We start from the raw sequence: 72,089 nt of genomic DNA on the forward strand, positions 1-72,089 counted from the left end.
GGGAGAGAGAGGGGGGGGGGTGGGAGGATTTATAAAAAGGGAATAAGGGAGAAAGGCAGATAGGTGAGTGACCTAGATGAGGAGAGAGAGAGAAGTATGGAAGAAAGTGTATAGGAAGATCAAATGTGAAAGAGGGAGGGATGGGAAGAGAGAGAAAAAGCTATTGATAGAGGTACTAGGTAGAGTGAGTTATTTAGGTCTAGGGTGGGAGGGAAAGAGAGAAAGAAAGACCTAAGAGAGAGAGAGAGAGAGAGAGAGAGAGAGAGAGAGAGAGAGAGAGAGAGAGAGAGAGAGAGAGAGAGAGAGAGAGAGAGAGAGACCTAAGATAGAAAGGGGGAGTGAGTGAGAGAGAGATTTTTATGTAGGTATGGTGGCAAGGGAAGATGGAGCTTAAGTGAGGGAGAGGAATGGGGGAAAAAAGGAATAGGACAGAGGGAGAGAAAAGTGTGCAATGAGATACCTAAAGGGAGAGGTAGAGAGGTAAAGAGGTAGTGAGGGGGAGACTTGGAGAGGGGAGAGATAGAGAGGTGATTAAGAGAATAGAGGGAGAAAAAGGAGGAAGATATATTGAGAGGGATAGATGGAAAAAGGTAGTGAGGTGAAAGGAGATTATTGATACAAAGAGATTGAGGGAGAGAGGTAGATAGGTGAAAGACCTAGATGGGGTAAGAGAGGTGAGAGATCTAGAAGGAGGTAGGGATAAAGGGGAGCATAAATAGTGAATAAGAGATGAAGAGAGAGAGCTTGTGATACTAGTACTAGAGAGATAGAGAGTTATCTAGATCTAGAGTGAGAGGGATATACAGTGAGACTAGAGAGAGATAGAGACCTAGGAGACCTAAGACAGAGTGAGGGAGGGAGTGAGAGGTATATTTACCTAGGTATGGTGGGTAGGGTAGAGGGATCCCAAGTGAGAAAGAGGAAGAGAGGGAGAAAGGGAGGGAGGGAAAGAGAGGGATGGACATGTGTGTGTGTGTGTGTGAGTGTGAGTGAGAGAGAGAGAGAGAGAGAGAGAGAGAGAGAGAGAGAGAGAGAGAGAGAGAGAGATGTGTGTAATGAGATAAGGATGGAGTATTAAGAGGTAAAGAGGGAAATAGGGAGACTTGGAGAGGGGACTGATAGAGAGGTGAGAGAGAGAATAGAATGGAGAGGAGGGTAGGTTGAAAGGTCCATAGAAATATAGAGGTAGAGAAGTGAGAGACCTAGATGGAGAAGAGGTGAGAGAGAGATATGAAAATACAAATGTGAGAAACCTAGAAGGAGGGAGGGATGGAGAGAGGCTAGAGAGATAAGAGAGGGAGGGGAAAGAGGAGGATTAATGGTGAGGCAGAGAGGAAAAGAAGTGAGAGACATAGAGGAGGAGAGAGTGGTGAGAGACATAAAGAGAGAGTTATCTAGGTGTGGTGAGAGGGGTAGAGGGAGCACAGGTGAGAGGGAGGAAGGGAGGGATTCTAAGCAAGAGGGAGGGAGCCTAGGGGATATATATATATATATATATATATAGAGAGAGAGAGAGAGAGAGAGAGAGGGGGGGTTTAGAAAAAGAGAGAAATTTATAATATTGAATGTTATATCAATCATATACATTATATTTAATATATATTATATATTATACACTAACAAATTATTTATTAAAATATTTAAATAACTTTGACATGGCAAATTAAATATTAAAAAAAAGTTATAAGTAGTGTTGGTAATGGATATCTGTTACAGTTGGATATCTATTGAAATTAGATATCTTTTAGGATTGGATATTCATTGAAATCGGATATCAATTTTTTCTAACAAATACTAAAACCATGGGTTTCCTTTGAGAATGCTTTGGGATTTTTCTTGGGAGTGTCAAACCTCAAATGTCAATACCAAAAACATTGGTTGATGACTTATTGTTTATTTAAATTTGATAAAAAACAAAGCGTTTATTAAAGAAATTATCATCTTTCTACCAATATAATTTTTTTCTTATTTTGAATTTAACTAATAATCATTATTGATTTTCTACATACATTATGATTGAAGTCTTGATTACATAATCATTGAAAAAAAACTATAACATTTTAAACGCTTACACATTTTTTGAACCTAAAAAATGCTACACATTTTATTCTTCCCATACTCTAGGATAAAAAAATTGAATTTTATGGAGTTTTGACCAAGTTACGATGTGCAAACATATAAGTTTTTTTAATTTTTAAGACAGTGTAATAAAAAACTATAATTAATTGTTTACTTGCCAAATAATTACAAGTAAATTGTTGCATATTTTGGCATGTGTCCTCTACATATATTGAGAGTTTCATTTTTTTTTTTTAATGTTTGGTTTGTACTTATGTTCCATCGACATACACATTCTTTTTAGTTTTTCACTAAAATTTTAGTACTAGTGCATTAAAATTTCAATTTTTCACCATATGTATTTAGTATTTTACAAAAAACTAGTAGCTTAGAAACTAGATTCAAATTTCTACAAATTATGCTCTTACATTTTTTCCAAATCATGTTAATAACCTATTCAAATAAAAATAATAAATAATCATTTTTTTTATTAGTGAAAATTTAGTTAAATAATGTAGCACATGTCAATTAAAATTTCTCCCAGTTCGAAGAATAAATGTAATACATTTTTTAGGATAGATGTATTGGAAGCTCAACCATTAGCTATCTAGACAAATGTTACTTATTTTTTATGATTAATTATATGTTTGTCACTATTCTATTTCAATTTATTTACATCATGTATTGTTCACAATTGAATGTTTATTTATTTTACTTTTAATCATATCCATATTCACCCTAGCTTTCCTCATTATTTGTGCACCATGTTAATGTTTATTTAAATTGTTTAACATTACTTTTGAGTTGAAAATTATCTTTTTAATAATACTTCAAAATTAAAAACATAAATAATTAACTTTAAATATGAATGACTGAAAATGAATTATCCTTCCAATCATTTTCATGATTTTAATACAATACGAATCATTTGAATTGAAGTTTTTTCAAACTAAAACTTGAGACAGAGTCCTTGTGATAATATTCCTTCATGATTTTAATATAATATCAATAATTTAAATTGAATTTTTTTCAAACTAAATCTTGGAACACAATCTTGTTATAATATAAATAGAATATAAATAAGCTGACTTATGTAAAAGATATATTTTAATACATGTTTGATTCTAAATAATTATAAGTTAATCCTTAAAATACCCTAACAAAAACATCAATAAAATGTTTTATCCTAGAAATCAACAAGTCACAGCGAAAAAATGGCGATGAGAGGGAAAGGAGGAGTGGAGCAAGCTAGGGTTTCAATGCTTGCTAATTCAGACAATGTAGACAACGATGACGATGAGGTAGATGGTGAAGGGGGCTCTTCTATTCGGCTCTGGTTGGTTGCCCTAATTTATGTGCAGGCTTATGTGGTTCGCAGATGGTGTGGTTTGATCGCGATGAAGTGGGTAGTGTATCCTTGCCCCTTTTCATGTTTTTGTGCAGTGAGATCACTATGCTTTAGGTTGGTTGTGGTTCCTTGCCCATAGGAGATGCTCCTTGTTGGGTGTCTTTGATCTCGCATGAAGGTGTTTTGGCTTTTGTGCCCTGTGTTAGGCCAGGCTATGGGTCCCTTTAAGGGACTGCCGGAGTTTTTTTGCCCACCCTCTTTATCTAGTCCTATCTTTTTGGTGGTGCTGGTTTGTCCTTGGTTCCCCGCGATGGGATGCAAAATGTTTTGCATGGATTTTTCTTTCTCAAGCCTTTGTGGGGGGATCCCCTGTCCCTTATTGTTTCTATGGGTCTCAAGAAGCAGGCTCTGTGTGGTCTTGGTAGAGTATGGCTGTTTTGGAGGGGTTTCATTATTTCAGGGGTGCGCAGACCCTTTGGTCTTCTCATATTTTATTCTGGGTTAGGGTTTCCTCTGCTCATTCCCCTTTTCTCTTCCCTGTTCTAGTTAGTCCTTCTTCTGAGGTGGAGGAGATTTTTCTTTGCTAGTCCATGACTATTTTGTGGGGGCTTTTGGACTGCTCTCTTCACAGCCTGTTTGAAGTGTCCCTTTTCCCTATGGAGGCAGAGATTTGGTGGTTGGGAGTGATCGGGTTTCTACTTGCTACAAGAGAGTTTCTGAAGCTATAGTTTTTCCTTCTTTCTATTCCTATCATGGAGGGCCTCTTCCCTATTGAGGTGGGAAGTTGGTGGGAGAAGGTCTTTTGGGTGAGGAAGTTGTTCAAGTTGCTAGTTGAGGCCACCTGCCATTACTTCCATGGTCAAGGCTAGGTTTTTTTTAACCATGCTTTCCAGTTTTCTTGGGGTTTGAGGGAGCCTTCAAAAACCCTCCTTGTGTATGTCATGAAGGTTAGGGGAGCCTTTCAAAACCCCCATGTGTGTTTTGTTCGTTCCACAGGCATGCTGGATGCTAACAATTTTAAAGGGCCCAGTCTGGCCAGTGATGGTTTTTGGTTAAGGGTTAGTTGTATTGTTGGTAAGCAGATGACTGTGTTATTGGTTTTGGGAGCGTGGGAAAACCCTTGTTTGTTGGTTCTAGGAGCCAGTTTAAAACCCTTGATGAAGGTTAAGGGAGCCTTTCAAAACCCCAATATTTTGTAGGTTTAGGGAGCCTTGTAAAACCCTTGTTTATATATTAGGGACACTTTGTGTCCAATTTGTGGCTTGGTTGCTAGTTCGCTGATGTTGTTTTCTTTTAGCAGCATTGATCTGTGGGTTCCAGATCCTAGTAAAATCTGAGGGTTTTGGATCCCTTCAAAACCTGGGGGTTTTGAGTCCCTTAAAACTTGTTTATGGGGTTTCTAATCCCCTCAAAATATGTTTACCCTTAATCAAAAACAAATCACAGCTAAATAAAGGGAGAGTAAAAGGCCAAACTTGAGTTTGAATCTTAAAAATGGCCAAAGTTAATTTGAAGACGTGGACAAGAATTAGCTGGCTAGAAAGAGAGCGAAAAACATTATCCATGATTAAAAGGAATTTTGAGAATCCCGTAGGCAACTACGCTTGAGGAGGAAATGCTTGGATCGGAATGTAAGTTTTCATGTAAGTGTTTTACACGATTAAACTTGCATTTTTGACAAGGACATGTAATTTAAATGCCAAGAGCTCTATTTTTGTAATTCAACGAAACCTTTTATTTGAATCCTTTGCTGTGTCAAGCTCATGCAAAATCATGGCTCTCCAACTTCATTACACCGAAGGTACTCCTAATATGAAACAAACAATCTCCTCATCGTGATCAACAAATGAGAAAGCTCCTCACTGAATGCAAGACTGGAACATTTCTCATCCCTCTATTTTCCATGCGTATTTTTTCCTATGCTTTGGGTTTTTTTGGATTTGACTTCTTACACTCCAAAAAGTTCCTCGAATGCATTGGCAGGTGATGTGTTTGACACTCCTCTCGTTAGTTATTCCTCGACGAATTTCATGTTTCTAAAATGATGTCGGTTCTTCTTGTCCCTATAATCCCATGATTTGACTTGGATTATGCCAACGTTGTGGTTTGTTAATTTCTTTCTCTGATTGGCTTGCACAAAATATCCACAGCTCTTAGTCACAATGCTTCTCTCAAAACAATTCTTTGACTGTAATGAAATAATCCCAACTACCCCACTGTATCAATCAAATCCTTTATATTATCCATGTGCTGGCATATATACATCATTTAAGACCAGCATGAGAATAGATCTCACCAAAAAGATATGAATTGAATTTGCACGTACTTTTTTGACCTGGCCATTATTCATAATAAATGTTTTCTCTTCTTACCATGTCACTCAACTTCTTATATAATGCCTTGATGAGTCCAACTCCACAAAGCTGTAAAATGTAAGTTTTAGCTATCTTGAATTTTTTCGTGGTGGTTCGATCCTAGAAACTATAATTGCAGGCGTCATTAATGAACAACTTGTGTGTAGGCAGAATCTCAAATGATATTGTTGTAATAGTAGTTTGGTCAATATAAATGGTTTCTATTTGTATATCTGTTCTCTTTTCCAACAAAGTGGTATCCGAGCTGATACTTGATGCTCCTGGAGATCGTGGAGAGCCAGAAGAATCTGATGAAGTCTTTGTAGAAGAGGCTTGATTTGTGTTGCCACTAAGTGAATGGAAGGTCTGTAGAGATCAAAGCCCCTAAGGTAGTGAGAGCAAAACAATCTATGGAAATGCCAGCGTTGATCTGGAACTATTGTAGCAGTAGACAAAGTTCCATAGTTTGAATGGTTACTGCTACTTGAAAGAAGAAAAATATGGGAAATGAGGACCTGCAAATTGCTATTTGAATTTGGCGAGCACAAGTTTTTTCTGCCGGATTTGAACCAGCCGCTTGGAGAGGTGACTTAGCCGTCGCATGAAGCCCAACCATGAATAGAGCACATAGTGAACTGTGAAAATTCAAAGTAGAAGCCCTTGTGTGAGGAGGAACGTGCTACTATCTAAAAGTGCGAATTAGCAAGGAGAGACATTGTGATTTGAAAAGATCGCATCATATGGAGGATTTAGCGAAAGAAAAATTGATATCATCGGAAGACAGAGAGACATCAAGGTGGAATCGCTGATCCGTGAAGGAGTTAGAAGGGATTCGCAGAACTATAGCAAGTATCGGAGATCGTAGGAAGGCATTAAGTGCAGATAAAACATTGTTGAAGGAGATCGTTGTTCGTGGTCCCCGCCGTGTGCATGAGAAAACGAAGGATCAGAGGAGGAGAGAAGGATGGATCTCTTGAAGAAAAGTTGTTTTGTGCAAAAGAATGCCACACAGATATTGGCAGAGTGTAGATTAAGATTTTGTGGTGATCTATAATAGTGATCGTTGGACTGTTGTGAAGACTATGTAACGAGTTTACAACCATAAAAGTATTAGAGTTTCCTGTTTGAAGTAGTTGTTGAACTGTTTTGTCGCTGTTTAAAGTCATCCTCTCCAACAAAATCAACACGGATGTCATGGTCTATTTTGTTTTGTTATTGTTGTCTATTTTGAAGTTGGATTAGTGGATAATAGAAAGTTTCAGGGAAGAGAGAGAGTAAAAAAGTACCTAAAATCTATAGATCAGAAGATGAAAGGAGCATATGAAATTGTCAATGAATTGAGGAAGTAATATGGTTGAATGTCGTAGTATTTTCAATTTATGTAAGTATGTTTGAGGTCAGTAGAGCCTGTTGGGATCCTCAAGTACTCGTAGTGTGACTCTATCGTAGGTGTTAATAAAAGAACTCAATCATACTGAAGCAATGATGGACTTGTAACCAAATGGGCTAGAGCTCATGGTAAGAGCATCCCAACAACAACATGGGATTTCATACATTCGATCCTTAGATTTAGAAGATTTTAGATGTCGAAGCATCAACGAATGAAGTCAAAAAAGAAATTGAAGTTGGTAGTTGTGATTAAAGGAGAGTGTTGAAAATAATCCCAACTACCCCACCTAATTAATCAAATTCTTCATATCTTCAATGTGTAGGCATATCTACATTATTCATATAATGTAGATAATAAAACAAGTCAATTCATATCTTCAAGATATGAATTGAATTTGCACCTACTCTTTTTACCTTGCCATTATTCATAATAATTTTTTTCTCTCCACACCATGTCACTCAACTTTCTATATAATGAGGGAGTTTGTGTTTGTTTTGCACTCCTTGATGAGTCCAGCTCCATAGAGCTGTAAAATGTAAGTTGTAGCTATGTTTGTTTGTGTGTAAGAAAAATCTCAAATTATATTGTTGTAATAGTCATTTGATTAATATAAAAGGTTTCTATTTGTATATATTCTCTCTTTTCTAGCACCAACTTCATCCAGCTCTGCCTACACAATCAAAGAATGTTTAAAAATGAATTTGCCTTATATAAAATACAACACGGGCATGATAGCTTTTTGTTCATATCTTATTTTCCTTTTTAAGTTGACCTAAACAAAATAAATTATGTTAATTTTAGAAAATTAAGTTTTTGATTAAGAATTCTATGAATGCAAATAATATTTTATAAAGAGGAAAGGCCTTAGTTTCCAGCCATGTTTCAATCCCACTAATTACAACCCCAATATAAATTCATCTAGTGGGCCTATAGCCACCCACTCATATACACAATAGCTAAGTTACCAATAGCATACAATTAATGGGTCATTTGTTCATATTAGATCAATTATGACAATTTTGTGGTTGCAAAGCAAATAGTTAATAGGACAATAGAGAATATGTATTAGACGTCGACTCATAATGACCATTTTTTTACCCTTTCATGGAAATGAGTCTCACTACATTCATCTTAATTACTCAAAAGCCTAAACAATAGTTATAAGCACTTAAGACAAATATGAAGAAGTAAAAAAATCATCAAAATCTAATATAGATTTAGGAGCTTAGTACAAAATTAGCTATAACAACTACTAGCACCCCTACATGAACATAATTTATATTATTATTATATATTATATCTTATATAATTTAATTTTCTTTTTTAAATATTATAGTTATGTTTATAATTATATATTATATTTTATAATAAAAATTATTTTATATATATATATATATATAATTAATATCAAGTAAAACTGTAAGTTTGCATTCTTAGTAATTATTTGTTGGGAACATATTATCCATTTTTATATTGGGTAGTAGTAATGAGGCTTTTTTCTAAGTGTCATGATTATTTTGAAGATGTGAGAGAGCACTTCAGTCATAAAATGAGAGCTCAAATTTCTCTAACTTTTCTCCCATCAATGAAGAGATTTGAGTTGAAGTTGATTTGTCAATTACCTCCTTAAGTTGGTACATTCCATACAAGGCATTAGATTACCCAAAAAACAAATCATTTAAACTCCAAACACTTTATTTGGCATAGATACAATACATTGGCCAAGTTAATGTTAGATAAAAATAGAGTAGACTATTTTATGAGAATAGAGAACCTATTATATGAAAGGATCAGAAGACATGTGTAGCACATTTTTTGGACTATTATTAACACTAAATTTTATCATGTAGAAGTATGACTTTTAATTACATTTTGACTATGAAAAATATAGAATTTGAGTCACCTCATTTTTGAAAGATTAAACTAAAACAAAAGAAGAGAACTGAAGCAAATATCAAATGTACATGCCAATATTAACAATTTTTTTTTTTAAATATTTTCTTCAATAGGAGTCATTCTGATGCAGGAGCATCCCTAGTTCTTGGCAACCTTGCATCAACCAAAAGCATTTTCTTTCAGTTTGTTCCTATTTTGTAGTTTCAACATTTCATTCTAAGTTTATTGGCATTTTCTCATTGGATCTTGTGGAGTGGACCTTGATTGTGGACATGTTCATTTGCCTTATCCTAAGTTTGTGGGACGTTTGGATTCTTCCTGGCAAGTTATTGCTTCCAGAATTCAAGATAGTTTTTTGGCTTAGAACACTGGAACTACTTGGACCTATTTTTCTATTGGTGAATCTTGTGGATCATTTCTATAGCTTGTAGAGCTTCAATTCATTGTTTCTGATGTTCCTTGAAGTGTGGCCGACCTTCCCTTAGGTTCGCACTTCATCCTATGGATTTTTTGAATGGATCTCTTTGGCGGAGGCTAAACTTACTGTTTTATAGGTTTCATCTCATTCATCGACAATAGTTTCACCTTGGGCTGATACGGATCACCCTTGATCATATAAATTAATGTAATTAAGAATTTAGAATTAAGTAGTTAGAGCATAGAAGAATAATCCTAAGTTTAGGAGGTTCGGAGTTGGCTCACATTCTTTCTTGAGCTGAATGTTACATAACATGCATATTTTGTATTCAGGCCTGTGAGCTGAATCTTGGTAGTTTGTAATTGATTCTCATGATATAATTCAATTAGTTCTGCATTGACTACATCATATTGTCTTGTTTTTGTTGTTTTACTCTTGTTTCATAGTCCATATTGTTCTCTTTCAGGACTCTCCTATAGTGACTGCACCACATTCCTTCCCCCAGTTAAATGTATTAATATGTTTCCAAACAAAAAAAATTGTCTTCCTTAAATGTCATTAATATTTCCCCCCAACCCAGGTCATTCTCTTAATGGAAATCATTGACTATTCTAAAATAACTTCTCAAGTTGTTAATGTGACTACCAAGTTCAATTAAATAAAATAGGAGGGACCCAAACCTTTACATAATAGCAAAATGCTAAGAACAAGGATCCCACAAGGAGTGAGAGCACCCAACAAATAGACTAGGTAACAAAAAGGAACCAAAACTTGTCAATGACTAGAAACAACAAAAAACTAAAGGATGCCAAAAAATTTACACCATCCATAGAAGAGCCGAAACAATGGTCTACATGGTGGGTGCTTTTTTAGCTTGTCAATCCTAGTGAAGCACTTTACCTTCTTAGAAAAAGACTATCTTTTGCTAGAACCTTTACTCGAAGAGATAACAGGGAACTCCGTAGCCTTGACCAAGGAATCAGTAGGCTTCAAAATATTTGTAGATGTCACTTTTATGTAGCACTTCCTCTTTGCACGTCTTCTATCAATATCTTACTAGATAGCTTTCAAAGAAGCCAATTTTTTCTTGCCATTTCATTATTGAGAGCCACCCTCTAATCCAATTTCCTTTTAAGAATCTCCTAGTTTCCTTATAATTCCATAATAACACTAGTAATCTTCTTCCTATCCTCCCTCTATTCTACCATGTTAGTAGGATCCTTAACTTCCTCCTCCAAATTATTCCATTTCTTGAGCCTCTCCACTAGGTCATTAGCCACCAACTAGACCCTTTCATCTTTATCTTCAATTGCACAAATAGAACCTCTAGCGTCAGCCTCAAGCAACATTTCAAACCTATTTATTTTATTCTTTGCAATATTAAACTAGTTGAGTAGATAGCGAATGGTGGAATTTTGCCTATTATAGGCACCACAAAGTTTATTAACATGTGACTAACAAGTTTCATATTTTGTATTAAATTAATTATTTTTAACACTCTTATATCCAAGTAATTTTTTTTGTGCTCTTGTATCAAAGGTAAATTTGTTTTTTTTCTTTGTTGAACTTAGAAATGTGTTTTAGTCTCTTGTTTGTCTTACTTCAAGCTAATTGTGCCTATGTATTTATTTGGTCATCTAAATTCCATGTTGAATCAAATTTTTGTTACAATCTCCAATGCAACAAATTGCCTTTCATGCTCATACATTAAAGGTAAAAATGTCCCTCTTTTTCTCTTTGTTGTACATGCTAATGAATTTAAGGCATTGATTTCATATTCCCTTAAAAAATATTGAGTTTGAGTCAATTATTTAAATTCCTTTTCCATGGGTGGTCTTATTACTTTGTTTAATCATGCAAAGTACCTTGTGAGAAACAACCAAATAAACCTTATCTCCATAAAAAATATTGGATACATTCATATTAAAACAATTGTGTAACACCTAAACATCTCATATAAATAACTTGGTAATATAAAGTTTAAATGCATTCTATAAACACCCAAACATCTTATAGAAATAACCTAACAATGTTAAGAATAGATCCATTCTAGAAACTCCCAAATATTCCATATAAATAACTCATCAATATAAGGTGTAGATTCATTTTAGAAGCACCAAAAATTCTCACACATAACTTGAATATTTAAGGTGTAGTCCCTTCCCAAAATACCCAAATATCTCATACAAATAAGCAATATAAGGTATATAGATCCATTTTAGAAACATTCAAACTTCTCACAAAAACTAACCAAACAGTTTTAGGTAAAGATATATTTCAAAATGTCATAAAAAGATTCACACAAATAGCCCAACAATATATTAGTTGCTACTCTCTTATTAGTGCTAATCTTTAAAGAAGATATTATTGTATTTTAAATAGAGAAGCATAAATCAAGAATGTTTTTTTAAGTTTGGATTAATTGGGGAATGAAAAAAATTATAGCTTCTCCCCTATAAAATGTGATTTAAAAAAATAATTGATTGACAATTTTGATTTGCTTTCCCAATTTTTGTAAGTTTTCTAGCTAGGATTTTTTTTTGCGTTTTATGTGTCAAATGTGAGAGGAAAAATAACATTTTTTGATTATTCACTTAACACAACAAGCTTAATCGATCAACAATTATCACTAGAAATATCTTTACATATTTTGGCAACTCCAACCCAAAAAATTGTTTCTTTTCTCCACAATTATCTCAGATACACAACTCTGTAATACATCACAACTTATCTCCCAATAACCAATATGAATCCTATTCAATCTAATTCCTGATAGGATCCTTTTCTTCTTCAAATTGGCTTTATTTCAACCTAAATGATATGTTGTCTATTGAACCATCATATAATAGTTCATATTTAGGTAAATGAGTCCTTGTACATGGCAAGTGTGGTTTAAACAATGTACATACGATATCATAAAATAAATAGGATATTTAGATGATAATATGGAATCCCATAATAATATAACTATTAAAGGATACAATAAATAATAAAGAAAATTTTAATTCATCATCTCACTTCCCATTAGTGTGGGTCAATTTTTATAAAATACCATGTTGCACATTCTTGAGCTTGAAATTATATAATATCCTTAGTTTTCACCCATGGATCCATTTCACATAGGAAATCCCATCCAGTTATCATCAATGCATCAAATGTTTAGACAATGTTGTTGAAATCATAGTTCTTATAGATCTTAATTCTTTAGATAATACTATAAATAATACAAATATCCTTATAATATATCATATCATTATTCTAGCATAGATGTTTCCATCCCTCCACCATCATTTCCATATCAATTCTATATTGATCTTAATACTTTGTCATCAATATCATCCACCAAAGTCAACTCTCAATTTAATGTCAAAATCACACAAATGGTGTGGAGAGTATGGGATTCAAAATGTCTTTCATGTATAACTCCATCACCAAATTCCTATGAAAAGCTAGAAAAAAAATTTAAATTTTTTAAAAAAAAAAAAAAAAAAAAAGAAGATATCCCATGATCATCCACTATGGTAAAATAAATATTGTGTAAAATGGTTTCCTTGAAGACAAACATTTAGATAATGACATAAATTCCTAGATATATAAAGATGAATTCCAAGGGACAACTCCTAAAGTATGTAGTTTTATCTATAATAATATGGGTTATAGATATGGTAAGTAACAATGAAAAAAGACAACTAATTTTTTTTTTATAAAAGCAATCTAATTACATAGATTCTTGTTGGATTTATTTTTATCAGATACTATCATCCTTTCGAAATGTATTCAATCAATTGAACTACAACTCTCTAACACCTATTGTTTATAAATCTTCATATATATATATATATATATTCACTATCATGGAATCTGGAGGTGTCCTCACCGAAGCTAGACTAATCCCCCAGTGTGTACGACCCACTCACAAGGTAGCAACACACACAGAGTTAACACAACCAGGGACTCAAACTCAAGACCGTGGGGAGCATACCCATGCCTTAAGTTGCGACCCACGACTAGGTGAGCTAGGGCCGAAGACCAATAAATATTAATCTTACTTAAAATTCTTTTTTTATTATTTATTCTTTATTTCTTTCTTTTTTCTTTTGGGGTTAGACTTTGCTATTTATCTAAATAATTAGATCAGATAAAAATAATTTTTAGACATTTTTTCTTATTACATACAAAGTGTGGGCTTAAAGCTTCATGAAGGGCACAAGCACCACAATAGGTACCATTTCTTCTTCATAGAAATCAATGAGCTCAACATCATTTTCTTAGATCTTTATTGCCTCCATAAAATTCAACATTGCAACTGAACTGGATCCTAAAATTCTATAATTGTTGTATGGTGAACCCTTTGAAATCAATTTTTAACATGCCCTCAAAAATCTTATAGGTGAAGAAAATAAAATACAAAAAATTGTTTGCTACAACAATAGACACAAATAAATCTTCTATTGATTTAAGGGATCGCAATAACTTCTTGATCACATGATCAAATGATCAAATAATTAGAGACAAGGAATGAATTACAAATTACCACATTATATAGAAGCTTTTCAAACAATAATTCTTCTAGATAATTATCATGCATACAACATATAGATTAAATACATAATATGCAAAATCTATATTTAGAAATCTTATTTTTAACTTCATACAAAAAGCTGCACATATAGTTCTCCTCGTCCAAAATGAGAGAAATTAAATAGACTAACAATCTCCCCCTTAATTTTTCAACAATAAATTGATTCACATATATCTACTTTTGATTTCAATGGGCTTAACTGCGACCACCATGCATTATGCAACAATCTCTATTGTCACTCCTTCACGGAACATTGTGACTTTTTCTAAAACTTAATTTGATTTCGTCAAAAAAAAAATGAGGGCTTCACCTTTTTTTAAAGAGGTGACTTCAAACTTTGACAAACTATGGTAGATCTTCTCTTTGACTTCAACCTCCTCCTTTGAAAGCTATTTTCACCAGTTTTTCCGAAGTGGCTTCTACATTGATAGCAAGTTTGACGTCGTTGGCAATGCTCATATCATACAAATGCAACAATCGCCTTATAGTTATGAATTCTTCATTATCCTTTTTGACGTGTTGTCTATGGGACTTTCCTTTATTTGATATTACTTCAATTATCTTTCCTTGGACAACGAATTGCTTTCTTGATCTTCCTTGACTCTGTCGACTTTATAAGAACAACTAGCCTCTTTTAATTGTTCAGACTTTTTAATTGTCAACAACTAGCCTCTTTTATCTCTTTAAGATCTGCAATCTGCTTTTTTTCATGTAACCTTTTCTTGGCTTTTGGGTGGATTCAAAATCTACAATCACTCTTTCAAATTTCTACACTTCTTTCGAATCGGTGACATCTGGTCTCATATAACAACTGTGAATTCTTCGACCTGGCGACATTTAAATGGATATGATCTCAATTGACAATACATTGAAATCTACATGTCTTTTCTTCTTTTTAGCAATAGATTTAGACAACAATATCCGTTTATTTTCTAAGTCTTTCACAGATTGCGTTGGGGTCAGCTTATATTTCAGTTTTGATTTTCTTTATTCACTTGCAGTGTCTATTCAACAAAGCCTGCGATTTGCTTCACATTTGGTAGAGACTTTACACTCATTGATGACAATTCTTCAATTTTGTGACTCACTTAAAAGGTGTGACTCGTCTTTTGAAATGGCAGCCTTATGTTCATAGCAAACTAGCTTCCTTAAACACCTACTAAATATAGCGAACACTGTAAAACAAATCTGAAGGCCTTCTTTTCATTTGTCCGATATCTCCTCTTCAACTATTCAACTCAACAAATACAATCGAATCGACTGGGTTCTGATATAAATTGAAGAATATACAACACACAAATTTGATTGCAAAAACTATCCAGACAAATAAATCTTTTATTGGATCAATGATCAAAAACAAGGAATGAATTATGACAATCCTTTTTTCTCAAAGTTATCATGCATACATAATACAAATTCCGAACTTAACATACAAATTCTATATTTATAAACCCTATTCTTAATTTTGTTTAAAAACTAGCATGCAGTTCTCCTAACTGATGGTTTAACAAATAAGTAGCCTAGTCGTTCATGTTAATACAAAAATTAAGCAATTATGGAGATATCCCATGAATTATAAAATTTGTATTTTATATTGATTTAATTATGAAAACAATAGGTTACCTCATACGGTTGGCTTAAACAGCACACACTAAGTGTTGACGCTTAGTGTGGGCCCCTCAGAATTACATCCCATTTCCGTTTCCGTTGTCATCATTGCTTGCAGAAAACTATGCAATGTACGTGTAGAAGATATATATATATATATGTGTGTGTGTGTGTGTGTATATATGTATGTATGTATGTATGTGTGTATGTATATATGTATGTATACGTACATACATACATACATACATACACACACACACACACACACACACACACACACACACACACACACACACACACACACACACACACACACACACACACACACATAAACATACATACATACATATGTATATACATACATATATGTACATACATATATGTACATACATATATGTACATACATATGTATATACATACATATACATACATACATACATACATACATACATACATACACACACACACACACACACACACACACACATATATATATTCTTTGATATTTATTAATTCAATTTATTAAAATTTAAGTTTTTAATTTTTAATAAATTTTTATTGTTTAAAATTTAATAAATTTATCAAAATTTGAAAATTTAATAATTAATATTTATAATTTTTATATACTAATTTTTTTTTATATATGTGTGTGTGAGAATCAAATGACAAATTTAATATCATAATGTACTAAGAAATACTAAAAACAATCATTCATAATAGAAAATACTAAAAACGTATATTGAAAATTAATTCCAAGATGCATCTTAATTCTTAATATTGTATTTTAAAATTATTATAAATGTTTGATGGATGTAATATTGTAGTTTAAAAAATTGAATAAAAAAATATTATATGTATTTAAATATATAATTAATTATTAATATATATCAAAAATTACTAAAATAAAATTATATATAAAAAATTATAAAAAGTTAAATAATATTAGAGCTTGATAGCAATATCATATTAAAATTCTTAACTTTTACAAAATAAAAAATAAAATAAAAAACAAACTACATTTTAACATAGAATAAATTAAACACAACTTCTTTATATCTCTACAAAATAATAATATTCGCACTTGCACTCGTTTAAATAAAAAGATGTGCTGAAATGAGAGTTAGCTACAAAAATTTATGACTGGAGGGTATGGATCTGACATTTTTCTACACCTAATGCAAGTTGGCTATGGAAGTTTCGGACTGCAGGGTCTGGAACTATCAAAACCCACATCCCACAATTTTATGTTCAACGAAAATAGAAATTGGGTTTTTAATTTGAGGGGCCCACACTAAGCGGTCAAGCTTAGTGTGTGCTGTTTATGGAAACACACAACGTTGATCACGGAAATCTTAGATTATCCCGATGATCTCCTCGCAAAATAGAAAGAGTCTTCTTCTTTAGAAACTTTGTTTTAGCTGTTTCTATTTTCTGAAGGTTGTGTTGTTTCCACTATTGTTGTTTCCACTCTTTGTAATTATCCTAACATTATTTAAATCACCTTAACCCAACGTTTCGGGTAAGGGAGAATATATAGATCATTTAGTCTTCTCATGGTATCAGAGCAACGATCCTCTGCCTTGCTGCTTGCACACTCTCTCCTCCCCTCTATGTTGTGGCCTGCACACTCTCTTCTCCACCATCATCGCCACCAACAAAATTTTCTCTACCACTAGTGCCGCCCACACACCCACCTCCCCATGCTCCCCATGCTCGCCATCTTCAACCTCCTCCACTCTCCAACCAGTTCCCCTTCACCACGCGATCTCTATCAAACTTGATCGCCAAAACTACCTCCTTTGGCGCATGGAGTTCTTCCCGCTTCTCCAAGGATATGACTTGGAAGGCTACTTTGATGGGACCATTTCTTGTCCCCCTCGTACTCTCTCTCCAACAGATCCAACACCGAATCTTGCCTATCTTGCCTGGCACAAGCAGGACAAGATCCTTCTTGGATGGTTGCTCTCTACACTTGCTAATGATACTCTGGCGACTGTTGTTGGCCTTGATATCTCGCATGCTATTTGGCTCGCTCTAGAGAAGCGCTTTGCTTCCCGTTCCAAAGAATGACTCATGCAACTTCATCGCGAACTACAAACCATCCGTAAGGGCGCTCTCTCCATGCCTGACTACCTCTAGTGTGCAAAACACTTGGCCGACACCCTCGCAGTGTCCGAACAAACCGTCTATGATTCAGATCTACAGCAGATTATCTTGAGCGGTCTTGAGTCCACCTATGATGTTGTTGTCACTTCTCCAACAACCATGCTTGACACCATTGACATGGATGATTTCAAGCCCATCTCCTTGCTTTCAAGATGTGTATCGATGCCCAACAAACCCTCCTTCAGTAGCACCCGGTGGCCAATGTAGCCAACCTTAATCATGCTCCCAATCCTTCTTCTCATCAACTTCCCTACAATAATAATTGTAGAAGGAACCACAATAATCAAGGCCATGGGAACAATAATCATGGTCAACGCCCTCCACCCATGCCTATTCAAGCGATAGGACCATGCCAAGTTTGCGAGCATAAGAACCACATGGCCAACACTTGTTTGTTCAGGTTTGATAAACCTATCAAGAGATGCCCCAATCGGCTGCCCTCCCCCTCTGCATACGTGGCAGCACCCTATCCCTATCATCACTTTGGTGTCCCTCATTAGTAGTCTTCTTCCTATGCGTCATCTCAGATTTCAGTCGATCCTAACTGGTACCTTGATAGTGGAGCTACTAATCATGTCACTTCGGACTTGAGTAACCTACAGATTCACCATGAGTATGATGGCCCTGACACGCTTTGCATTGGTAATGGCTCTAAACTTTCTATTTCTCACACTGGTAGATCCCAAATTTATTATTCCTTGCGCTTATTTCATCTCAATGATATTTTGCATGTCCCTAATGTCACAGCTAATCTTCTCTCTATTTCAAAATTTGCCTCTGACAATGACGTCTTTTTTGAATTTCATCCACACTTTTTCCTTGTAAAGGATCGGTGCATGGGGATGGTAGTTCTTCACGGGCAGCATAAGGATGGTCTCTATTGCCTATCTTCGATTGTTTCTCCACCCTCTTAGGCCCCTTCTACAACCTTTGTTGGTGAACGGACTTCTCTTGAGAGATGGCATCAGCATTGAGGTCACCCTATGCCATAGACTATTAGGAATATTGTTGGAGTCGAGTCTCTTCCGGTTAGTCAGAATAAATAGGGTCTTTGTAGTCCGTGTCAAGTTAGTAAGAGTCACCAAATATCTTTTAATTTTAGTTCTACTGCTTGCAAACATCCTTTGGAATTAATTGTTTCTTATATTTGGGGTCCTTCTCCCTATGTCTCTTATGATGGTTTTCGTTTTTACTTAATTTTTGTGGATGTTTACAGTAGATACACGTGGCTTTTTCCATTATCTCATAAATCAAACGCACTACCTACATTCATTAATTTCAAGATGAAAATTGAGAACCTTCTTAGCCATAAAATCAAAACCTTCCAATCCAACAATGGGGGGGGGAATTTATTAAATTTAAACCCTTTTTGGCCTCCCAGGGAATCCCCCAACGTTTTTCTTATCCCTACACTCCACAACAAAATGGTTTAGCAAAGTGTCGACACAAGCATATTGTGGACATTGGTCTTACCCTCCTTCATATGGCTTCAATTCCCTTCACCTATTGGACCGTTGCATTCATCACGGCCTGTTATTTGGTGAATCGGTTACCCATGCCCATCCTCAACAATTGGTCCCCCCTTCAATGTTTGCTTAACACGGGTCTTGACTATCGAGCAATTCGTGTCTTTAGGTGCCTTTGTTTTCCCTACCTTCGACCCTACAACTATAATAAGCTAGAGTCACATTCTCTCCCTTGTGTCTTCTTGGGTTACAACTTGGTTCACAAAGGCTATAAATGCCTCCATCTTCCCACCAATAGAATGTATATCTCTCGGCATGTTGTGTTTGATGAAGGGACCTATCCATTTGCTACTCGCCAGAACACATCATCACCGGGCTTGGCCTCTCCACCATCTCAGGTATCCACTCTCCCACTTTTTCACTCACCTGCATCTAGTGTGTCTTCACCTCCCTTGCAAGGAGCTCACCATGGTCTCTCTACCCCCTAGATGCCTCACCTTCTCCTAGTCATGACCCCCCTACCTGAGTTGAGTCTGCCCCCCCACCCCAGTGATTTTGGCCCCACCGTCTCCTAGTCGTGACTCCCCTTCATCTCCTTTGCCATTACCTTCACCAAGCTCGATTGTCCCTCCTATGAATGTGCATCCCATGGTTACAAGGTCCAAACATGGAATTTTTTGGCCCAAGGCATATAATGCTACTAAGCACCCCTTATTTCCTGATGATATTGATGAGCCCACATGTTTTTCCCAAGCCAAAGTGGACCCACAGTGGCGCGTGGCTATGGATAATGAAATTAATGCAGTTCTCCAGAATGGGAGGTGGAGCCTAGTCCCACCCAAGTCCCAATTAAATGTTGTTGGGTGCAAATGGGTTTTTAAATTGAAAAAGAAAGCAGACGACTCAATTGATCGCTACAAAGCATGACTAGTTGCCAAGGGGTTCAATCAGCAGGAAGGAATTGACTATGGGGAAACTTTCAGTCCTGTGGTCAAACCCTGCACCATTCGTACAATTCTCACTATTGCACTCTCTATGGGCTAGCCACTTCACCAACTTGATGTGCAAAATGCCTTCCTCCATGGTGTCCTTGAGGAAGAGGTTTACATGAAGCAACCACTTGGCTGTATTGATCCCCAGTTTCCTAATCATGTGTGTAGACTCCACAAGTCTCTCTACGGTCTCAAACAAGCTCCACGGCCCTGGTACCACCGACTGAGCACCTTTCTCCAACAGGTTGGGTTTGTGGGTTCCAAAGCTGACACTTCGCTATTCATTAAGTGAAACACTCACTCCACTATTTTTATGATTGTTTATGTCAATGATATTATTATTACTAGGTCTACTGTTGACTATGTTCAGGATCTGATATCTCAACTTTAGTCATCTTTTTCCATAAAAGACTTGAGCTCTCTCCATTATTTTTTGGGCATTGAAGCACTTTCAACTCCTATAGGGCTTCTCCTATCTCAAAGGAAGTATACACTTGATCTTCTCAAGAAGACAAAGATGGATGGTGCAAAACTAGTTCACACTCCTATTTGCAGCCAAGAAAAGTTGTCTAAATTCACCGGCTCCGCCTTCAGTGATCCCACTCTATACAGGAGTGTTGTTGGTGCTCTTCAGTATCTCACCCTTACGAGACCAGATATTTCTTTTGTCCTAATAAGGTATGTCAGTTTATGCAGCAACCCTTAGATGATCATTGGAACGTTGTCAAGCGTATCCTACGGTACCTAAAGGAAATTCTCTCTTATGGACTGCAACTCAGCAAGTCTAGCCCTCTCACTCTTAATGCCTTTTCTGACTCAGATTGCTCGATGACCACCATTCTACTAGCGGTTACTGCATCTTCCTTTGCCTAAACCTGATTTCATGGAGTGTTCGAAAACAAAAGACCGTCTCAAGGTCTAGTACTGAAGTTGAATATAGAGGAGTTTCCATAGCCACTGCTAACCTAATTTAGATTCAATCCCTCCTCTCTGAACTTGGATATTCTCCCACTACTCCCCCTGTTCTATGGTGTGGCAATCTTGGTGCTACGTATCTCACGGCTAATCTAGTCTTTCATGCATGGACTAAGCACATTGAGATTGATTATCATTTCGTTCACGAGAAAGTTGCTAACAAAGGCCTTGTTGTTCGATTCATCTCTATAAAAGATCAGGTTGCGGATGTCTTCACTAAGGGGTTGAGGTCTGCTCGATTTGCATTACTTCGGGACAAGTTGACCGTACAAGCACCGACGCTCACCTTGCGGGGGCATATGGAAACTCACAGCGCTAATCACAGAAATCCCAGATTATCCGGATGATCTCCTCGCAGAATAGAAAGAGTCTTCTTCTTTAGAAACTCTGTTTTAGCTATTTCTATTTTCTGTAGGTTGCGTTGTTTCCACTGTTGTTGTTTCCACTCTTTGTAATTATCCTAACAGTCATTATTTAAATCACCTTAACCCAACGTTCTGGGTAAGGGAGAATATACAGATCATTTAGTCTTCTCACTGTTTAAGGTTGGGCGATATACCTAGTTCCAGGTAGGAACTAATAAATCTCTTTTTTGACGATTGGGACCTAGCAATAGTGAATTGCTCAACCCTCATGGAATGCTAGATAGGTCAAGGTGCGTGTCGAAGGATATCACATTTTTTTTCAATGAATGACTCAATTTTCGAGAAAGCACTTGAAATTTCGAAGAGCGAGTAATGGCAGAATAATCGTGTTTGAGGGATTTGAAGGGATTTTTCTGTGTATGTATGTTTTTATATATATAATTCAGGTTCACTAATTTTTTTTTGTTTATTTAGATTTTTATCTCATTTACAAAATCTGTAGTAAAAATTGTGTCTTACAATCAATGATTATGGAGCTCTCTAATTCTTTTGATTTTTATATTACTATATAATGAACTAATATTTGAAAAAAAAAATATTTAGCTATATTGTTTGGAGTCATTCCAATGAACCCATAAAAGAAGGAACCTTGAATGATTGAAAACTTTTTATTATCATAATTTAATATTAATACAAAACCAATGTCTACTTGAAAATCTCTTTAATACTCAAACCCATTTATTATTCATTTGTAGCCATCAATTCTCAACCATACTCAAGAACTCCCAAAGGAGTATACCTAGTGATCAAAATAATTTTGTGATTTATCATCCATATAAGCTATTCTATAGGTCACAAATCATTATTGAACATTCATTTCGTGCAACATACAAATCATTGTATAAGCCTTATAAATGTGAATGTTTAAATAGACCTTCAAACACTAAATAAGAACTGTGCTTGAATAACAACTATATTTAACCCCCACCGTCCCTCCCCCCTTAAAAGAAACCGTTTATAACACTTTTTATCAGCAGGCTCTAAGTGGCATTCTGATTGAATTTAAGATGATTATTTATGCCTATTGCATAGCATGATATCGGTACCTGTCTTCAATATAGAGAACCAGAGCCATAAATTTGCTTTATGTAGAAGTTGAAGTGCTCAATGATCCTAGCGGAGGTAGCACTGGCGGTGGGGGAACTGGAGTTGGGGGTACTGCGATCTCAACCTTTCCTTCGATCATCTGAACAACGTTGTTGATAGATGGCCTTAGATGTGGGCGTTGTTGAATGCACCATAGACCCACCAACACCATTCTCTCCAATTGCCTTAAATCAATCGTGACACCTTCATCTTGCTGCTGCTCCACTAGTTGAGAAAGATTACCATGTTCCAAGCACTCGTAGATCCAGCTGTCCAGAAGGATTTGATTTTCCGGGACATCTAACTTCAAAGATTTCCTGCAACAAATGATCTCTAGTAGCATCGTACCAAAGCTATAAACATCTACTTTTACAGTAATGGGCAGACTATTAATCCACCACTCAGGCGCTATGTAACCAGGAGTGCCCCGAGCTGCTGCAGTAAATGTTCGGGTTTGTTCTACCCTCAACAATTTTGCTAAGCCGAAGTCAGAAATTTTAGGATTGTAATTCTGATCTAGCAAAATGTTTGGAGGTTTTATGTCACAATGCAGGATCTGTGTCCTGCACTCCTTGTGCAAATAACGGATCCCTCTTGCTATGCCCATTGCAATCTGAACACGTACACTCCAATCAAGAAAGCCGCTATCTACAAACAGAGCTGTATCCAAAGATCCATTGCTCATATATTCGTAGACCAGAATCCGGTGAGATCCCTCAACACAGAAACCATACAATTGAACCAGATTTCTATGATGACTTGTACCAATCACTTTCATCTCCATTCTGAACTCTCGCTCCCCATGTTCTTCTTGCTCTACTCTATCCACTAGAGTTTTCATAGCAATTGCTCTTCCATCTGGTAAGGCGCCCTTATAAACTTTACCAAAGGAGCCTCTTCCTAACTCTTCTCTGAAACCTTCTGTAGCAGCTTCTTCTCTCTATAAGAAAAAGCCTCCAACAGTTCCACATGGTTATTCCGCTGTATAAATTTTCTGGTCTTCTGGAGTTTCTTGTAACACAACCATATCAATAAGAAGCACGCTACCAGAAGAGGGACACTTATGCTAATCGCTATAACCATCTTTGTCTCCCTTTTCTTCCTCTGCTTTGAAAGAGAAGGAGAGGGATATTGTGCAGTGAAACCCTCATATACTTTAACAAAAGCTTTATTAGTAATATCAACACCTTGACGGCCGCTCATTAGAGGCATCTGTTGCTTCGAACAAGCTGTATTCTCATATGTGACGACCACACAGAAGCAATCTTCCCTACAGGCCTCCTGGCATTCACTCTCACTAACATTGGGTAACACTGCATAAGCACCATCCAACCATTTTATGTTCTCGAGGGGGTACATGATGCTGTTTGCTATGCTGCAGGTCTTCCCTTGTGATGTGCTTCTCATGCATCCCTTAAAGTGGTCTTCTATGTCGATAAAAGTAAATTGAGGAGGACAAATACAGTCTGGCTTATTCTGGCTATCGAGCTGGCATATGCCATTAGTTCCACACTGACCAGTCACTTTACATGTATTATCAACAGGCTGCCACACAGTTAACCATGAACCACTGCTAATGTTCCACACATACTGTGCAAGGATCCCGTCGCTCTCGAGCGTCACTCGAAATCTCCCATTTCCTGCCTTTCTCTCTGTGAGACTAGAAATAGTCATATTGGTATTATTTACTAAATACAGTAGCCCATTCGCATCAAATTTCAAACTTACCTGGAAAGAGAGAGGCCCAGTAGACCAGTATGCGTCATCGGGCCTGTTCCTTCGGCTCCCCTCCATAGGATAAAGGACCAAATTTCCATCCATTTGCATAAATAGCTGAAATTGGCCTGTAAAGTAGTTCGTGGTCGAAGGCTTAGAAAACAAGTAAGACTGGACCTTTAGAGTCTGGCCCGGCAAGAGGGTATCCGTAGGATTGTCGAAGCTCTGCCAGATGGGTTCAGACGAGGCGCTTAGCAGCACAAAGTTGCCACTATTGAGCATTGCACCAGCTTGTATGATTACATTGTTAGTCCGACCAGATGACTATTTTGTATTATTTTGACCATCATAGAGCATTAGGCCGCTGTTAGTGAGCCGCAGAGTAGACATTTTTTCTACAGGAATGTCCCTCCAATCCTTCGTAGCCGTCCATACCAGAGTTTTAGGAGGTATATCGTCAAACCAAACGCCTACCACGTATTGAGTTGGGGTTATTGCGTGGAATCCAAAGGCAAACTGTCCATTTGGTGAAACCCATTTGGAATTTTCAGAGGAAATGAGAGTGGATCCAAGACTCGTATTCTGCTTCTGAGAGGAGACACATATGAGCATCAGATTGAGAATAATAAGAAAGAGTATTGTAGGAGCAGCCATTGAAGGAGCAAGGAGGAAGAAGAAAGCTAACTAATTTGAAGATCAGTAATTTGTTTAAATATTACTTAATTTATTCATCTATAAGTTGATAATAATTTTATATTTTTCATTTATACTAAATTTGATAAATCAGATTATTCCAATCAAAATTGACTTTTAATTGTTAAATTGAATTATCATTCCACGTGCTAAGGACGGTCAAGTCAAGGAACGAGTCCTGCACATTGAATTACATTAGCACGTCGTGACAGGTATGATGTTAAGAACACATTACTAGCAGTTTTGCCGATACCTGTGAACAAGTCATTTCTTGCAAAGTGAAACATGAATTTTAAATGTATGAATATATAATTTTTATTTTTAAGTTATTTTTCAGTTCATATTAACGATTTTATTTTTCTATACATATATTTTGATATGATATTGCAATTTAAAATATATTATTTATTTTGTTTGTTTAAAATATATTATGGGAAGTAAAAATTAATAAATTAGATAAATTTGTATCATCATAAAATATGATATTATTTTATTTAAAATTTCTATATAAGATGAAGACTTATTTTTGCAATTCTCGTTGTACAATCAATGAAAATAGAGATGTGAAAAACAAATTCGGTGACATCCTTAGATTTGAGGACCCACCTAATATACCTAATGATTTGTGAAGTGTCCACTCACCAATGCAAGGGGAAAGGAGCACACAAGGTTCATGAAGCTACTACAAAAAGGGAGAGCAACCAAATTTCAGCTACCACTATAGACACCTAAATTAGCTTACATCCAAATAGACTTCATTTTATCTTATTCCTAGTCATTAATTTAATGAATATCTATTATTTAATTAATTAATTTTATCTCCTTGTTTATCCTAATATTTTTAGCCATCAACTAAATAAATAGTCATTATTTATTTAATTAAGTAACCCTTCACCTTTGGGCCCCACCATAAATAAATAAATTTATATTTATTTAATTAAGTCAACCTTATCCCCAAAACCCTTCAACTAATAATTAATTGATTTAAGCTAATTGATCCCTAATCTTGTCCACATATGACAAGATTCTCTTTTCAAATAAATCCTAATTTAAAATTCTTCCACCATAATTAAAAATAAACTCATATTTTATTTAATTAAGCCAAACCTATCCCAAAATCATCCAACTAAATCAATTAACCAATACATAGTAAATTAATTGGTTTTGCCTAATTAATCTCTAATCTTGTCCACGTCTGACAATATTCCCTCTTTAAATAAATCTTAATTTTAATTTCCTCCACTGCATTGAGAATGTGCAACACGATAAATCTCACCTTTTCTAGAAATAAAATCTTGACTTTTGAGATCAGATATTGCATCCCAATAGATATATTTTTCAACTAATCTCACCTAGTAGCTATCTAATTTTCCTATATCAAATCCATATTATTGGTCCTCTTAGGCACCATTCCCAATTAATCTCCTCCTTTGACACTTGTCTAATCTACCTTATGTTAAAGTTATCATCGATCATGAGATCCTAATTCAACCACCTAGCTCTTATACCTTATAGAACACTTGTCACATGATTACTACTTTAATTCTAACCATCCATTAAATAATGCATCTTTTCCCTTTATTTATCTCTTAGAAATTATATAAGTTAAAGGACTCCCCCCATTTAAACATCTTCTTACATTTCATTATTATGTCATTACACTTTTTATCTATTCAATATTCATCATATTCTTATTATATTCATTTGATATCTCATCATCAAATTCTTTTTTCTTGGTAGATAAATTGTCGGATGGGCTAGCTCCCATTATTTTAAATCTAAAAAGGTTTATAGAATCCATATAGCATAAGTCTTGCAAAACCCAAAATATTTCCCAACAATATAAAATTAGGTCTATTATTGCCCTAACCTTGACTAGACATTCACAGATGAAAACCATTATACCTTAAACATAAACCAAACCTATAATATATATTATCTGAGTTTTGACAAAAACTTGAAATCTTCCACTTCCCACCTTAGCCACATTGTTTGGAAGAATATCATCCACTTGCATTTCTCATTCAAGCCCCTCTAGTCGGACATGTGATTTCACCCACTTAGGATAATCATTTGTCTCAATCTGTATCTAGTTCAACAAAAACTTGACTCTTCTGCTCACCACATGCTAATTGTCTTGATACTCCTCCTCATCTCCAAATAAGACTAAGGGGAATTTGGTGATGTTGAGATGTATTTTATAGAAGTATTTTGGAATTGGAATGCAATTTTGGGACTCTATATTCATCAACACATCATCAATGCCCTCTAGAACCTAACGTTTAAAGACCCTCTCACATAATAATCTTGCCTATTCTTTGCTAAAAGCTAAGTCTAGATAAATTGCTAGAAACAAAGAAGAGATATCTATATTCATTGGATATTTATTATCTATAGAAAGAAACTCATCTCCCAAAATGGCCCTCACTGCATGAATAACTAACAGGTGATCATGTTGCATGATGGCTTTCAACCATTTATAGCCAACCTCGCATAAAAAACCCATATGTTTGGTTAAAGTCAATCTGATAAGGGTCTTCATTTCTCTACTCTACAATGCTTTATTAAAAAATTCTCTTCACTATCCTAATTTACTCAGCTTAATTCCAAAAAGATCGAGATTTTTTGAATTAGAATTTGGATTTTGAATACCAGCTCAAGTCCCTTAATGTCATTTGAACAATTTGAAGTCCACTTTCCTTTGAGGTATTGTGAGTGATATTTCATAAATGTTTTTTATATCTATAAGAATCATTTCCTTTCTCATCACCCCTTCATGTCACCTTTAATTAAATGTTTGTCCTACGACTGTCCAATCCTTTCTTTCAAATCTTATAGAAAATCAATGGAATCAATATCAATATCGTTTCATTATTTATCTATCAAATATGTCTTTTAGATCTACTCCCCTCTATTGAGTTGTCTAGGGGCATCACCTCAGCCCAAATCTCCACCTATGCATCATCCCTAACCCACCACAATTGTAGCTCTATTTACCAACCTATCCACCATCTAATTTTCAATTAGTTATTTCACTTCTATAGATTGAATTGATGATGATCAACCCAATAATATTTATTTCACTTGATTCTAATTATAATCTATTTCCACCCTTTTTTTCGAAGGACATAACAACCTTGATGAGCCATTAATGATCTCTAATTTAAAAAAATAAAAACATCTTTTGCTATCATCTTTAATCACCTGAATATGCAAATGTCAATCATCAGATGTCATATCCCATCTATTGAGGCCCTTGTTGTCAAAATCATAAATGTGGTTTAAAAGTCCTATCATCATAGCCTTATTAGATCGATGCTCATTCAACCTATCTTATCCATCAGCAAATAAGTCTATTTTAGCCCACAACCTTGTTAGCAACAACCAAGAAGTAAAACTGAGAGCAAGGGGGGGGGTTGAATTAGTTTTCAATAGATTAGAACAATTAAAGCCCAATCTCAGATCCAAGCAACACCAACAGGAATGAAGATAAGAACAATGAAACCACAACACATAACACAAGGTTTTGACATGGAAAACCCACTTAAGGGAAAAACTATGGTGGGAACCTACCCATGATAAAATGATAATCTACAATAGTATGTGAAAATATTACAATGGGGAATGCACATGCATTCAGGAACACTGCCTAGTAGCAGCACCAACTCATTAACCCGGATAAAAAGATAATGCTCTGACATCCACTAGATTGATACAACTCCATGCATCTAGTTCTCAACAGGATGGGCAAAGACCCCTAACTTGTCTCTCAAATAAGAAAGTGTATTTGTAGGAAAAGTCTTAGTGAAAATATGCGCAATCTAATCCTTTATAGGTACATATTCCAATCAAACTTCCTCATCACTAACTTTCTCCATCAAGTAATGATACTTTATGGAAATATGGTTTGTTTTAGAATGCAACACTGGATTATTTGAAATATTGATAACACTTGAATTGTCACAATATATAACAGTAGGCTCATCATAAATCACTCTAATATCCTTCAACATCTTCTTCATCCAAACTACCTAAGTATAGTTACTAGCAACAACAATGTATTCAACTTCAACAATAGATATATATACAACATCTTGTGTCTTACTGGACCATGAAATTAACTTCTTCCACAAAAAGAGTTCTCCATTAGTAGTGCTCTTCTGGGCATCAAAATCACCAGCCCAATTAGCATCAGTATAGGCACATAGCAGGAAATCATCATTCTTTAGATACCACAAACCATAGTCAACAATCCCCTTCAAGTATCTGAAAATCCTCTTCACAACAGTAACATGAGTCTCTTTAGGACCTGATTGAAATCTAGCACAAAGACAAACAACATGCATAATATCTAGTCTACTCTAAGTTAAGTACAACAATCCACCAACCATAGATCTATACAAAATCTGATTAACTTTTTGAGATTCATCATTTTTAGGCAACTTGCATCTAGACACCATAGGAGTTCCAACAGGCTTAGAATTAGCTATTCCAAACTTTTTCAACAATTATTTTACATACTTAGATTGAGAAATGAAAACACCTCTACTAGTCTAAGTAATATGCAGTCCTAAAAGGAATTTAATCTCACCTATCATAGACATCTCAAATTCCTTTTGCATATCATCAGCAAACTTCATACTTAATTCATCATCACCACCAAAAATGATATCATCAACAAAGACTTCAACAATCAAAATGTTATCTTTTTCAACTTTGAAATATAAATTACTGTTACCAGTACCTTTATAGAATCCCAAATTTACCAAATACTTATCCAATCTTGCATACCAGGTTCTAAGGGCTTGCTTCAGTCCATATAGAGTTGTCTTCAATTTGCATACCATATCTCCTTCATCAAATAGAGAAAATCGATCTGGTTGCTCAATGTAAACTTCCTCTTCCAAATCACCATTCAAAAAGGCTGACCTGACATCCATCTAATATACCTTAAATTTAATATAAGTACAATATGCAAGCCACAATTTAATAGCTTCAATTATAGCTACCAAGGAAAAAGTCTCCTCATAGTCAATATCTTCCATCTGAGAACACCCTTTACATACCAATCTTTCTTTGTTTCTGTCAACTTCACCGACTTCATTCAATTTATTCTAGAACACCCATTTAGTACCTATTACATTCTTGTCTTTAGGTCTTGGAACAAGCTCCCAAGTGTTGTTCTTTTCAATCTAATTCAGCTCTTCTTCCATTCCTCTTATCCAATTTTCATCCTTACGTGCTTCTGCAACATCCTTAGGCTCAATATTTGAAATCAAACATATCTCTTCAGCAATAATCCTTCTTCTAGTCATTACACCTTTATTTTTATCACCAATAATTTGGTTTTGTGAATGATTCAATCTTACATACCTTGGAGTCTTCTGATTGTTATGATTTTCAAGCTCTTTCACTTCTTCACTAGTAGTAGCAATATTTGGATTAACTATCTCCACTAGATCAATTTGCTTCAACATCTCAGTCTCAATAGGCTTATGAAAAACATTTGCATCATCAAGGTCATAACGACATGGTCTGATCTACTTTCCAAGACACTCATCCACCTTTACATTTGTACTCTCAACTATCTTATTTAGTCCCTTATTCTAGCACTAGTAGGATTTTCTCTTGGTAGAATATCCCAAGAAGATTCCATCATCACATCTTGCATTATCCTCATCTCTCTTGATATAATATTTACTTCTAAAAATTCTGAAATATCAAACTATAGGAACTTGACCAAACCATATCTCATAAGGAGTCTTACCAGAATCACCTTTAATATGCACCCAATTTAATGTGTAAACAACAATGCTAACAGATTCTCTCCAAAAGGTCTGTGCAACATTTCTTTCAATTAACATAGTCCTTATAGAATCTAAGATAGTTTTGTTCTTCCTTTCAACAACTCCATTCTATTGAGGGGTTCTAGGAGATAATAATTGTCTTCTAATTCCATTCCTCTCACAGAATCTATCAAACTCTCTAGATGTAAATTCTCCCTTCTCAAATCTTAGGCATTTAAGCTTCAATCTTGTTTCAGTCTCCACTCGAGCTTTGAATATCTTGAATTTCTCCAACGCTTCTGATTTCTCTCTTAAGAAAGTAATCCACATCATCCTTGAGTAATCATCAATCAACAACATGAAATATCGCTCTCCCTGCATGATTCTCACTCTAGTAGGACCACATAAGTCAGTATGAACCAGATCTATCAATCTATTAGATGAATATAACTTACTCTTAAATGAATTTTTTGTTTGCTTTCCCATCTGACATCCCTTACATGCCAGACTAGTAGGCTTCACAATCTTAGGCATATATGTAACAACTTGAGTAGAACTTATCTTTTCCATGTAATCAAAATTAACATGACACATTCTTCTTTGCCACAACCAGCTTTCAACAATCTAAGCAATCAAACAGCTTTCACATTGAGAAAGATATTTAATGTATTATTGAAGAAATGTTAATAAATTGAAAACTTAGTAGCCACTATATAATAGTTGTTCAATGACTTTGAAATCTCATGGTTTTAGTCACATGGCTTTATGCAATACCCCTTGGTGTTTTTTGTGTGTGCTTCTTTCTATAAAATAAAACACAAGGGTGATTGTTTAAGGTTGGATAGTTGGGGTATTGAGCCTTCTTTTGAAGAGTTCCTATGTGAAGAATAGCATGGGATGTGGATTTATGCTTGGACACATAGAGGATGCATTACAAAGGGTTGGTGTTTCAAAGGTGTACATGAAGGATCTCAAGATATAGTGTAATGTTTATTGATGAATAAAACATTGAACATGGATCCTTTTGGGGTATTTTAATCTTAGGCTTCACAATACTACAACTTTTGGCATTGATTTCGATGTGCCTAGAGCTCAAGGTGCAGAAGATATTGGTAGAAGAGATGAGAAGCCTCATGTACGATATTTTAAATGTTATTTTTTTTAATCAAATTATAAATGAATTTTGATTCTAATAAACAACTAAACATGTGTGTGTGCTCATGTTTCTTATCTTATACAGGATGACACAACTCCTGAGCAGATAGTACATGCACAACAAGTTGTTGGAGGTGATGAGCACTTGCATACAGTAAGTTTACTTAAGTTATGCATTACAACTTTATTTGACAAGTAATTATCTTTTAATAGTTAATCTGACTTGAATATAAAGTTTTTTCTTGTACAACATGAGATAGGTCAATCTAGTCCACGTGGAGTGAAGAGAACACAAGATCTTATTAATGATAGGACTTAGATTTTACTGGTGATGTAGCTCTAATTTTATATGTACTGAACTATTCTTTGTACTTATTTATGGGCTGTATACATGTGTTAGAACATTATATATATGGACACGTACATTATATATATGTACAATTACATTTTGGGGAGTAGATCATTTGTTTTTTTTGGACTACATATATATATATGGATTAGATATTATGTGGAGTTGATCATGTTACCATCTATTTTACCTTAAATAGATCTAACTATCTACCATGTATAAAGTGTAACAACTTTTAACTTTTAACATTGAAACTATGCTATTTGAATTGGGCTACTTGTAATTTAAAATTAATGACATTTATGTTTATTAATATATTAATGTGCCCTTGTTTGGATGATAATATATTTGTTTTGATTCTTGATTACAAGTCTTCTTGTGAAACTTTGGCATGTCAATTGTAGCATGTTTCAAGAACTAATATCATTATGTCATACTTATGTATTTTACCAAAGTTTTATTTTGTCAAGTGAGATGTTCTTACTATTATCATATAGGATGTCATAACTTTTGATCTAAGAAATTGATTGATCCATTTTATAAAACATAATAAACTTAATTGAACTAGTTGAACTTAATTGAACTTAATTCAAACACAGTATACTGAATTGAACTTGATTGAACTTAATTGAATGATAATGAATATAGTTAACTTAATTGAACTTATTCTAGAACAAAATGAACAAAAAATGAGAGATATAGTGGTCCTCATGACCGAAACTCTATCAACTAATACATTAAATTGACCAAAAGTCTATCAATTACATTTTATAAAACATATAATATACTAAATTGAACTTGATTAGAAAAAACCAAAATAATTGAACTAGTTGAACTTAATGGAACTTAATTCAAACACAATATACTGAATTGAACTTAATTGAATCATAATGAACATAGTTAACTTAATTGACCTTATTCTAGAACATAATGAACAAAAAATGATAGATATAGTGGTCCTTACGATCGAAAGTCTATCAACTCGTACATAAAATTGACCAAAAATATATCAATTACATATTACATAAAGTGTATCAAGCCTATCTAAAATATTTGAGTTCATCTCCTAAGAGACCTGTAAAAAAAATACATTATCATAATTCTATATTTGTGCAAGAAAATTACATTTATTCAAGTAAAGTTAGACAATTGAACTTTACATCTTACAAAGATAATTATTTATTGTATATCCTTAAATGTGCAAATAGTAGTATTCATTGATGCCATCTACATGTGGAAGACCTAAAATAAAATAAAAAATTCTTAGCTTAAATTATAATAATTAGGATATATCTCTCAAAATGCAACATAAAGTATGCACAAACAATAGTAGTCACTGATGCCTTCTACTTGTGGGAGACTTGAAAATTTTGTATATGATTAACTTTTATAATTAGGATGTATGATTTAAAATTTGCAACATAAAGTATACATCAGGAATTTTAAAAGGGAGATGGCTTAAGGGTACAAAACTATAACTTGTAATTATTCAAAAGCCAACATAAAGTATGCACAAATAGTGGTAGTCCTTGATGCCTTCGACTTGTTGGAGACCTGAAATAAAATTATATGATTATCTTTTATAATTAGGATGCATTATTTAAAATTTTCAACATAAAGTATACATTAGGACTTTTAAAAGATAGATGTCTTAAGGGTACAAAACTATAACTTACTTGTAATTATTCAAAATGCAAAATAAAGTATGCACAAATAGTGGTAGTCACTAATACCTTCTACTTGTGGGCGACCTGAAAAAATTTATTTGATTAGCTTTTATAATTAAGATGGATGATTTAAAATGTAACATAAAGTATACATAACAACTTTTAAAAGGGATGTGGCTTAAGGGTACAAAATTATATCTTACTTGTATTTATTCATTCTAATATATCATCTTCATCCTCTCTCTTTTACAATGCATTTATAATTGTCTCGTGTTCTTCCATAGAGAGTGTCCATAATTGTTTATTAGCAGACCTGCCACGATATCTATCCAATTTTATATTAGTTGCCACTACCAAAAGTGAGTACTGTATAATCTTCTTCTCTGATTCATAGTCTTCAAACGCACGCAATTCATTCTTTCTTGTTTGATATTTGTGTAGCTAGGTGCCAAAAACAACCACAAATCCTATTGGATAGTCATAACCATCATCATCTACTCGAGGAGTAGTTAAGTTATGTTTTAGCTCTACACATCAAGCCAACCAATAATCTATCCCCTCTTCATTGTCCTTTGGTACAACAACAACATATAAATGTCTTGCAAACCAATTTCATTTTAATATTTACTGAGATATAAAAAACAAAAATATATACATTGTAAGATTTCATATATATACTATTTAATAAACCAAAACAAATTTCAAATTAAATTTTACCTTCTTGTATAAGATCTGAAATGTGATCATAGTCATCTGATGCAAACATATGATCCATGTATTCATTTGTTCTTTCATGTGGGTCATTTGTTTCTATGGGTGTCAACGATCTTTGTTGCCATTCTTCGACCCATTCTATATTCTCACAAAATTCCCAATCCCCAAAAACACAAAACTGACAAAAACAAGCAAGCTCCCTTATGAATATAGTTTATGTGTTTGAATTAGAACTCTTAAATAAATGCCATTTAGCTGATTCACTAATGGTATCACAATCATGTCGAATAGGAATACTATCTTCCTCAACTAACCATAAGAAACATTGAATTGCAGAGTTCTCAGTTGATCATGTAGACAACTTTGAATTGCACCAATCCACAACTGCACAAGCATCTCTAAATTTCACTGCATCCTCGAATTTTAGTTGTTCTCTAGAAAGAGCTATTATTACATAGGCGCAAGCTCCATCGTGTTCTCCTTTACCATGTCATGCTTTAAAAATTCCATATAGGTTGGACATTGGTTTCCTTGTGATCTCTGCTTACCCAATAAAATATTCTTGCATTTTTTAATTGTCCTGTGCAGTTATCTGACCATATCATATGTTGTGTCATATGAATTTATCTTTCCATAAGATTGTCATAAAAGACCTTGAAGCAATACTGAACAAACTTTGACGAGTTTAATCGATTATCACTAACATAGAAATGATACACCCTCAAAAAATTTATGTTATCTTTTGTACTATCATGTGCATGTCTATAAATAATATGTACAAAAATTGCTACTTGCATTGAATTATAATACTGTGATTGAGTTTCCTCTTGTGGTTTTAGAGTGTAATTTTCTACAAAATCCACAATTGATACTATTGTTCCAACTGGAAATGTGTTCTTGCATATGTGAAACTGTCCATCAACCCATCGGGTATGTTGGGAGTGTTTCACATATTTTGAAAAAAATACGACTCTTAAACTCATTGATAAATGCATTCACACTATTTTGTTCTATAATCATATCTAAATGTTTCCCAACCTTTTCATCCTTCAAAAAGTATATTCTATATTTTTAAATCTTCTAACATCAACCATTTTTTGTCCAAACTCATTTGAAAAATGTTTATGCAAACATTCACCTATTAATGAATAGTTCCCACAAACATTGCAAAGACCAGAAATGCAAGCACTTGAAAGAAATAATTGCTCATTGCGTGGTTTACAAAATAAACTTTCAATAAAATCTTTGATAGTTTCAGGTGGCATGTAAACACCACAATCCTACACAAGATCATTAGCATGCAATATACAATGTATATATCAAAAAACATCATAATAATAATGAAATTGAACATGAGTTTTACAACAAAAAGAGATTCTTTGTTTATTGATTTTAACATACGAGGGTTTGCATTTTTCAAATGATCTTTGACTAATACGTAAATTCATTAATACAGTTTCATCTGTTTATTTTTTTAAAATTTAGTTTGAGTCTTGTCTAGAAGATGTTTTGGATGAGGATCACAAATTTTTTATCCCACCCTTAACTTCAAAATATCTCTAACATTAGATGAAACTCTTGTATTATCATGCAAAAAAGAATTAATAGATTTAGTTTCGTCATCTAATTTCATGTCCAACCTTCAAAGTCTACCGCTAAAACTCCAACAATTGTGTCTCTTCTTTTGGCCACTCTTGACAAGGTTCTAAGATGTATATTTAAATAGCCACTTATATCACTTAACATTCTTTTATTGGTAGCTGTTTTGTTAACTATAGCAGTTGTTATAACTCATCGTGCCACATTCTTATCTTTAGATCGACTTGTTTTTCCAATATAATCAATGGCATTGGCAACATCAGATACAAATTGCTTATATGATTCATCTTTCCTTTTTCGGTTTTGTATAAATTCCTAATTTTTTCATGAATTTACATATTTTTAACATTTTTATTAATTGTAGCATTAGTTGACATTGAAATCCTAGCACTTTATTATAGAAAAATTGTTTATATAATCTATTAGCATGTGTTCTAATTTGTCTCCAAGAAACTAACCCATTAAGATTATCTAACACATTGCTATCAATATTAAACAAATTACATTGATTTTGATTCAAAGAGGGTGGTGTATTATTTTCAATTTTTATTTCTTTTTGTTTAGGTGTATTTAATTCATATCCAACTTCCTTTAAATCTTCAATTTGATTTGCCTCATACTCTTGGGGATTTAAAAACATACCAGGATTCACATCCACGTGAACATTTTCATCATGAGTCAAAATTTCATCTAAAGATGCACCCATATTTTGTTCTACATTGCTTGCATCCATCATGGTCTCTTCAATGGTTTCATCTACAATAGGCATTGAACTCAATGCTTCAGTGTTCTTCAATTGCCATAGTTGTGATCTTCCATCTCTTTGGCATTTTGCCTCCTTCTCTCTTTATGCTTGGATTTCTTCCTTTGTTTATTCTGACATTTCTTTGAACCCATCTCTACAAAGTCCTCTTGAATAAAAAATTGATTCCTTTCCAATAAAAGCTGAAAATTGTTGACTTCTTGTGAATTCTGAGTAAACGATAGTAAAAGAGTGAGCCAAATTGTGTAATTTTTATGTGTCAGTATGGACCCCAATGACAAGGCCTATAATTATTACATTTTGTCCTTTTTTCTGACAGTAACAACTATTTTTATAATGGGGCTCTGTTTTCAAAATGGGAACCCATTATTCATATAATGGCTCCCTGTTATGTAAATTAACATTACAAAAAGATAACAATGGCCCATTTTTAAAGTGAGTTCCCATTTTGAAAACAAGGCCCTGTTTTTAAAATTTTGACCCCGCAACCCACCTTGTGCCTTGGGTTTAGGTCTGGGATAGGCATGGAATGCCAAGACCGTAGACTTGGACCTACAAATTCAAACTTGTATCAATGACATGCTCAAATACAAACTTCTACAATATTTTTCATGCCTATTATCAGAGAATTTTTTCACGAAATTAAAACCCATTTCAAATTATATTGTGTAGATTCTGAATATAGAATTTTTAATTTTTTTAAATTATTTTCTCTATTTTACAATTAATTTATACCGAAACTAGTCCATAAACTTGAAATATTAATTGATTTTGTTTATTTAATAACTTTTTTGTTTTAATGGTTTTTGAAAAAAAATTATGTCATCAATCTACACAAAATTATTTAAATTTAAAAAAAGAAAAATAAAAAAATGATAAGTTTAGGTCAAATTATGTGGGCTGTACACGACGAGTTTTTAAAATGATAATTAAGGACAATAAAAAATTAAAAAATTAAAAAAAAATTAAAAAAAATATGATTGTCAATCCTGAGTGTGTTACAAATCATTTTCCAAGATGGTTTGAAAAATAAAAAATTATTTGTGTCAAAAAGTGTGAGTCGTACACGTGTATGGTATGGTCCTGAAACAAGTCTTTTTAAAAAAGTGGTCTTTAGAAATCTGTTTTGAAGTCAATTTCTATTATATAGGTATTAAAATAAATTACATATTTGGAAAGTAGGCTCCAAGGGCTATATTTTGTAATAGAGTCTTTTTTCAAGATTCAATCTCTAAGTGCTTCAAATTTTCAGCTCAAATATGACAAAATCTCAAAATCAGGGAAAACACTTCCACTTTTTGGCCAAAAAGTGGACTCAGCTTCTTGCACTAAACCATATTTGATGGTATGTTGTCTATTCTTCTGCATATGAACTCTAAATACTTATTTAGCTAGATTTATTTTTTGGGTTATGTGAGAATTGTCATTACATGGCTGTAAGTTTCTTTTCAATCTTTTCATAACTTTTTGAAATTAGAGGTTAAAATAAAAAATAATAGACCCTTGTCAATTATTTGAGACTTTTTTAAAAATATTAAATTATCCAAAAAATTCATTAAATTACAACCTCAAATGTAGATTTATAGAAAAAAAGCATAAAAGCTTTATAACTCATCAAATATTAATAACATAAACATAATTTTTTATATTATATCTCTTTTTAGATGATCCAAAATATGCATTTAAAAAAATTATATAAAAAATGTCCAAGTGTTTAAAAAATGAGTATATAGAGGACAGCAATTTAAAAACTAGAGCCTTGTCTTCATTTTCAGTTAAGTCAAGACTCACTCAAAAGGATAGCCTCAATATTTTTGGCATTAATTTTTTTTAAAAAGTACAATATTGGGTTATCAAAATATTCAAAAATAAGGATTAAACAAGGATGAGTGTCCAACTAGGTATGCCAAAATAAATACATGATAAATAAATAATGATAACATAGAGATTTGAATCAATATAAACATTCAATATTTTTCACTCATTTCTCCTTAGATAGAGTTGAAGTACACTAACCCTCAATACTTTCCTGGTTTTCTCTTTTGGTATATGAAATCTAGTTGGTTATAAAACCAATAGCACGATAGTAAGAATTAGACAATTAGAAATTGAATCAATAGCATAAAAAATAAAATATAACAATATGATGAGAAAAATACATAAATGGGTTGAGACGCCTATAATTTATAGAATTTCCAAGAGATACATCAAGGACCAAGATTCATTAGTTAAAGGATGACTATTATTAATTGATTATTAGTGTTTGAATTAAAGTTGTATTCATGTGACAAGTGTCCCATGAGACATAAGAGCTAGGTGGTGGAATTTAGGGCTCATAATTGATAATATCTCTCATGCAAGGGGGATAAGGTAAGTCTCAATATGATATTAATTGGGAATGGTGTCTAAGAGGACCAATGACAAGATTGGATAGAAGACAAGGTGGATATATAAGATTTGATGAGATTAGTTAAAAACTATATATTGGGAGGTAAGATTCAGTCACAAAAATCAATAATTAGATTAGATTTGGTGAGATTAGTTTAAAAATATATACCCACATTTACATTATAGACTAGGGATAAGGTGGATAGATATGATTTGGTGAGATTAATTAAAAAGGACAATTAAATTACAACCTAAATGTACATTCAATCTTGTTGTACATTTTCATGGGGGTGGATGAATTTAAAATTAATATATAGATGGATGATTTTGGGGATAAGGTTCACTTAATTAAATAAATATAGATTTATTAAATTAATATAATTTTTAAAATTAATTTTTATTTGAAAAGAGAATCTTGTCACATGTGGACAAGATTAGGGATCGATTACCTTAGATCAATTAATTGATTAATTGAAGGGTTTTGGGCATAAGCTTGACTTAACTAAATAAATATAAATATATTTAGTTAAGGTAGGGGTAATGGTGAAGAGTAACTTAATTAAATAAATAGTGACTATTTATATAATTGATGGCTAAAATAAGATAGAATAAACATGAAGAAGAAATTAATTAATTATATAGTAAATATCTATTTTATTAATGGATGGAAATAAGGTAAGATGAAGTGTATTTGGATATAAGCCACTTTAGGTGTCTACAATGGTAGCAAAACTTTAGTAGCTCTTCTCTTCTCTAGTAGTTTAATGAGCCTTGTGTGCTCCATTTCTAGAGTGGATACTATAGAGATCATTAGGTTGGGGTAGGTCCTCTAATCTAAGAATATTATTAATTTTCGTTTTTATTTCTATATTTTAATTGAATGTTCATTAAGAGATGTAAATATGAGTCTATATGTTAATATAGAAACTTGGATGTATGGTTGGGACCCTTCCCCTACTCACCTTAATTAAAATCAATATGTTTATGATGATATAAATTTATTATATTTTAATCACATTTTTACATCTCATAATACGTTTAAAAAAAAAATAGAACTAAATTTGATTGTTATAATCCTTTCACAAGGCATATGTATTAAAGATTCTTAACAATTTCAAAAATTAAAATATAATAAATTGAATATCAAGACAATTTTTATTGATTAAATTTAAAATGATTTAAATTCTGAATTATATTTATTTCAGAAATTAAATTTTATTTTATTTTTATAATATGAAAAACCTTCATGAGAATCAAATCAGTTATAAACTTAGTTAAGGTAATTCACAACTTCATCCTTGACTTGACTGCCCGTAGCACGTGGAATTGTAAACAAGTCCAGCATTGACTTAATATTTAATGTGGTTAATATACATTCTCTTTGACTATGACTTTTAAATCTAATTCAGCTCGACAATTCTATAATTGAATGAGTATATTTAACACATGAAATGGACTGTCCAACTTCTTTGATGGTATCCGTATTTTATATTTTAAATTATTATTTTCAAAAGTAAATTGCTTCGTTTTAATTGTAACATAATTTAGATGAACAACTTCATCAATGATTAACTGCATTCAGTGAACAGAATGCTAAATAGGTTTAGTATTGACTCGTTGTAATGTAAAATTTCTCTGATGGTATTCATATTTATTATAGGTAGTATACAGTTAGTTGAGTTGTCCATATATTCTATGTAGGTCACAAGTAATTATATTATAAATCATACATTTTATTGATAATTTTTATTTTTATGTATGTAATATATATTTTCTTGAGTTATTATTTTTAATCATAATTCTATTCAGAAAGTAAAAGTCAATAATGGTTAAAAAACTATATTTACTATATTTAATATAAATGTTGACTTTTTATTATTAAACTAAGTAATATTTAAACATAAAACTCTTTAAATATCTTTTCATTATTAAATTCTAGGTTCTTAGTACTTGTAGTTAGTCTAGTACTATTACAATTAGCTTTCAATAACTCTTTATTATGATTTTTTTTTTGATAATATTTTAAAAAATTAAAATTAAAAATTATAAGAATTAAATATGCATAAATGGTTTCACATTTTTAGGAATAGTTGAATGAATTACAAATTATGACTTCAAATATTTAATCCAAATAACATAAATGAATCATTTTAATGCTTCAGTTACAATTAATCTTTTATTTTAAAATTAAAAGAAAGATTAAAATTTAAATTAATTTGTTTTTTTTAATTAGATTATCCTTTAGTTTTGTCTTTTATGTCTTATAGTTTTATTAGAATAATATTTAAAATATAAGAATTAAATATGCATAAATGGCTTCACATTTTTAGGAATAGTTGAATGAATTACAAATTATGACTTCAAATATTTAATCCAAATAACATAAATGAATCATTTCAATGCTTCAGTTACTATTAATCTTTTATTTTAAAATAATTCCACAGCAATAAACAATCTCTACAATATGCTTTCTCTTTTTTGACAGCTACAATTATACCAACTGCATTTCTCCACAATCATCTTTGATTTTTTCAGATGGTGGGCTCCTGCTGACTGCTACAGTAGTTAACAAATTCAACTCTTTGTCACTCTCATAATCCTGGGCCTAACTCCCTCAATTGGTATGAGAGCCAGCATTAGAGGATTTCGAGTGTAGGAGACAGATCTTCTCAAAGTAAAAGATGTTGTAGCATTCAGACATTAGTTCTCTATTTTAATTTCCTCTCTGCTAAAACATGCCTCATGAGGACTTCATCCACTCAAGCCTATATGTTCATGATTAAAGCCATTTCGGAGCCTATTAACTTTCTCCCTACTTTCAAAAATGTCCTCATAGCTTCCTTGTAGGTCCCCATGTGTCTTTTTCACCAATTGCACTCCATCATTGGGGATACCCGTAGAAATTGCTATAGTCTCCGCCGAGACATGGAAGGAGATGCCTCTAACAATAACAAAAACATTTGTCTAGGACTTTTTCAACTTTATAGAGAGGGATTGATCAAATCCCTAAATTGATTCTATGTATGGGGCCAGATTGCCCTCCACCAAAATATCCCCGAGCTCACTGTCACTCTTAACATTTTCATGTTCTTTAGGTTCAATTTGAATCAAATCCCCACCCATAACCCTAGGAAAGCACAGAATAAAATGATGAAAAGCAGAGCCGAAGGAAGAAGATGATAGCTGTAGTTTCTTGTGATCCTGAAGGATGTATTAATAAACCTAAGAAATTTAAAAAAATCTGTACGGGTAGGCCTCCTGAAAGATGGAGAATTTATTTGTAAAACCATCAATAACCAACCGTAATCTCTGGGCGATGTAAGTCGGCAGAGAAGACATTTCTTCCCATATGGCAGAATCACTTGACTGAGTTGCTAGGTTAGCCGGAAGGTCCGCTAGCCAATTTCTTTCCCTGAACATGTGTGTAACTATGTGATTTTGAAAGGAAATCATGTGGTTAAGGACATCACTAGAGATTAAGTAGCGACTCTGCCAATTGGACTTTGCCCTTTTATTCAGGAAGTGGATCACGTTCAAGGAATCACCTTCGATGACAATGATTTTAAGCCCTTTATTTTTGGCAATAAGGATGTTGTGGAATGCTGCTACCACCTCAACAAAATGTGACGTCTGCTCCTTGAGGTTGATGGCATAAGAAAAAATCATCTTTACTTCATGGTCCCGCATGACCCCATCCCCACCTGCCTGCCCTAGATTGCTGTGAGAAGAAACGTTTTCTTGAACTGTTATTTATTGATTGAAAAAAAAAAAATTTATAATATTTAATATAAATGAAATATAAAATCATTATTGACTTTTTGATGGTTGAAGTAAATAATATTTAAACAAAATAGTCTTTAAACAGCTTTTAATCAAATTAGTTTGCTTTCTTCTTCCTCCTTGCCCCTTCAATGGCTGCTCCCACAATACCCTCTCTTATTATTCTCTATCTGATGCTCATCTACGTCTTGGCTCGGAAGAAGAATATCAGTCTTGGATCCACTCTCATTTCTTCTGAAAATTCCAAATGGGTTTCACCAAATGGACAGTTTGCCTTTGGATTCTACGCAATAACCCTAACTCTATATGTGGTAGGCGTTTGGTTTGATGATATACCTACAAAATCTCTTGCCTGTACGGCTATGAAGGATCGGAGGGATATTCCAGTAGAAAAAATGTTTACTCTGCAGCTCACGAACAGCGGCTTGATCCTGTATGATGATCAGAATAATACGAAATGGTCGTCTGGTCAGACTAACAGCGTAGTCATACAAAGTTGCTGCAATGCTGGATAGCGGTAACTTCGTGCTGTCAAGCGCGTCACCTGAACCCATGTGGCAGACTTTTGACAATCCTACTGATACCCTCTTGCCCGGTCAGACTCTACATGTCCAGTCTTACCTGTTTTCCAAGGCTTCGACCACGAACTACTCTACAGGCCGATTTCAGCTATTTATGCAAATGGATGGAAATTTGGTCCTTTATCCTATGGAGGGGAGCCGAAGGAACAGGCCCGATGACGCATACTGGTCTACGGGACCTCTCTCTTTCGAGGTAAGCTTGAATTTTGATGCGAGTGGGCTACTGTATTTGGTAAATAACACCAATATGACGGTTTCCACTCTCACAGAGAGAAAGGCCGGAAATGGAAGATTTCGAGTGACGCTCGAGAGCAACGGGATCCTTGCACAGTATGTGTGGAACATTAGCAGTGGTTCATGGTTAACTGTGTGGCAGCCTGTTGATAATGCATGTAAAGTAACTGATCAGTGTGGACCTAATGGCATATGCCAGCTCAACTCCCAGAGTAGGCCAGACTGCATTTGTCCTCCTCAATTTACTTTTATGGACAAAAATGACCACTTTAAGGGATGCATGGAAAGCACATCACAAGGTCAGACCTGCAGCATAGCAAACAGCACCATGTCCCCCCTCGAGAACATAGAATGGTTGGATGGTGCTTATGCAGTGTTACCCAATGTTAGTGAAAGTGAATGCCAGGAGGCCTGTAGGGATGATTGCATTTGTGTCGTCGTCACATATGAGAATACAGCTTGCTTGAAGCAACAGATTCCTCTAATGAGCGGCCGTCAAGGTGCTGATATTGCTAAGAAAGCATTTGTTAAAGTATATGAGGATTTATCTGCAAAATCTCCCTTCCATTCTTTTTCAAAGCCGAGGAAGAAAAGGGAGACAAAGATGATTATTGCGATTGGCATAAGTGTCCCTCTTCTGGCAGCGGCCTTGTTACTCATATGGTTGTGTCACAAGAAACTCCAGAAGACCAGTAAATATATTCAGCGGAATAACCTTGTGGAACGGTTGGAAGCGTTTTCCTATAGAGAGCTAGAAGCTGCTACAGTAGGTTTCAGAGAAGAGTTAGGAAGAGGCTCCTTCGGTAAAGTTTATAAGGGCGCCTTACTGGATGGCAGAGAAATTGCTGTGAAAACTCTAGTGGATAGAGTAGAGCAAGAAGAACATGGGGAGCGAGAGTTCAGAATGGAGATGAACGTGATTGGTACAAGTCACCATAGAAATCTGGTTCAATTGTATGGTTTCTGTGACGAGGGATCTCACCGGATTCTAGTTTACGAGTATATGAGCAATGGATCTTTGGATACAGCTCTGTTCGTAGATAGCGGCTTTCTTGATTGGAGCTTCCGTGTTCAGATTGCAATGGGCATAACAAGAGGCATCCGCTATTTGCATGAAGAGTGCAGGACTCAAATCCTGCATTGTGATATAAAACCTCCAAACATTCTGCTGGATCAGAACTATAATCCTAAAATTTCCGACTTTGGATTAGCCAAATTGTTGAGGGTAGAACAGACTCGAACATTCACTGCAGCTCGGGGCACTAGAGGTTACATAGCGCCCAGTGGATTGATAATGTGCCCGTTACTGTAAAAGTAGATGTTTATAGCTTTGGTATGATGCTACTGGAAATCATTTGTTGGAGGAAAAACATGAAGATAGATGCCCCAGAAAATCAAATCCTTCTCGTTGGCTGGATCTACCAGTGCTTGGAACACGGCAGTCTTGTGGAGTTGGTCGAGCAGCAGCAAGATGAAGGTGTCACAATTGATTTAAGGCAATTGGAGAGAATGGTGTTGGTTGGTCTGTGGTGCATTCAGGAACACCCACATTTAAGGCAATCTATCAACAACGTTGTTCAGATGATGGAAGGAAAGGCTGAGATCGCAGTGCCCCCACCTCCAGTTTCCCCACCTCCGGTGCTACCTCCGCTAGGATCTTTCAGCATTTCAGTTTCTACATAAAACAAATTTATGCTCTGGTGCTCTATATTGAAGACAAGCAGCAATGTCGTCCTATGCCTTAGGCATACGTAATCAGAATGCTACTTAGAGCCCGCCGATGAAGTCTTATAAACATTTTTTCTTTGTTTCGCTTAGTTATAATTGTCATTCAAACATAGTTCTTATTCAGTTTTTGAAAGTCTGTTTTAATATCTACATTTATTAATTTTATATATTACGGCATGTTTCTGTGTGTGTTAAATAATTGAATGTTTCATACTTGCATGGCATCAGACTGGCCTGCCCCATTCCCTAATTTCATTCTCTCTGTTGTCTCATGGATAATAAATCACTAGATTTTGAGTAATAGGCTAACGGATATGCCCGGTGGAGGAAACAGTATAAACTTATAAGAATGATTAAGTTAAAGCTTTTATTTATGTATTTTAATCAAATTATATTTTTATCAATTGGGAGGTGTTGAGTATGGTTGAGAATTGACTGTTACCCATGAATTAAAAATGGGGTTGACTATTGAAGAGACCTCTATCATTAATATTAAATCATAAAATAGAAAGTTATTTTTTTTTATTATTATATTATTAATTTACGACAATAGTAAATCATGTGCATTCATCATGTTAATGAGTATTAAATGAATCGTTCAAGATGAGTTTTTAGGAACCTTGTTCTTTAAGTTTGAGCTCATTGGAATGGACTCAAAACAATACAGCCCAATCTCAAAAAACTTATTAGATTGTTATATAATATAAAACATTAATTATATCTAAAAATCAAAACAGAAATATCTCAAAACAACTTACTAGATTATTATATATGATAAAAACATCAATTGGATGAAAAAATAAAAAGAATTAGGAAGCTCCCTAATTCATTGTTTGTAAGGCACAACCCTTACTAAAAGTTTTGTAAATGGAATAAAAATCTAAATTGATAGGTAATCGGCCGAAGCCTGAATAGCTTTTGACTGGAGCTATGAACCAGTGGGGCCACAGTAGGGGGCCCCATCCCCATTACATATCTTTGAATTATTATTATTATTTTTATTGTCTTTGATTAGATTGACCCCAAGACCTTTCCCATCTTATGGAAGGCCAAGAGTCACAGCTTAGAATTCCTCTTTAGATGTCCCTATTGGGAGTTGAACTTGGGTCTCCACCATGAGTATCCAGTGTTTTAACCAGTTAAGCTCAACCCCTTGGACGATAGACTAAACTTTTGACACAACCTTAAATTTTTTTGATAAAAATACACACACATACACATTAAAATGATTAATAAATTGATAAAAAAAAAACATATAAGATTAATGTAAAAATACATATCTATACACATAAACACATACACATATAGATAAATCCTCTCAGATATTGAGATGGAGAGCAAGAATTCAAGATTGCCATCAGGAACTTATTAACAACCAGAGACTAGCAAGGAAGTCCATCTATATTACATATGCTAGATTACTCAATCAAAGTGGGAGAGAGATGGATTGGGCTAGGTCCTAGTCACCAAATTTAAGATTTACGGTTATGGACATCAGATGATAGAGAAAAACTTGACAACCAAGGTTTGTGTGTTCATGAAGACATTCCTTTTCCTAGGATAAGTTCTAGAGATGGATAGGAATTATCAAAGAGAAAGTTGACCTAAATGAGAGGCAGTTCCATTTAATGCCCCACCTTCAACTATCAATTGCATAGATTCAAGAATAACCCATTTACCAGTAAGATGCAACTACTACTATAGCTAAGAATAAGGAAGAGACTCTATATAAACTAGAGGTGGGGGAAATACATTAATCAATTCATTGATTTTATCCAATGTTTATACTATCAACCTTTTATATTCCATATATATAAATAAGGATATACAGGTATATATATATATATATATATAGAGGGTATTTGTATCTAAGTTTCAATAGAGAGGAAAAAGTTCAAAATTTTATTAACCCAAACAAGGTAGAGTACTATGCTTGTAATGTCCACAATTTTAACAAGTGAATATGAGCATAAATTTTTTTTTAAACCCCAAGCTTCCATTTCAAATCAAGCTCCACTTATTACACCAACATGTGCATTTGTTGAGATTGAACATGGAATGTCATGACAAGCACACCACTCTGAAACAAGAGAAGAGGTATATTGTGAGTGGGTGTTGTGGTACTTTTTTTTCTCACCCCACGATGAGGGATAACCTAGGTAGGGTTGTTTTTATATGTACAAGACACCTCAAAGGAGGACTATATAAGGGTAATTTCCATTGTGGTACTTATATGGAAATGAAACGACTAAGTCAGCAAATGAGACCCAACACATAATGATGACTAAAATAATCAAATTGTTTGCATTATATAAATGATAATTCAATTTGTCCAATTTAAGTCTTGCAATAAGCTCAATAAATCTTACTAATGAAAACATTGAAACATATAATAAGTGAACTTTACTACCTTAGATAATCATTTTCTCTAAAGGTTAAATATGCCTTTGACATGATCTAATAAATAAATTAAATTATTCCTTTAACACATTAAAATTTTATCTAAGGCTCAAACATTTAATTTATCTCATTCAAATAATCTATGACCTTTGAAAATAATCATTAATATGATTTAGTCTATCCAATGGTATTTGGTAATTAAGACGTATATTCGCCTTTTTGATATATCAAAATAAATTAATTTACATTACAATTATTATGAGTTTCTATTTCACTTACATCTAAGTGTTCAAATAAATAAAAAGTGATGATTTCAAAAATAGTTTTCATTATACTATAAATTAAACTTTTAAGTCCTTTAAAGAATTAGAGTGTAAACCCACTATTTAGACAAGCTAACTACCTTACAAAGTCAACTTTCCATTAGATTAACTTTAATTAATTATTATTATTAAATTACCTATTTCGAGTAGTTTTAAAATTTCCTCTCCCTTTTTATCAAAATCTTTAGGCAGGGGAATCCAAAAATTCTCATAGTTCCTAAGAATGTTCTCTAGGTTGCTAGGGAATTGGGTTTTGGAAATGGCCTTATAGATATTTCTAGCCATTTCCTTTCTTAGCCCCCTATCCAAAGCCAAAGACAAACACATAGACGATATGTCCATTTTTACTCTATATCTATGATTTGTTGTAATAAATTTATTGGCATGAGACACCATGTTGGTAGAGATAAGTATTTGGGAGTTGTCATTGATGGCAACCAAGCTTAGAGACTTCATCCAAACTATATGGATTCTTCCTATCAGAAGTCTGAAGTCCAATTTTTCTTAAGTCTGGAAAGTGGAATAGAGTGGTTGACAAAGTGAGAATACTTTGGGTATAACTTTATTTTGGTTGAGTATTTTTCTTTACAGATCTGGGAGATGTATTGTGGATATGAAATTTACCTTTTTCCAAGTTTGTGGCCTCCGGTGTTAAGTTTTGTGCAAGTTAGAAGATCTAATAATCATGTTTTTGGCAAGAACAATGTTCATTAGTAGTAGTGTGTGAACATTCTATGTGTGGATCTTGTGGATAAATTTTGGTGACTGTTTATGTGTTCGAGGTTGATGAGCCATCATGTGGGAAGCGTGTGGACATTTTGTTTTGGTCTGCTTAGTTGTTTTGGATCAGTTTGTGCTGACTTGGGAAACACGTTTCATGTTGTAGCGTGTTATGCAGTTTTTGGGCTGACTTGGAATTAATCTAATTTGATGTTACAAATATATATTACCAATTGATTTTATTATTTTTGATATGATGGATGTGTTTCGTATGTGTATGATTGATTGTGCGCAAGGTGAAGATTTGTGCTCTGATATGTTATTGAACATCATACCAGAGTAGTATTGCAAAGTTGAGTAAGATACAGTATTTTGTGCTTGACCAAAACTATTTCAGGCATTTGTAGATGCTATTTCATAGTTTATTTTCATGTATTTTACCTTTGTAACTCTTTTGTAAGGCAGTGAGCCTTCCGAGTTGTAGCCCTAATTGTAAACATTGAGTAGTGAGCTCTAAGCAGTGTGCCTGAATGCATGTGCATTCCCCTTATGTAATAATTCTATACTTTTAACAGACTATATTTATATTGTGGGTTTTGAATCCCACCATGGTTTTTCCCTTAACCCGGTTTTCACGTAAAAATCTTGGAGTTATGATGTTGATTGTGTTTTCTTTATGTTTCTGCACTCTAATTTCCTTCATATGCATTAAGTGGTTTAAATAACAGATTGAAAAAGTTTAAAAGTGAATAACACTGATTCAACCCCCCCCCTCTTAGTGTTCCTTAATTCCAATAATTAGTATTAGAACTTAGTTCCTCGAAGGAAGCCTAATAGCTTGAGGGAGATCCAAGAAAGTGAATGAATGGATTCAGGTAGTCTTAGAAAGCAATTAGTTGTTGCTCTTGAAGATCTTGATCATGCTCAAGATGAGAATCAACAAGTGAAAGCAAATCTCAAAGATGTTGAAGAATACATTGAAACATTGAAAGATTCCTTGAACAAATCAAGGGAGAAGAGAAATGAACTTGTTGATCATCTTAAGCATAAATAAAATTAAAGTATTGATGAAGAAGCCTTGAGGGAAAAGATAGAAGAATGTGACAGACTTGCAAGGGCTAATACAGTTCTGAAGAATGAAATAGATGCTATTGTGATGAGATTGACAAAAGAGACTGAAGATAGGAAGAAGAATGAAGAAAAACTTGCTCAGTCCCTGAAAGACAAATCTGAAGAATGTTGTAGACTTAAGAGTGAGAATGGACAATTGAAGTTGTGCCTATAAGATTCTAAACAACATGAGGAAGATCTTGAAAGGCAGATCATTCTTATTAGACATGATCTTGATGTTGCAAATGAATACAAGGAGAAATTTTGTATCAATTCAACCAAGCTTGATGAAATGCTTGCTAGTCAGAAGAACTCTAATGACACTCAAGGTCTCGGGTATGAGAAAGGCAAAAGCTTCGGATCTGGTCAAAATAATCCTATGACTCAACAATAGAAGAACAACTCAAGAAGGCCTCTAGTAAGATAGCCGAATGCTCATAAATTTAATGGCAATTGTTTTGTTTGCAATAAATTTGTTCATATGGATAGTCAATGAAGAAATAAGATGATCAATAATGGTCCATCTTTTATCAGTCAATGTTTCATATGCAAAAAATATGGTCATAGGGAAAATGTATGCAGTAATGTGATGAATAACTTTCAAAATAGGAGAAATGTTAGATGTTATGTATGTGGAATGTTTGGACATGTTGCTAATCAATACAAATCAAGGACAAATCAAGGCAATTTCAGGCCTAATAAGAGGAAAAATGTAGTTTTCTATGTTTGCAATAAATCCAGTCACAGCGCTAAGTATTGTAGAAGCAAGAATGAGAATAAGAGAGTTCTAGAAGACACGAACAAGAATGCAAAATCAGATGAGAAGGGAAAAGAAAAAATTGAAGAGATCAAAGATCAAATGTAGAAGACATGGGTAAGAAAGAGTAACTCAGATGTAGGAAATGGATCTGCATCGGATTCACAACCGCAAATTCCACCAGAAACTAGATCATTGCCTTTGGCTTAAGGGTGATTTTTCATGCCAATCCAATTCTCCCTACTAGATGTTGGTGCTGAATTATCGATATTATGTTGGAAGCTATGATTTGATAAATGCAGATATTCATGATGCATTTCCAGAAGACTTGAGCCAAATTGATGGTCTGCAAAAGAAAACTCTATAAATGCAAGGTATCCAGAAGTATTAGGGCTTATGTGCATTGCAATATTGAGGAACTTGGGAGGGCACAACTTGTTAAACTTTACTTAGAGCATATGATTGATAACATGGGAATATTGAAACCAAAATTCAAAGTGCTTGAGGAGAAGGGTTTCTTGCAATTTGTTAATTTCCCAAACTTTGATGAAACCGGATGGGTTGGATATATTTTGAGGAGGGTACATGAAGAGTTCATATGGATTGATAAGCCACATAAGATTACAAAGACAACAATCAAGGTAGCAACAGGTTTGAATGCAATCGGTGAGGTGCCTAGCCTAAGGAATGTGAAGAACCAAATAGTGACAGAGATAACTAGTTCACAATTTGACAAGAGATCAATGAGAATTAGTAATATAATTGAATATGATGTCAAATTTTTATCTATGGTGATAGGATAAAAGGTTTATTAGTCCAGTAGGCACAATTCAGTATCTGGTATGACTATCTATGCTACTTATCAGATTATGAAAGAAGATAAATTGTATGATCTATGTGAGGTGGTCCAGAGTGAGATGATGCGCAATTTGGAGAAAATAAAGCAAGATAAAAAAACATGTATTCAAGTTTGGCACTTTGATTATCGGTCTCTACTTTTTTTTTATAAATGAGATTCTGGGAGTAGGCAATGTTCAGTGAACCTATGACAAGTCAGTGGCTGCACAAATAAAGGAAGCACTTCAAGTTCTAGGGGATGCAAAAACACAAAAAGGAATTTTGTGGGGTACCTCAAAATATTTCAAAGCATGATGTAGAGAAGGGAAAGGATTCCTAAGGATATTGTGGAAAAATATGAAGACTCTATCTGTTTCATGGTTGAAACTGACCAAAGCCTTATGGAAATCGTGGAGATGAGGCTATCATGGATAATGCCCATGGGGTATGAGGTTGAGGGACATGTTCTTGACATGTATTCTCAACACTTATTAAGAAACCCAGTGGACAAGATTGAGGAGAGGTCTGGGAGATATAAAGAAAAGAGCTTGAGTCTGCATAGTCTATTCAAGAAACCTAAGATTCAGAAGAAAGTTAGGAAGGAGGTGGAGCAGTTGGCAGAGACCATGGGGATTACCAAGGAAGAAGTCCAGAGAGCTCGAGAAAAGAAAATCTTGAAGGAAGAAGATATGGTAAAATCAAAGAAGGCCAAACTAGAAGCTCTTGTCCCTAAGCCGAAGCAGCCTAAGAGCTTTGCACCCTACTTTTGCGCTTAGAAACCTACAATCTCACCTAAGCCTTAGGATAAACCATCTAGTGAGGGAAAGAGGAAGAGAGGACAATATAGAACATTCATACATGTTGATGAAGAGGAAACATAATTGAATGAAGCTGCCAAGTAGGCTAAAGTAAAAGGAATCAAAGCCACTAGAATCACTAAGGAGAAACCATTCGACAGAACAAGGGCCAACGAGAAGCCTAAATATGAGCTTGATGAGGCATTGAGGATAGGAAAACTTCAAGGTAATTACACTATTATGCTTCCTATTACATTAGAACAGATTGTTAATTCAGTTATTAAGGATGGAAATTTGAAACTGTTATTCGAGTGGTATGAAAATTTTGATTAAAATGGAAAGATGTCATTAGAAGAAGTAGTAGTTGAATATATGAATATATATAGTAAACCTTGATAGAGTTATCATCTGTAATTCGAAAGAGTCTATATGAAATTTTGGATGCTACAAGACTTACAACAAGTAAGGAAGATGAGAAATTAAAAGAATGTGTATTGGTCAACTCATGTTTAGTTATCTCTAAAGAGGAGATAGACAGACTACTATAGTGAGCAAAGAGTGAGTTCAGAAGTAAACAGAGTTAACAAAATCATGTATGGAAAAATCGATTAAGTTGCAAAGAAAACATAAAAGATTTTGGCAAAAGTTTTGTCTGATAACTGGTATAAAGTTAATCATCCCAGTGATCCTAATCCAGAAGTCAAGAAAAAAAGGGATAACAATTATGTTCTAGATGTTCAAACTTTTGTGCAAGGAGGAGTTGGAACTGAGGTTCCATCTATCAAAGGTGGAGAAAATGTAGGAAGAGATGATCAGGGTAATAAAATAAGTGACAACCCTCCAGTTGATGCAGATGAGGGAACTCATAACCCTCCGGTGGTAACTATTAAATTAGAGAAGGAAGTAGAGAAAATAAAAACCAACATTGAACAAATTTTGGTGGCAAGAGATACTATGTAATCAGTGAAGGGGAAGCAAATCATGAGTGACATAAACTTTTCCCAAGGCCCCATCGATCTTGACTCTTTATCTCCTATCCAAGCACTTAAACGGGTTGTACTTGCTCAAGCCAAGGCAAGTGAAGATCTGTTGAAATCTCAGATAGAGGATATTGAGGTGATAGCAATGGTAACAAGTGTCCTTGAGAAAATTTTGCCATCTTTTTGTGTAGGGGAAAAAGCGAGACTAGGTTAACATGCCCTAATCCTACCTTTTGACACACATTACGGAATACGAAAGAGCCTAGAGATATCGCACAATTGGCTACTTATTTTGGTGAAAGAGAGAGCCACGGGATATCTATTAGGATTTCTATTCCCTTGTTGAAATTGTAAGATCAAGTAATGCAAGTTCAAACCCTAATCCCAAAATGCAAGTATGAACTAATAATAAGATTGCAGAATTGAGATTAAACAATGAACAACTGTAAATACAAGGATGAAATAAGAATGCAGATATGTACCCAGAGTCAAAATCGAACTGAAAATGTTCGGGACGGGGGCGCGGGCACCACTATCCAGAAAACTGCACCAGAAACTACTGTTCTGCACTCTGAAATACTGTCAGGAAGCTGTCTGTAAGTTGTCTGTCCGGAAGACCAAGGCGCCCAGTGCCTCTGTCCCAGGGACCAGGGCGCCCAGCGCCTCTGTCCCAGGGACCAGGGCACCCAGCGCCCCTGTCCTGGCAGGACCAGGGTGCCCAGCACCCCTGTCCCAGTCTTCTGCTCTGCAATTTGACACAGAGTGCTGTCTCGACCTTCTCTCTCCGGATCTGTATCCCGCGGCGTCGTTCAAATCCCGAAACCTGCAATAATATCTGAAAAAGGGGGAGGGGCGGCTATATAGGGTTTTGCCTTAGTCAAACCCCCGCTTCGGTGATTTCCACCTCCATGAATAGCCAAGTTGTTTTGTAAAATGTATTGTGTGTGCAGACCTAGTGTGTGTGCAAGGTCCTAAAATGCAAGAAAGCAAACTAGAGCAACCTAGAAAGTAAACCCTAATTGCTTGTAAATGATAATACAAATGCTCTAAATCAAGATGCAATGTGATCTAAAGCATGAATAAATGATGTATCAAAGCTTATGCAAAGACATGAAAACAATACGAAATCATACCCAACCCTCAAAGGAGGAGTACAAGCCAATCTTCAGTCGGTAATCTCCTATTGTTCTTCAATGTCTTCCAAGCCCTAAGTGGATGAATGAATTTGATAGATTCTTGATAGAATGATGTTGAATGTTGTTGAAGTCCTCAAAGATCTGCTCTTTTGCTGCATATGAAGTTCCTGAAAACCAAAAATCGGATCCCTTCAAATGAAGAAAGAGAGCTCTTATGTAGGAAACCCTAGATCGTAAATTCTTCTTTTGGCCGACCTAGAGATTGAATATCCCACCAATTTCTTGGGGTTAAGCTTTATTTTATGATTGGATCGTGCTCCCAAAATTTTGGGAAAAATGTCCAGGACCATGTGCACTCCGGGCGCCACGGTCCCGACAACTTTTCACCAAATTTTCAGGGCCGTCGGATATGATGATTTTAGAGAGAATCCCGAAGTTACAGGTGATTTCGAGATGTTTTGACCCCGAAACCAAGCCCCCAAGTTCGAAATAGGACTTAATTAGGGTTTTTGATGAAGTGGTGTATTGGAGGAATAAAATGCGAAGGTCGCGCTTTAGTGAAAGGGCCCAACTTTATGATGTAGAGAATGATGAAATAGGACTTTAGACCTAATTAATTTGATTAATTAAGTGCTTAAGGAGAAATGCAATGCAGAATGCAAAATGCACTAAGGCGGGTGCTAAACTAGGTGTGAAATTGTACCACCCTAGCAAGTGCGTACAATTTACGAAGCTACACTTTTAAACATGACTCGTCTGACATTCCCTCTAGTAAGCTAAAGATTTTGCTTGAATCAGTTGATTCTTATTTTGAATCCTTAGAGAAAGGTGCAGAAGTAAAAGTTCAAAGTCATTTTAATGATAAGAGATTGAAGATAATTTTGAGAATGATTGAAATAGATATAGCTAGTTTGTTAACTGATGTCAAATGTATTCAAGAAGCTAGTTGGTCGAAGGAGGAAAAATATACAAATCATGCCTCTTATTGCCTAAGTTTACTTTTGAAGTTGACAAGAAGATTAAAGAGTATGAAGGTTAGTTGGTCAGTCTATCTCAGTCTTATGACCCTCAGACCATTTTTGCAAGTAGCGGAGAAAATCAGGTGCTATCTCTCTTTGATAGAATCAAGAGTCTACGCCAAGAGAAGAATAGAATTATTAGAAGAGTAGGAGAGGTAAGGAATCTAGTTACTATGGGTTAGACACCCTACTTAATAATATGCAAGATGCTCAGACAAAATTGAATAAGAGTACTCCTTCAAATCTTAGGGCAACATAGATCCAGGCATATCTATTCAGTGCCCTCATATCTATTTTGGAGATTTTGAAGAAGGGATGGGATGACTACTTCTAGTCATTGAAGAGTATTTTTGTTGATATCTTCAGTTTTTTGTAAATTGTACCTTTATATATAGGGCCTTATGGAAATTTTGACATGTAGATACATGCCTTTGCCATTGATGTCAAAAGGGGAGAGTTGGGCAGTGAAAAATATTGATCTCAGGGGGACTCATGTTTCTTTTGGAAACTAGAACTCATATTTTTGGTTGTAGAGTGTACAATATTTTAGTTTTGATCCGACACTTAGTCATTTTCACTAAGCTTTGCCATCAATGCCAATGAGGGAGGTTGTTGGCAAGAGACACCATACTCGCAGAGATAAATATTTGGGAGTTATCATTGATGGAAACCCAGCTTAGAGATTTCATCTAGATTGTATGAATTCATCCTACCAAAAGTCTGAAGTCCATTTTTCTTTAAGTCTAGAAAGTGGAACACAGTGGTTGATAAAGTGAGAATACTTTGGGTATCTTTATTTTGGATGATTATTTTTCTTTTTAGATCTGGGAGATGTATTATGGATATGTAATTTACCCTGTTCCAAGTTTGTGGCCTTCAATGTTAAGTTTTGTGCAAGTTAGAAGATCCAGTAATCATATTTTTGGCAACAACAGTGTTCATTAGCAGTAGCATGTGAATATTCTATGTGTGGATTGCAGATCAATTTGAGGTTAATGAGTCATCATGTGGGAGGTATGTGGACATTGTTTTTTGGTCCACTCAATTGTTTTGGATTGGTTTGTGTCGACTTGGGCAACACATTTCATATTGCGTGTTATGCAGTTTTTGGGCTAACATGGAATTAATCTAATTTGATGTTGTGGATATATATGACCAATTTGTTACTACTTATTAAGTTTCCATTAGTTTTATATCCAAAGTCATTCTATATACTCCAGTCGGTTACTACTACTAAAATATTCAGTCGGTAAGAACAGAGCAAGTTGGTTATAGAAGAAAGTAGTCATGGAGCCTAGTATTCACCGAGCTATCTACTGAGTAACATTCCATGTCTATCGAGCAGCAATAATGATACACCGAGTGAAACGTGTTATCAGATTCATTGAACCTAGACACACATAGGAAAACATGTTACAAGATCGAGGAACAACGAACCATTATCACATTGGAAATTGCACTTAAAGATTTTGTATGATTTCGAGGTCATTTATCCAATGAAATATTCTGCATGGTTATTCATTCGATAAATCATGTTTGTAAGATCGAAGAAATGAACCTGATCACCGACATAAGATATCTATTTATACAACATGAATTGAGGATCAAAAGAGGAGAAGATTGTGTGTGAAGCAAGACACATGTGATAGATAAGGAAGCACTGAGTATTGCGACTGTCAGAGACACAGAGGTCACTGAAAATCATTTCAGAGAACAGTCAAGGAACATAGTAAATAGAAGGGTTTACCGAGTTACTCTATGGGTTACCGAGGTATGCTATAAGCAAGGTAATCTCATTTTGAGCACATAGAATCTGCTATAACATTCCAAATGTAAAGTTGCAGATATTTGTAATGATTTTATTATAATATTTTGAAGTTGTAAGAGAAACCTTTAACAAGGTAAAAGACTCTAACAAAGTCTATAAATTGTAAAGCCTTTAACCAAGTGCAGCATTTAGAATAAGTGTTGTAAAATCCTTTAGCAAGGTAGATCTAACGATCTTAATACTCCTAACAGGGTAAGCTATCAGAAATAGTTGAACATGTAGCTCTAACCGAGCAACCTTTATTATTGCAGTAGTGAAGTTGTGGGTGCCATCCCCACTGTAGTTTTTCCTCTCTAACCAAGAGTTTCTACGTAACCAAAATATATGTGTTATGGAGTGAATCATGTATGATTGTTATTTATTTGTTTTAGCTTTATGTTATGTTACAACAGTTTTTGGTTTATGCATAACAGTAAAGATATTGTTAAAGAAAGGATTTGAAGTACTGATTCACCCCTCCCCTCTCAGTACATTAGCTTTCCAAATTGGGCCTAACAATTGGTATCAGAGCTTCAATCTTGGAAAAGGGTTTAACAGCCTAAAGAGAAAGATCTTATCAATGGAAGGCTATAAACAATCTTGGGGAATTGTGTATCTGCAAGAAGAGTTAGATCATGCTAATCAAGTGATTGCAGACATGCAAAGACAAATGCAAAATTCATTGAAAGTTAGAAGAAGATTATCTAATGATTTACAGGACTCTTGGAACAAATTGAAACATCATCTAAGAATAGTATATCTCAAGAGACTGAAGAAATGATTGAAGAACTAAAGGAAAAGAACAAAGCACTAATTGATAAGATAAAAGCAATGAAAAGAGGACATGAACATTTTAGCACAAAGATGACTTAAAATATTGATGCATTGAGGACAGCTAAGGATAAAGTAAGAGATCTAGAAAGAGAAAATCAATAGCTTAAAGCATTAGTATCAAAAAAGAATGATGAAATCACAAGGTTGACTGGGATTCAACAAAATCTGTCAGATCAATTGGAATATGCACATCATGAAGCAAATCTGAAAGATGATGAGAATCAAGCATTGAAACTTGAAGTATCAAGGTTGATCAATGTACTTGAAACAGAGAATAAATCCAAGCAAACATTGAAAAAGAGTTATGAAGCATCAAAGATGTTAGATGAGCAACTTAATACAAAGAGACCCAACAAAGTTGCAGGACTCAATTACAAAGGAAAAGACTCTACCGAGAAGGGAATTCATACTATCGAGAGAGGAGAATCATCAAAGCAAGCTGGAAATAAGAAGAATATCAAAGGAAAGAAGCCTATTTGCAACTACTATGGGAAACAAGGTCACACTGCTAACATTTGCCAAATCAGAAAAGATAAGCAACCGAATGCCACTAGGTCCAATGGTTATTATCACAATTGCAATAAATATGGTCACACATCTAACCAATGTAGGACAAAGTCTGCTAGCAATTATCATAAGGCAAAATTTAAAGGGTTTTGTACAAACTGCAATAGATATGGACATAGTACCAAGAAGTGTTGGTTTAAGCAAAAGAACTATATGTGGTCTACACATCGAGCAAATCCTAGAGGCTTCTAAACTCACACAGATCCTTACTGACAGTATTCTGTATTACCATGGGATTACAATACAAGGATATGGTGTGAATGTTGTGGAAGATATGGACATATAAGTGCCAACTGCTTTATAAGGTTTAGAATGAACAACCGAAGATCATGGAGAAATCCTGGTATGGAATGTTTTCATTGTCACAAAGTTGGACAATTGGCTAGAGATTATAGAGATCAACCTAGAGGAGACACTGAGGAAATAAAAGGCAAATTACAGATGATTTGGAAAAAGAAGGAAATTGTGTCAAATGAGGAATGCACCTTATCTACCGAGTTAGGTGCACCTATTCCAAATTAATCAGTAAAGGTATGAAGGGACTGCATTCTCTCAAAGGTTAAATCTTAACAGTTCCTATTTTATCATGTACTTAATTCAAAATCTGCATAATTAAAGATGCATAAGAAAATTTGAAATTTTATCAAGTCTTTTGGAAGCTTGTCAAGTCGGTAAATACAGGAAGTCTGGCTACTCGGTAAAAGCATAAAAAGGAAGTGGCACCGAGTGCATTTAATGTTTTCTGACCTAATTGCATGGAGCCCGATAAGGTATAATGTATACTTAAAGCTTTTGCACGGTCATTTTGCACTCACCAAGTTTTCACGAAAGTAGAGCAAAGCGATTCAAAGGCGATCAAACCACCTCCAAAGCGAATTTCAAAGGTATTTACATCAATCACAATGCACTATCAAGATAGTTTACCGATCATATCAAGTTGTTATTATTTTCTAAGTAGAAAGCGTATGCCATTTGAAAGTCTTCAAACCCTAAGGATCTTTTGTTAGTATTTATCTGAAATCTGCTTTGGCACCTAAGATCCAGAACCTTGTTGTTGTTGAGAACATTGAAAAGCCCTCACTAAAATACTCTTTAACTCCCAAAGTTGCATCTGAACTGGATGATAAAACTACATTTTCACTCATTCCAAATAGATTTTTGTTAGTTGAGGATGTGAGATTCTTCACTAAGTGTCATGTTGAGGAACTAGGTCATGTTGAGATCAAGGACACATATGATGAATTGTGTACCGATGGTAAAATGGATAGCAAATTTGAACACATCAAAGTCAAGGGATTGACCGAAGCCCTAACCTACCCGTGAGTCTTCAAACCCCAGTGGGTCAAGTTTGTTCTGAGCAAAGTTCATGTTGACTTCATGTGGCTAGAAGAGAAACCATTTAAGATCACCAAGGAAATCATCCATTTGATCACCGGTTACCCTATTTATGATCATGCTCGAGCTCAAAAAATGATATCACAGAAGGAATTGATCAGCTTAACTGGAGTGGAATCTGATTACAGATGACTGAAACTGAACAATGTGACAGATGCAGAGCTGAAGTTTGCAATTAGAGTGATAGGTTATTGTTTCTTCCAATCGGCAAGGGAAAACATGTACCCTGTGCAGTAGTCGATTTAGCATATAAAATTGTGAAGAAAGGCATGAAAATTGATTTATGTGAGGTATTGTTGAAAAATCTGTTTGAGAATCTGAATACCATAAGGAAGCCGAAGAAGAACAACTCGGCTAATACACTAAAGTTTGGATCACTTCTGGTATGCATGTTTTTCTATTTTGAGAAATTCTTTCCATCAGTCGATAAAGTTGTTTGGGAGCTACACCAACCAATCACCCATCAAATCAATGACTTCATCAAGAAGCTAGGTGATAACTTTAATGATATTATGGATGATTATTTCAGCAAGTTTCAAGAGAAGATGCATAACAGATATAGAATTCCACCCAAGTTAGTGGAGAAATACAAAGATGACATATGTTTTGAAGTAGACACCAGCTACTGCTATGTTAATGCTATGGAACCAAGAACTCAATCTTTGCCACCTATGGCTTATGAGATTGATTTTGACATCACACAATAGCATATAGATGCTTTTCTTACATTACCAAGGCATGCTATTGAGCTAAGATACGGTACATATGAAGAAGTAAAAGAAAAAGTTAAGATGAGCATTATAGTGCCCAAGGCTACAAGGAAGGCAACAAAAATGATCAAGGTATTAATGGATAAATTTGGAGAAGGTTCTTCCTCCACACCTGTCAAGGGCACTCTAGCCATCACCGAAGAGGAATCTGAAGCCCAGGAGGCAACTATTATGTTGAGCACCGAGTTGCCTAAAGGAAAAGTTTTGAAAAGAAAGAAACATGATACATCAAAGGTATCACCGACTCCTCCAACAAAGCGACCTAACACAAGAGCATCTACAGCTTCACCGAGTAAGAAACCAAAGAATGTTGCCGCACCTAAGGTAACAAAAACATATAAGAAATCTACTAGGAGACTCATTTTGGCTAAAGAGTCTAGTGACACTAAATCTGAAGACAAAAACAAATTTCAGATTGTCAGAGTAAAAAGGAAAATGTACATAGTGTTGAAAATTTTTGTGCTAATCTAAAGAAGTATGGTGGATTTGGATCATTCAGATATGTAAAATATGAATCCACAAATGATGCAGAAAAGAGACAAATTAAAGAAGTTGTAATTTGTACTCTTTTGAAATTCCGATTGGTCCCATTGGAAGTAACTAGTTCTCTTCCAAAAGAATTGTATGCCCTTATTGATAACAGGTGGGCATATGCCATGGACTCAGAAAAATAGATGAGAGAAAGAAGTCTGGTACATCTCTTTCCAGACATGTCAGTAGATGAAATCAAAGAACATCTGAAAAACTACCACAAAAACTTTCTGGTCAAGCAAAGAGCTTTAAAATTGATGAATGGACTTTATTTGGATGTAGAAAATGAAACCAAGGAAAAATGGTAGGAAATCTTTCAAATCAAGAATGTTGGTGAACAAGATGAAGTTGAAATAGTTGATGTCACCGAGAAAGATCCTAATATCACTGAGCAGGACCCTGCTGATACTATACAAATTGATGAAGATATCATGGACACCGAGGCACCAGAACAAGAAATGATAGAAGGGAATGTTTATGCCCAACTTGTATCCAGTGAGTCAATTTTGGAACAAGTTCAGCCCTATCCTCCAGTCAATCAGCCTATTTCCACCGAGGCCCCTAAGGATACTGAACAAGGAACAGAAGGTCACAAGACAACAGGATGAGAAGCTACTTCTCAAGCCACCGGAGAACAGACCTCACAAGCATCATCTAGCATTGAAAATGTTACAACTGAGACACCAAGCACAGAGGCACCAAAGGACACTACAGAGGCTAAAGAAATCGACCAAAGTGTTGCCTCTACCGAGCAACCTACTGAGGGTCAACAAACCTCCCAAGCCCTTGTATTAGTTCAACCAATGAAAGGTAAAGAAAAGAAAATGAAGAAGCATAGTTTCAAATTAGATTTGTCAAAACCAATAGTGTTTCCCAATGTAGATATATCCAAATTAAAAGGGCAAGAACTCATTAAATTCGGTTAACTATGCAAAGCCAAAGCCGAATAGGAAAAACATATGGCTATTCAAAAGAAAAATAAAGTACTTTAGAAGGTGAAATCACTCTTAACCGATATGCTACCTGAAGCAATAGTGACAAAAGATGCCGCCATCCATATTCAACTGGATGAACTCCTAACCAAGAAAGAGACATCTAGAGTAGATGCATCTGAATATTTGAGCAAATTAAAGGACAAGGAGCTCACTGCTAAAATGATTGAAGAGGTACAAAAAGCTATTGCTATTGGCAAAGTTAAACTTGTCAAATTTATTACTGAGTTGTCCCCTCAACTCAAGCACGTTCTTTATTTATTTCAGAAAATCTATACATTCTTTTTATTCATTAAGGACATCAAAAATAAAATAGAAGTAATTGAGAAAGAGATAACCGATCTCTCAAATAAGTTGACCACTGAGCCCAATTCTATTCATCAATTCTATACAAAGTTACAAAAGCTCATGGCTCAACAATTGGAACTCAGGAATGAAGAGCACAAGATAATGATGGACATAATGACTCTTCAAACATTATTCATTCCTCATCTTTCATCTGTCCAAGAGCAGATCAATAAAGCTACCTCCCTTTCCACTCAGTAAGAGGGAAGCACCTTAGATGGATTAATTTCACTATTAGCTAACATTACAGCTCAGAATTCACTTATGGACAGTGTCAAGAATGCCCTCTCTGCCGCTCTCACAAACGTGAAGACAAAGTATAAATCCATTTTTGACCAGTTGCCCCCACCGAATGGTATCTAAATTTTGATGTTTGTCAAAAAAGGGGAGTGATATAGCATCAAAGTATCAAAGGGAATGTTGTATACAGGGGAAGTATATTGAGCAGTACAGAGCATCCAAATGCACAGTTAATTTTGACAGCACTGACCAATGATCACTGAACAATAAACCAAGCACTTAACATAGAATATTGATCACCAAGCATGCAAAATCATAGTTTTTATAGTATATTGATAAGGGGAGTATATCTGAATATATTATTTCATTGACAAAAGTATATACTGTTAGTTTTGTCAAAATTTTGTAAGTATATAGATTTTTGAGTTATGACTTTGAAAGTAGTTTTGTCAAACATCTCAACTAATGTCAATTGGGGAGATTGTTACTAATTATCAAGTTGCCATTAGTTTTATATCCAAATTCATTCTATATACTCCAGTTGGTTACTACTACCGAAATATTCAGTCGGTAAGAACATAGCAAGTCGGTTATAGAAGAAAGTAGTCACAGAGCCTAGTATTCATCGAGCTATCTGCCGAGTAACATTCCATGTCTACCAAGCAGCAATAATGATACACTGAGTTGATATACACTGAGTGAAACGTGTTATCAGATTCATTGAACCTAGACACACATAGGAAAACGTGTTACAAGATCGAGGAACAACGAACCATTATCACATTGGAAATTGCACTTAAAGATTTTGTATGATTTTGAGGTCATTTATCCAATGAAATATTTTGCATGGTTATTCATTCGATAAATCATGTTTGTAAGATCGAAGCAATGAACTTGATCACCAACATAAGATATCTATTTATACAACATGAATTGAGGATCAAAAGAGGAGAAGATTGTGTGTGAAGCAAGACACATGTGACAGATAAGGAAGCACTGAGTATTGCGACTGTCAGAGACACAGAGGTCACTGAAAAGCATTTCAGAAAACAGTCAAGGAATAGAGTAAATAGAAGGGTTTATCGAGTTACTCTATTGGTTACCGAGGTATGCTATAAGCAAGGTAATCTCATTTTGAGCACATAGAATCTACTATAACATTCCAGATGTAAAGTTGCAGATATTTGGAATGATTTTATTGTAATATTTTGAAGTTGTAAGAGAAACCTTTAACAGGGTAAAAGACTCTAACAAAGTCTATAAATTGTAAAGCCTTTAACCAGGTGTAGCATTTAGAATAAGTGTTGTTAAATCCTTTAGCAAGGTAGATCTAACAATCTTAATACTCCTCACAGGGTAACCTATCAGAAATAGATGAACATGTAGCTCTAACCGAGCAACCTTTATTATTGCAGTAGGGAAGTTGTGGGTGCCATTCCCATCGTAGTTTTTTCTCTCTAACCAAGAGTTTCTGTGTAACCAAAATATATGTGTTATGGAGTGAATCATGTATGATTGTTATTTATTTGTTTTAGCTTTATGTTATGTTACAGTAGTTTTTGGTTTATGCATAATAGTAAAGATATTGTTAAAGAAAGGATTTGAAGTACTAATTCACCCCTCCCCTCTCAGTACATTAGCTTTCCAAATTGGGCCTAACACAATTGATTTGATCATTTTTAATATCGATCGATGTGTATGGTGTGTGTATGATCAATTGTGCATAGTTTAATATACGCAAGGTGAAGATTTGTGCTTCGGTATGTTGTAGAACATCATAAGAGAGAAATATTGCAAATTTGAGTAACATACAATATTTTGTGCTTGATCGGAACTATTCTAGGCATTTATAAATGTTATTTCATAGTTTATTTTCATGTATGTTACCTTTGTAACTCTTTTGTAATGCAGTGAGCCTTCCGGGTTGCAGCCCTTATGTGCCTGAATGCATGTGCATTTCCCTGATGTAATATTTCTATACTTTTAATAGAGTCTATTAATATTGGGGTATGTGCACAAAGATGGTGGTCAGAAAAGTGGACACCATCCAAAAAAAACATGGAAAAACAAGCAGCGCGTATGCGGTTCTAAAATTTGAATTCACTGCGTACACACTTAGGTTTGTTGTTCCCGAGCCTAGAGAAGGTAGCATGTATGCGCCGCTTTTAGGAAAATGAGCGCATACACGCTACCTCTAGGAAAATGAGTGCACACGCGCTAATAATCCCAAGAGAACCGTGTACACGGTGCCTGTCAAAAAAAGTTTTTAAAAAAAAACTGGGTCTTATTCTCTTGTGAATAGCGCGTTTTTATTTTGTTTTTTCTTCACTTTCTCTCCTAAACCATGAATTGGGTGCTATATTTCTCCTCCAAACTATGGATCAAGGTTAGTTTTTGTTTATTTTTGTCTTTCTTTCCCATTTGTTCCATTTGTTCACTCAGTGTATATCAACCAAATTCACCTCCTGAAAACCCACAAGATACACCCCCAATTCCTCCTTTTGACCGCACACCCGAAACACAGGAGCAATTATTTAATCAGTTAGGACAAAATATGTCTAAAATCAATAGACTGGTTGTTAAATTGAAAACATCTGAACTTGAGCATCATCAATCCCTCGCCACTAGCTTAGAAACATTAGCTAGTGTTTCCATAGTTGTTTCCACACAAATTACCAAATGGGGAAGCTTTAGGGATAGGTGTCATCAATTCTATGCCGATGGGCTATCATACGAGGGAGTAAAAAACAAAAATATTAGTAAACAACAAATATGTGCCCTTTTCATTGATCCCAAAACTGGTTAGTCATTACCTCTTAATGCAAAGAAGTTTCCTATACATTGGTGTACCAATGTGCAGATGAAGTATCTAATTTGGCAGAGGTGGTGGATGGTCTTTGATGATCCACCTTGTAATAATTATGAGGTGCCATTATATTTTTTGAGAAAAGTATATTGTGAGTTTGTGTTCAATGTGTGCTCAAACTATTTTGACATGAGAGAGTTCCATGGTAGAGGTGGTGGCTCTACCCAAGATAGACCTGGAGCCCATAGGCGATTACCCATGGAGAGTCTCCACCCCATAGCGCCCAAACCCAAGGTGCATCAGGTTGTCCCAATAGAGATAAAAGAGTCGATGGAGCTACAGACTCTTCATGTGGCCATAGCATTGATTGGTGCCATCATTGAGCATGGGACATCATTAGCACGCCCTATTGTATTGGATAATGAGCCATTAGGTGGAGATAAAGAGCCCATCCAGCATATCTATGTCAATTGCTCTAGGATATGCTCGGGGATAGATTATGCAGCTGATGTAGATGGATCCTCATCTCATTTGTGCACGATTTGCAGGAGTATATGTCAAGCCCGCATGGCCGAGGATTTTGCGCTGACAGATAAGTTGATGGAGATGGTGTTTTTTCATGAGCGACAGACACAGGTGTGTTGATTTGAATTCATAGCATTTTATTTATTACTCACTTTAAATTTGTAATCACATAAATGAATTTTCATTTATACATCGATTTAAATTGAGACCAATAATATGCATTTTAGGATGTAGCAGCAGTATCCCGTACTCCTCCCCCAGTTACTATAGCTGCAACTTCGATGCCTGAGGTATAAATTTTGTAACATGTTGAAATAAAATAGTACACTTTGAATTAAAAAAAATACAAGATATACTAACTATCTTTAATGCTTGGTCCAATTTTTGGTTTGTAGGTGTTGATAGGGAATCAAATGTCCCAGATTGATGGCATCAAGCTCTTAGTGATCGATTTTGGCCTATAAGGCTATATGGTATCATATTTTGTACAACCATTTTTATGTATTGTTTTGATGGAATATGCAAGTAATTTCATTTTAGATTTTTAAAATTATGTTTAATTTATTATCTGTACTAATATCTCAAGTTAATTTTGTTTTTTTAGGGTACCCCATCCGCATCTAGGGGTCGTCCTAAGAAAAAGAATTCCTCGAAGACACCAAAACGTGGGAAGAAGGTAATTGAACACATTTTTAGATGTACAATTGTTTGAAAATGTTGAAATCAAGTATTAGTTGGGGTTTGTAGATTGATTCTAAAGTTTTTTATCTATTTTACATGTACAATGGCCATTGAGCTATGTGGATTTGTTGAATACACCTGATTCGCCCATGGATCAAGAGAGGGCGGAGGTATCTCTACTTTATTTTCTTGATTTTATGATTATATGCACGCGTACATGTGAACTTGTGATATATTATAATCTTATAATTTTTTCATATAGGAAATATTCGTACCTATTTCATCAATGGCAAACCCTCCTCCGTGCACTAAAGAAGCATCTCAGGATCCGGTACACTTTTGTTCAATATGTAAAATTAATTGTTTTTAACCTATAATACTTATCATTATATTAATTGTATTTAATATTTAAACATTTTTTGTATAGGTAATAATGATAGTTTCTCCATCGATGGTGAGTCATCCTCAATCCATTGGAGAAGCATCCCAGGCATAGGTACATTATTGTTCTCTATATTATAGCTTTTAAGTTTTTTTGATATATTTATGTTAGTACATTGTATTAATTGTACTTTTAATCTATAATAGACCCCTTTACGGTATGGCCATAATGTGGATCCATTTAAGTATTTCTTCAAGAAAACTCCTAAGAGTGACAAGGAGAGGAGAGCGAAGACATTAGCTCCTAGATCAGCCGATGAGGTAACCTACATTTCAATTGCAAAGGAATTATAGTTAAATGCATAGTTATGTTGTTAATTGTGAACTATTTTCTACAAAAGAATTCTAACTTGGCTTTTGAATTGTGGTTTTGCAGCCATATACAGAGATGCGTACTGCATCGAAGAGGTTTGATTTTGATGATCCACCACAATTTTAGGATCATATAGTGTTAGTTTTGGTCATAGAATGACCAATACATGTAGATATATTATACATTTTTATTGTATATCAATTTGGACATGGCATATGCCACATTTTTGTAATACTTGTATTGACTTGGCATACATGCCTTTTTTTATATATAAAAATGTCGATATTTGATCTTATAAATGTGTACTGAGTTCATTATTTTGTATTTATTGTATTTTGTGGTTGTCCTTTTATAAATGTATTTAATCATTTTCCTATGTAATCAACAATATGAATATAAACAACAAAAATATATGATATAAAACATTGCAATCATGGAATATGATTTGATAAAATTTCTAAAATGTTGAATTAACCCTAAAAAACTCCTTGTATTCAGTTAATTATTGTGTATTCACTATATTTGGTGGCTTCCCTTTTATAAATTTAAATGAATATTTGCATATGTAATCAACAATATGAATATAAACAACAAAATCGACAATATGAATATAAACAACAATATGTGTTTGGTGCGAGAGTACCCTCACGCTCGCAATGGTCAAATTTTTCTCGCCGTGTGCACAAACTGACATCACGAGCACATACGGGTGGGTAGGTTTATGCTAGGAATTCCCCTATTGTGCATCCCAAAGTGAGAGAACCTCGAGAGTCATACCATACCGGTGCGATCTCTCAAGTGCCCTGAGTCCAAAAAAATGTAAAAATTTGATGGATTGTTTCTTCAAATCTAGGACACATATGGTTGATCCCTTTAAACCCATGGGGTCACATGAGGCTCCTCTACAATGGCCTATCTCAATTTTTGACTAGTCAGAGCTATTTTCAATTGGTAGCATTTTTTTGCCTGCTACAAAAACCATCAGTTGCATGCAATGCAAAGTTGCAAAATTAGCTAGAATTGATTTGGTTCATCATGTACACAAACTGATGTAACGAGTGTGTTAGGGTGGGTAGGTTTATGCTAGGCATGCCCCTATCATGCTTCCCAAATCACCAGAACATTGAGAGTCATACCATACCCGTGCGATCTCTCAAGTGCCCTAAGTCCAAAAAATTGTCAAAATTTGACGGACTGTTTCTTCAAATCCATGACACATATGGTTGATAAATTTGCACCCATGTGGTCATGTGAGGCTCCTCTAAAATGGCCTATATAGGTTTTTGATGACTTGGAGTTATTTTCAATTGGTAGCATTTTTTCGACTGCTGCAAAAACCATTAATTGCATGCAATGCAAAGTTGCAAGATTGGCTAGAATTGATTTCGTTGCCGTGTGCACAAATCGATGTCATGAGAACATCTGGGTGGGAAGGTTTACACTAGGCATGCCTTTGTCATGCATCCCAAAGCTCTGGAATGTCGAGAGTCATATTGTACCGGGGCAATCTCTCAAGTGCCATGAATCCAAAAAATTGTCAAAATTTGATGGACTGTTTCTTCAAATCCAGGACACATATGGTCAATTTGTTTGAACTTGTGGGGTCATGTGAGGCTCCTCTACAATGGCCTATCTCAGTTTTTTATGACTTGGATCTATTTTCAATTGGTAGCATTTTTTCACCTGCTACAAAAACCGTCAATTGCATCTAATGCAAACTTGCAAGATTGGCTAGAATTGATTCGGTTCATCGTGTACACAAACCGACATCATGAGAAAATTTGAGTGGGCAGGTTTACACTAGAAATTCCCATTTTGTGCATCCCAAAGCATTGGAATGTTGAGTCATACCATACCAGGACAATCTCTCAAGTGCCATGAGTCCAAAAAATTGTTAAAATTTGAGACTATTTCTTCCAATCCACGAACACATATGGTCGATCTATTTGAACTCATGGGGTTGCGTGAGGCTCCTCTACAATGGCCTATCTCATTTTTTGACTACTTGGAGCGATTTTCAATTGGTAACATTTTTTTGCATGCTGCAAAAGTCATCTGTTGCATGCAATGCAAAGTTGCAGGATTGGCTAGAATTGATTTGGTTCATCATGTGCACAAGACGACGTCACGAGCGCATTTGGTTGGGAAATTTTATGCTAGACATGCCCCTGTTGTGCATCCCAAAGTGCCAGAACATCAAGAGTCATACCCTACTGATGCAATGTAGAAGTTGCTTAACAACTTTTTTGATAATTTTTTTGACAACAATGACAATTTTTGCTCAAATTGTATCTAGTCTCAATCTATGACCCCTATGGCCTGATGATGACTCAATTAATTCTCCATGATTATACAAGAATCAAGAATTCTCATGATTGATGAGAGACACATCACATATACTCAAGACATAGTCACAAAATATTGACACACAAAATAGTCACAAAACATTGTCACATATTATTCAAAAATTTGCCTCTAAATATGGTCAAATCAGCTCTTGGCTATTTGATTATACAAAAAAATATCTTACAAATCATCTCATGGGCTTTTATACAAAATTTGGCATTACAATATGTGCGATTTAACTCATCATTATTTTAATATACAAATCATCTCATTGGCTTTTATACAAAATTTGGCATTACAATATGTGTGATTCAGCTCATCGCCATTTTAATATACAAAATTTGGCATGTACATATATGCAAATTAGCTTATTGCCATTTAAATATACAAAATTATTTCCCTAAACATGTAAAAATTATCTCATGGGCATTTATATATACAAAAAATGAATATAGAACAATTCATCAACAATTTATACAAAATTCTCAAAATCATTCTACTCTAAATCATAGAATCAATCAAGTGAGCCTTTGGGATTGGCTCTAACCCATATTGTATCAAGTATTGCCTCATGGTCAGATTCATGAACTTTCCATAAAATATTGTTATGAGGTCTATCATGATACTTCATCAAATGAATATTTGTTGCAACAACAAGGTTAGAGAAACGAAGAATATGTCTGTGTGTTTCAAAGTCCCGAACAACCAAACATCAAAATTCTTGATAGGGTATCTCCGAAACCATGTTCCTGTCATGACAACAGACCATATTGGGTACTCAATACCCTCTCTATCAATGATTGTGGTTGTCTATTTTCTTTTTGGCTCAGCACAATGACACAAATAGTAATTTGTTCCTTCTTCATTGTTCTCTTCTACAACAATTGCATACACATGACCTGCATTTTATAAAGTGTTAATTAATACCAAAAATAAAGTATGATGTACAACAAAATGAACCAAAAAGAATACTTGCAAAAAAATTAACTCAAAAAATCACCCGAATCCACTAGGTCGGATACATGGTCAAAATCCACTGATGTCTCCATCTGGCTCAATTGTAGTGTTTTGAGAATTTGATAACAATCAATGGGAACCAACGGTCTACAAGACCATTTGTCAACCCACTATTGTGATTCACATTCTTCCCACAAACAATACATGTATGAAGAGTAAAAACATACCATCTGTCTCATATAAATTACCAGTGAACTTGAATTTGAACTCATAAATGAGTGCATGTCACTCGATCCTGCAAATGTACAACAATCTAGATAGTTTTCAATGTTAGATTCAGTGATCAACCAAAAATATCTATGAACCATTGACGTACCTGGATTACTTGGACCCATCGTAGACTTACACCATCGCACAATTGTTTCTGCATCTATAAACTCAACACCACCTTCATACTTCAATTCTTCTCTAGCTAGGGATCTTTTCACACATGTTCCTGCATCATCACGCTCTCCCTTACCATGTCCAGCCTCAGTGAAATTC

General features: G+C 34.6%; 2 pseudogenes; one reads left to right on the top strand and one right to left on the bottom strand.

Moving 5' to 3' along the window:
* Positions 1 to 22,762: 22,762 nt before the first annotated feature.
* Positions 22,763 to 43,928, bottom strand: LOC131033538 (G-type lectin S-receptor-like serine/threonine-protein kinase LECRK3; annotated as a pseudogene).
* LOC131033539 (G-type lectin S-receptor-like serine/threonine-protein kinase LECRK3) lies at positions 43,927 to 45,872 on the top strand (annotated as a pseudogene).
* The last annotated feature ends 26,217 nt before the right edge of the window (positions 45,873 to 72,089 follow it).

The sequence above is a fragment of the Cryptomeria japonica genome, chromosome 1, assembly GCF_030272615.1.
Source record: "Cryptomeria japonica chromosome 1, Sugi_1.0, whole genome shotgun sequence".
Classification (NCBI taxonomy): domain Eukaryota; kingdom Viridiplantae; phylum Streptophyta; class Pinopsida; order Cupressales; family Cupressaceae; genus Cryptomeria; species Cryptomeria japonica.